This window comes from Amphibalanus amphitrite, unplaced genomic scaffold (assembly GCF_019059575.1).
Source record: "Amphibalanus amphitrite isolate SeventyFive unplaced genomic scaffold, NRLGWU_Aamphi_draft 000784F_arrow, whole genome shotgun sequence".
NCBI classification, from domain to species: domain Eukaryota; kingdom Metazoa; phylum Arthropoda; class Thecostraca; order Balanomorpha; family Balanidae; genus Amphibalanus; species Amphibalanus amphitrite.
The window spans coordinates 273,921-338,306 of record NW_024882278.1 but is presented as its reverse complement, the minus strand read 5'-3'; the positions used below and the strand labels follow the sequence as shown (position 1 = coordinate 338,306).

The following is a 64,386-nucleotide window of genomic DNA, read 5'->3' as shown; positions in this document are numbered from 1 at the left end:
CTGGGGCAGGCATGAGGGTGTTGGATGGAGTGACCCTGACCTCGGAGAAAAAACACCCAGACACTGACGCTGACATGCGACCTCCTTGACACCACGACACGCCCCAGTGACGCACGGTGAACATCCCGTTGTCCAACGCCGTATTTACCCAAGCGGCAGCAGTTAATTTCGTTGTCTTGGGTAGGTGCGCGTCGGTGAGGAGGATTCCAGCTTAGGGTCGTTTTTTTCTTTGCCGGTTCAGTACGCTGACCTGTGGCTATAGCTTTGGTGCAGTGCTCCTGGCGAGTTTCGCCCTGCCTGAAGTTAGCATGCTAACTGCTAAGCACAGGTGACATGCTGACTGCAAATTGTCGTTCTAACGCCTCATGGCATTGACCGGTGTCTCAATCCACTATCGAAGATACAGACCGTCTTTCTCCCTCCCTGACCGGGTCTTCCTTCATCATGCACCGTAAATTGACGGGCCACCGCCTGCCGTCCATCATACCTTTCTCAGTACACGCCCACTGATGGGTCTGGTGGATGGCGCTCAGTTCCCTCCGATGGGGACCGGAGGGCGGTCCGGCCTGAGCACGCGGGCGGGCGCGCCCACGCCGCCGGCCGACGACGGACCGTCCCAGCAGGCTGGAGCCGCCGTGGCCCACGGTCCGTGGGTGCCGGGTTTCACGGCGCGTGGTGACCGACCCGGCCGCCTGCCGCGGTCTGCGTGTGGCCGCCCCCGTCCCAGGTCGGTCCGCTTGCCACTGGCAACACGGCTCAAATGCTAGCGCGACATGGGTGGCAGCTTTGATGGAGTCACACTTTGTGGGGTTAGGTTATGTAATTGCGGTGGCTGCCTCGGTATTTGATGGCGTGGTACGTTTTGTCGCCTACGATCCGTCGTTTTCAAAAGGCACACCTCTAAATCTGCACTAAATAGGATCCATGGCGCCATGGTGTCGATGACGTTATCCTCAGGTCCGCCTTCGCTTACATAAAAACCACCAGAAGCTCGTCCAGTCCCCCACCGTCTATATCCTCCGCTCAGAGATGGGACGCCAACGGTCACGGTACGGATGACGTATAACTCTGAGGTCATCTCAGCCGTTGCATGTTGGGCCAGTCTGACAGACGTTTGAATCGGCCCTGCCCTGCTCGTGTGGTGGTGGTTACGGGGGCTATGTCGTCATCCGGACATGGCATCCGCCCGTGTTTGGTTGTTTGTTTACATCGGGGCAGCCGTACTCGGTTTGGCTGGTAGCTGCGGTGTTCAAACGGTTACTGATCGACCGCTAGCGTCATGCCGGCTGTAAGACGGTAAGGTCGCGGACTTTGAGCAAATACTGCTCGTGGTCGAACTGAGACTCACAGCCGGCGCTGGCAGTGGCGTCACTGTAGACCGAATAACGCTGTGCTGTGACGCTAGAGACCGTGACACGCGAATGTGTGACGCCATGACGTGATGATGGCAGCGTCACGAAAAGTACCGCAATATCACAGGATTGGTGTTTGTCTTTGTGATACAGCACGGACAGACGTTCTTACCGATCCGAAATTTGTTATTTGCTGACTTAATCGTGCCTAGTGTGCAACTGCAATCCATCTCAGTCCAATGGGATTGGCCGCTGAGGATTGGCCGATTGCCTGCTGATCTTGATAGTCAACTTATCGTCAACCGCTGAAGACTGCTTTCCTTTGCCAATTCACAGACCACCGGCCTGCCGAAGACCGTCTCCCTCCGTTTCGCCATAACCCTTCCCTCCCTCTAGGGTGGTCGATACTGATAGCTCCGAGCGCCAGCCGATCGCGGCAGACCTCACGTGACAAACACGGTGACCCAGTTTCTGACCGCACACCGATGGACCGTCTACCGCGCACGCGGATAGACGGCCTGACGGCACACCGATGGACAGTCTGACCGCACACCGATGGGCAGTCTGACCGGGCACCGATGGCCCAACTGACGGGGCACCGATGGGCCCGGCTCAGCGGGTGCGTGTCCGGCCTAATGTCCAGGGATGGCCGATCGGCTCACTCCTGGAATGGTGCGTGCTGTTGCCACATAGAGTGCAGTGGGCGTTTCTGACGATTCCCGCTGTGAGGATGGGATGGTGAGCCAATGAGTGAGCAATTGGGAGAGGCGAGGCACGGCGTTGGGGGAAAGTACCGTTATGGGGGCGCGTAACGGCGTCTCTCTCTATCTCTCTCTCTCTCTCTCTCTCTCTCTCTCTTCTCTCTCTCTCTCTCTCTCTCTCTCTCTCTCTCTATCTCTCTCTCTCTATCTCTCTCTCTCTCTCTCTCTCTCTCTCTCTCTCTCTCTCTCTCTCTCTCTCTCTCTCTCTCTCTCTCTCTCTCTCTCTGTCTCTCTCTCTCTCTCTCTTCTCTCTCTCTCTCTCTCTCTCTCTCTCTCTCTCTCTCTCTCTCTCTCTCTCTCTCTCTCTCTCTCTCTCTCTCTCTCTCTCTCTTTCCTCCCCATCTCCCTCGTCTCCATGTTCTTTCTCTACGTTTTTGTGAGCACACCCCTAATGATCTGACCCGACTGACCCCGACCTGACCGGACCTCAGTCTTGATGCTTCACAGTTAATAGGCTCGCGCAGCATCCGGAATGGCATTTCTGGAAATGGCTGTTGCAGACATTGCATTTATCATGTAAGGCTGGTTCCCCTCCCCACGCCTTGGAATAAGGTGGGAGTTGATCCTGGAGTGCCTTTGGCATAGATGTTTTAAATGGTGCGAATGATTCCTCAGGCGTGTACCAAATTGGTTCGCGCCTCTCCGGTCCAGTTCGTTGTTTGGTAGTGGCTCCGTGTAAATCGACTCCCACTGTGGAACTCCAATCACGTCCGACATTTGCAGTTTGGCGCTGTCCGGCCCCGGTCTCTCCCACTGTTTGCAGCAAAACATCGTTTCCTCGAGCCGCCCGCCCTCCCAACTGGCTCTCAGCGTCCGGAAACGGGTGGACCACCGCCGCCATCTTCTCTCTGACGGAACCGGAAGTGTCCGCTCGTCTGCTGAGCAGCCTTTGTTGCAGAGTCGGGACCCAAAGGACATGCGTTACGCGTTGGAACAGCGCGGAGGATGGGTACTTTTTCTCCGCGCCCTGTCGGCAGGACGGGGCGGCCGTTGATCAAAGGACCCGTCCCTGGCTGCGGCGTCACGGCCCGGTTTATTTAGAATGCGGCCTCTGTTGGCGGCTGGTGTGTTTGACAGGGTGTTTCTCGACGGCGGGGCTCAACAGAGGTGCCTCGTTGGTGGGGCGGCGCGCCGTCTGCGGCGACTACTTCCGGGCGGGGGGCTTTGTTCCGCGCTCGGCCCGTGCCTGCGCCCGCTCAGCTGTGAAGTCTTCTTCCGTACAGACCACAGAAGGGCACTTGTTTCAGCGGTTCATGTATTGGATGTTTCATAAAGTGAAGTGGCCATCGAACTGGCGCAACTCCGTATGAACTGGGCTTGGGGTTAGGCTGAACATTTGTATGCATGAGGCAGTGCTGGTCGAGTTTGTGAGAAATACCGTGTGGGAAGAGATCTGAATGCTAAGCTGATCTTCGAAACTCTCTTCAGACCGATAAGTTCCGTGTTTTATTCATTAAATAGTCACTACAGTAGGGTTTCTCCGCCCCCGTTCGCAGCTGTGAATCTCTATCGCCCTCTAGGAGCTGTGAATATCGTTACAAATGGTGGCAGAGTGAAAAAGCGGCATTGCCTTTCAGCCTCGCGATCCGTTAACTAGACGCCATTCGTTTCGATTTACGGTGATTAATGGTCCTGTAATTGTGTGGAACGGGTGAAAATGGCGGCAAAAATTGCCGACAGCAGACAAATGAAGGTGCCATGTTATCGTCCGGGGGGAGTAGTGCGGTATATCAGACCGTTTCGGGTGTCATGGACCCGGTATCGTCTGGGTGTCCGAAACCGTGCCCGCTAATCGGCTGTCGGCTGATTCGGGTTTGCCAGTTTGTCAGATATTTCTCATAGCGATATGCATTTAGCATTGCTTTGAAAGTCTAAAGCTACTCCATTATTGTTGCAAGTCTAGACAAATTTCCTTAGTTTTGAACTTTATCCGAACCGTCCCAGTCGCCGTCCGCTTCTCGTTCCAAAAGTAGATCTAACATCTGCTACTGCGACTGCAACTACTGCTGTATCCCGGTTTAACCAGTCCACTGATGGTCCACTGAGCTGATGAACGCCGGTTCGTAAGGTGCAGTGAGCTCCGGCTACAGATCCGGTCAGCAGTCGAGCCATTTGGCGGCGCCCTCCTCCGACTTCGAACACCGTCCTCCGACTCTGAACACCGTCCGACGGCTCCGTAACACCGTCCGCCACTATCTGGGGACGATAATGTGCCAATTTTCAGCCGAGCTCGGCCAACAGCGGTGCCGCGTGGGCCGTACCGGACCGGCCGGCCGTGCACACTGAGCGACCGGGCGGCAGACGACCGGCAGAGGCCGCGGAATATAGCGGGACTGCACGGTGCAATCTGTAATGTGGATTCCGCTCACCGTTGCTTATCGTATGCCGGCACGGCAGCGGCCGCGGACGGGCGGAGGGGCACGCGTGCTGTGCTGAAAGCCGCTCCACGTGTGCTCTTCAGGTGGTGAGGATTTAGGTCGACTCAACGGTAGCGACTCTAGGGTAGCAGGATGGCGGCAAATGATGGTATTGTAGGGTGTAGTCAATTATATAACTTTTGGAGCATTTACTCGTGTTTCTCCCAGAAAGTGATTAGAGCAGGTATATTATGTCGAAGGGACTCGGCTGCCCGTTGTCATCCCTCACGACATTAGCCGATTGGAAGCCGTATTTACGGTGCTCCGTCTACCGCAGTGAGCCGTTATCGTCTAGTCTAGCACGTAGCGATACCTGACGTCACCGGTTGCGTGACGATGCAGCGCGTTCAGCGGTCGGGGGTGACGGGGCCAGCGACCCCAGCTCTGTGGAAGCCGCTCAGCGGCCGGGCGGAAACACGAGCCGCCGGGATCCGTGTGATTTCAGCGGCCTGCGGAAATGTCAGGACGGGTTACAGCGTGTACTGCATGGACTACCGCCGGTGTTGGACGGTGCCCGTAGGCCGCTGACCGGCAGTGGGTCAGTGTGGAGAGAGAGTGACGCGTGTGACTGCCGGTAGCGGTGGCGGCGGGCCGATCCACTCAGCTGACTGGGGTCGATACGGCCCGCCCGCCGCCGCCACCGCCGCTGCTGCTACTGCCACAGGATAGCGGTGTACGGTTTGTGAGTGAGACGGCCGCGCGGCTGGTCAGTGGAGGACGATGAGACTGAGATAGGACTGTGCGGGCGTGGCGTAGTGTTCAGTGCGTATGGGCGAGGCCACGCTGGCGAGTGGTGGGTCAGTGTCGGACCCTGCGGCCTGCGATGGGGCTGTGACTGTGCGCCGTGCGGTGTGTGTTTTGCCGAGAGAGATCGGCGGCGGGTAACAGCGATCTGACACACCGGGAGGAGCATGGTTTGGGTAGGTCCGAGCTGGGGAAAATTGAGAGGGGTGCCAGCGTCGTGGGTCCTGACATCACGTCTGCATTGAGGCGCACCGAAAAGCTCACAGAACTGGGCGTTTTTGTGATGGGCGTTGCTGGGGACATTTGCCTTGATGACACTTTTTATGGGTGGATATATAGGTGATCGGTTTTAGGTTGTTACTGGTGATGTTTCCATGCGACGAAGTCAGTCTCAAATCAAGAAATCCCTGGAATCTGATAGTCCCGTTCTTTGTCGAATTGGACGGGATAATAGACGAACTTGGTCAGCAACTCAGACAATTTTTGCGTCTGTACAAGTTATCGACCCATCAGATCACTGCTTTATCTTCAGTTTGACATCACACACCCAAACCACCACTTGGCAGCACGCAGCTCGCTGATCTATGGTTTCCCCAATGCGCACAATTGAATAACAATTAGTCACAGTCCGCTCTTGATTCCAAACAGACATATGTATAGCGAGGTCTATACTGAGTTCCATGCTTTGAACAATTATCATTACTTGTCCTTTGTCTCGCAAGAAATCGATTCAATGCTGTGTGCCATGCGCATTGCTCACCATTTCATCCTTCACATGAATCTTGCCTTACCTACTGCGCGTGTAACACCTATATTTGTGAGCAAACGGTATAGTTACCCCTCATGAATAGTGCAATTTCTTGTTTGGTGTGGTGAAGCTTTGCGGTCGGTGGTCCCTGCCCTTTGGCCTTGTGTAACCCCGTGTGTAGCGTTGACCTTTCACACCATATACCGACCGCTCTAACCGTCCTTTCCGAAATGTCAGTGACTGACACAGCGTGTTTGTCGGAGGAATTTGGAGTGATTCTGTCATAAGTGTCTCCGTTTACAGCGGGATGCCGTTGTGACCGTATTTTGTCGTGTTCAGGAACGATTAAATTTCCCAGTGGCAATGGCTGTGAGTTGTGACACCCTTATAGTGACAGCAATCAGTTCTTTTATTGATTTTAGCTGTAATGTGTAGTAATTAATCCCTTCAAACCGCGTCAATGTCAGTGACCTTTTTGAGATGTCAGTAACTGACCACACCGCCCGTTCTGTGTGTTTCAGGCGCGCGCCGCGGCCCGGCCCGCCTGACCTGACCTCACCTGACCTGACCTCACCGGCCATCACCATGGTGGACTACTACACGGTGCTGGATGTGCCCCGGAACGCGCCCAGTGAACAGATCCGCAAGGCGTGAGTATTGGGCGCGGGAAGGGTGGAGGGATTGGGATTGAGGAACTGAGGGATTAATGGACTGATGGTTTAAGTACGGAATGACTGAGGGTTGAAAGGATGCGGTAGGGGGACTGGAGCCTTGAGGTGGAGGAGTAGTGACTGGGGTGGTAGAGGAGCTGGGTGGAGAGGTCCAGAGGATAGGTTCAATTCTGGCTCCCAAGGTTTGAACTTTGAAGAGATTCTAGTGTTTCAGGTAGATATTTTGAAGGCTACAATGATGACTGAGATAAACTTGGGAAATGGCTCGAGTAGATTTTTTAGGGAGATGGACGAGGGAAGCGGGACTTACTTTAGGCAGGATTATGCTAGTGAATGTCTTATAATGGGTAAACTGAAACGTGGCTCGTATTGCAATTTTATGAGTTGGGGCAGAAACAAATGAGACGATTGTTTCGTTCACTTCGAGTTGAATGAAGTAAAGCCAAGCGTAAGATAAGTTGGAATTTCAAGTTCATTTTGTCGGCAAGCTTGGCAGCTGCTAGCCTGCTTTACTCTGCTCCGCGGGCCAGGCTTTTTGTGGCTGCAGTCGCCTGGCTCCCCGTTCTCATCTTAGACAAACCATTGGACGGGCTCGGACAAATGACAGGACGGCCGAGACAAAACGGCTGTCTGAACGGGGTAACCGACCAACTGAGACGTCTGAGGGTCTGCCTGAGGGCGTCACTTGTTCGAGAGAACGTCGGAGTGGTGGGTAGAGGAGGGGAGTTGACCGAGGACTGGTGGTGAGACAGCCGCTAAGATACTTCAGCAAAGGTTGTTACGCGTCTGATGGAGAGAGCCAGCGGAAATGAATGGGACGTCGGAGAGTGTCACGAAACGGCCGTCCGAAGCGCCGTGATAAGACGGTGCGGCTGCCAGACTGATGAATCGAATGGGCGAGCGGGGTATCTGATGGGATCAGATGATGAAGAGTTAGGTGCCTCTAACTAGCAATCAACTCATCGGCTTAACGGCTTGACGGAGTGATTGTGCATATATTCTTAGTCGGACTGATTTCACCAAAAATTACCTACGTTAGTGTCTAAATTTTAAAACTCATACGTAAATGTTAAGTTACATTCCTTGGGATTTATCAGAGATTCGTTCCCCTCCCTACCGGATCCACCAAAAGTTCGCCGTTCCCCACTCCATCTACGTAGCTCGTGGAGTGCTGAGCTCGGGTATCGCGCCTCCTGCTGAGAGGCAGCTGGCTGCGCACGTGGCTGCCCCGTCCCGTCCCGTCCCGCGCCAGCCGGACCCGGGTGCAGGGACCGCACCGGCTGCCGTGTGTTCTGACGGGGGGGGGGGGGGGCAGCACGTGGCAGGAGGAAGATTCATTGTTGCCAGGGAATGGAAGTTGTCTGTACTGTAGGTGCTCTTAGGGATATGCGAGACCTTGGCCTAAAACCAAGGGCATATCGTCTATCGACTATCGAGGCATATTGCTCTTTGCGGTGTTGGCTATTTGGAAGTCTGACCTAATATATTAAGCTGCCCGATCTTGGGAAGGCGGATTGTGTTTTTACGCCACATGTATTGTGTGCTGTATGTTGCTATAGAAATGTACTTTGCTCTTTCTATCGTACTACCATTCATAGTTACAATGTAGTAAGCCCTCCGGGGGAATGAATTATCATTACACATTTGCCGACGTGGTCGCATTCACGTTTTGTCAGTACAATGTTTCTATTGTTATGCTTTAAACCGATTAATCAAACATCATTGCTTCGAAACATAAACCAAACGGAGTCTGCATAGCTTTGCTTTTCCAAATATTTACGTTCCATTCTGAGCGAACTTCGCTGCTGTTCTGAGCGAACTCTGATGTTCTTCTCAGCGCACTCCGATGTTGTTCACAGCGCGCTGTGTCGTGTTTGGTATTCCGCTACCACCGATTTCTGCACGCTCCATAGTTTTTGTGACGGGCGCTGGAAACCCTCGCCGCTCGGGTCGCGCACAGTCATGTTCTCTGCAGGCTCGTGCAGGAGATGGCAGTCATTCTGCAGACATTGAGGGCGGGGGAGGGGAGGGGGTGCGGGAAATACTGCACCTGTGTCACCGGCTGCTGCAGTGGCACACTTTGGTTCATGGTCACTGAGCAATGGTGCTGGTGTTGGAGAGGGACTGGGTACATTTCAACGGGGTAGGAATAGGGATGGAACGAGATTGAGGTGTGGATGGGAGGTGATATGCTGATATATGTGTGGGTGTGAGGCGATGCTATGTAGGTGAGATGGAAGATAAATGTTATTAACTGGGTGGGAGGAATCAGGAAATAGAATTGGGAGAGATGGGTTATGATAATTGAAGGGATAGAATGGTAGGTAAGGAGTAGGAAATAGAGGGATAACCAGGCTCTAAGGCTCCAGCTGTGTCTCCCATCCCACAACCTCGCGACCTCCGACGCAGTCTCTCCTCCCTACTCGGTGGCCCACGCGGGTCCTTCACCGACCAGCAGCCACTGGGGCGGAGACCTTGGTGCGTTACTGTGTGACTCTCTGTCCTGGCGGGGACGGGGGCGGCTGGCACACCTGTCGCCGGTGTCCGCCCGGGCCCTACACCACGTGGTAGTGTCCGCCGCCTCGACTCCCCTGCAGAGCCGAGAGACGCCTACAGAGCGCGGAGGACGGGGGTGTGCGGGTGGCGCAGGCGGGTGGTAGCTGGGACGGGTGGCTGCCTTTTCCTTGGCTGGGAGGTGTGTCAAGTGTTTTGTTGTGAGCAGTTGTGTCTTTCACTTTTAGTTGTTGTGGTGTGATGAGGGTGTAGCGCTGGAGACTGGCGAGAATCAGCCACCTGGTGGCCAGTTTGAAAGCTCTAGTTTTGCCATCGTTTCATCGTACACAGGTGGCACTGCTGATGCTGATGTCATTTCGCTGACTTTTTTCCTTTCGTTCCTTTTTTCACAGGTATCGTAAATTGGCCCTGCAGTGGCATCCAGACAAGAACCCAAACAATAAGGAAGATGCCACGCGACGGTTCAAAGAGATCTCAGAAGCCTACGAGGTGTTGATAGACGGTAAGATGGCACTTAATTTTAGGGGGCTATTGGCCAGACGTGAGTTCATTTGAATGACGACCAGTGAACGCTGCACTTACTGTTGCAGTGGTGCTGCCTGTGAGTGGTAGCGTAACGAGAGGTGGCAGTTGTGCCTCGACTCGGTTTTTAATCCGTTTTCATGAGGTCAAACCTAGGAAGATGGTGTCAATACTTTGTGCAGCTTCTTCATGGATATGGGAAGTCGCCTCTCAGAAATTGCCTCAAAGGGCAAATACATTTCCCCCAGCTATAGGAGCCTTTATGCTTTCCATCCATCCCAACAGTAGCACGGTCCGTATGTATCCCAACCTAGGAAATGGTTCTGAGTACGCGCTGTTAGCGCCACCTGCACAGCGCCCCTCCGTGTACCTTTACGGTGACGTCTATACCTGACCGCTCTCGTACTATGGCGCCGCGCCGACAGAGTCCAAGCGGCGAGTGTACGACCAGAGGTCGCGCGCGGCGCCGGCGGCCGGCCGCCGGCCGCAGCGCTCCCACGGATTTCACGGCTTCCACTTTTGGCCCGTGTTCCGCTTCTTTGGTAACGGTGTGACGGTGCCGTCGAGTGCAAACTAACGTGTGTTGTGCAGTGGTTTTACTCGCGCCCTGATGCGCGTTTTGCTGAGGAGTGAGACGACGCCTGCCGCTATAACGCCCGTGTGGATAGTTTTGTTTAGAGGTAGCCAGTGAGTGTGACTAACACGATAGCGCCTTTGTTGTGTTTGCGTGTCTGTTTGAAGTGCAGAGGCTCGTAATTGTGTGAAGAAATGAGTGCCTTTGTCCACTAGGCAGTCCGCAGTATCAGTATAGTGACGCTGGCTCTCAAAGCCCGTGTGTCTAAACATATAGGTCCTACATTTAACATCCCATCTAACGCCGTATGACAGTTTCAGAATAATATAAAAAATATTCCGTTTATTTTGCTTTTGTGTCAGCATTCTCTGAGTGCTTTGAAATGATGATCCCTATACAGATGTGGCTTAAGCTTTACAATTGATCAAAAGCATCGGATTGATGCCGTTTCATGCTGGTGCTCAGTGCTGCACATTAGTGGGGTAGGAAACAAGATACCTCACATTTTTACCGGATGGCTCCGTGGGCCAATGTCTTGTCCGAGTGCCGTCATCGACCGCTGCCGCCCGCTGTCGTGTATCCATTGGCCCTGTCTGCCCTCATATTTTTGTTTCGCCGAGTAACAGTACCCGCACCACCGCAAATGGCTTTTTGCAGCCGCGTGACAGGCTTTGTGTGTCGTGTTGCCCCTACCCCCTCCCCTGTTCTGCTCTGCCCCGCATCCCTAAAGAGCACCTATTTGGTCCCCTAACTAAACTCAGTCGCGCTGATGCCTGATGCTAGAGACGAGTATTTTTAACTGCTGCAGTTCCCGGCGCGAACCCTAACCGATTCCATAGGCATGATATGGACTACCAGCTGTATCGAATTGTACCCTTCTGAAGCCAGGATTTGTACGAGCTGTAATGACATTGTTAAGTCCGAATAGATCGGTGCTTATTTCACTCTGATATGCAGATCGTATGAAGGCTTAATGCTGACTAATTATCGTGACCTTTCGAGTCTCATCGATATTGTTTGATGCCTTGATTAAGCATACGGGTAGACGATGCTTTGAGATCAGCTCTGAGAGGTTATTATCGACATAGCAAGCTTAAAAGGAGTTGAGCGTCTGTTACTGGACAAAGTGAAATTAGATTACAGATCGTAGATCGTAGATAGTGCATTCAGTCACACACAACTACCGACTGGAAAACGGCATGTGTTTATGTGTTAATTGACTTAAAATGAAGACTTTTCGCTAAAAAATAAAACTCTAGCGAATAAAGAAAATTCGCTAGAGTTTCTTTTAGAAGAGTTTCGTCGTATGTAACACCCTTTCCACGAACTGTCGGCTAAGCACTTCTTTGCTGACGGTTAGCAGCATCGGCCATAACGTAGCCATTGATCACCGTGCATATCAGTGAAGTGTCATCTAGCATCGGGGAATGTGTGTTCGAGTCGCTCAGCCACCATGATAGACTCCATTATCTGAAGCATTCCCACCTCTATTGTGAACCTTTCTAACTCCTTCCCCGTCCGACCCACAGAGAAGAAGCGGAAAGTGTACGACAAGTACGGCAAGGAGGGTCTGAAGAACGGTGGACCGAGCAACCATCATCACCACCACCATCACCACCACGGGCACCATCACCACGGCCACGGGAGTCTGTTCGACGACGACATCAGCTTCCTGTTCGGCGGCGGTGGCTTCACGTTCAGGGACCCGCAGGACGTTTTCAGGGAGTTCTTCGGCGGAGACCCGTTCCAGGATTTCTTTGATGGTGAGCGGCGCGGCATGGGGTGTAGGAGGGGTGAGGGAGGGACGAAAAGGGTGATGGAGGGACGAAAAGGGTGCTAGGGGACAGAGCGGGCAATGGAGAGGCAGGGAGGGATGCTGAAAGGTATTGATTTATGATGGGATGTGGGAGAGACAATGCGTTTTAGTCCTTTGATCGAGGTATGTGGAGAAATGTCGACTCAAGTCAGTGGAGCTTTGGGGAGTGTTTTAGGTGTAAAGTCAACTTTGACGAAGAGATGTGCCCGATAGCCTGGCGCCCGCCGCATAACCTTTGCACGTCAGTGACTAGCCCATCTACCAGCCACCTCCCATCTAGCCCCTCGCTCCTTTACCTGGCTCTCTGGCCGCGGGTCGCTGGGTCCCGGCAGATCCAGACATTTTCCGTGAACCAGATGGCATTTGAGACGGCTCGCAGCGCTGGCTCCGGTGACTGGACCCAGCGCCGGCGGCCGGTGACGGCAGACAGGCCTTTGAGACGGCTGCATCATGCTAATATCCCCTTGGCGCGGGCTGGCGTGGCTGACCGCCTGACGTGTGTGTACGTGTGTGTGCGTTAGCTTTATCACTAGCATCTAACGCACAGTGACACTAACGGCCCGAGATGTGAGTAATGTCCACGCTCGTCCCTCCCTTGGTATTATCTGTCTCATTCCGGCTGTCAGCTCGCACTGGACAGAGACCAGCCTCCCGCGGACGCGACTGCCAGCGGCGAGCACACGCACTGTGGCGAGCCTATCGTGTCTGCGCCGTCAGAAACGGTCCCCCGGCGCGCCCCTCCCTCTTCCTGTCAACTTCGGGTGAATGGAGCCATAAAACGGCGACGGCCGGCCCGCGGGGACGGCAGGTGTCGCCGTCAGAAATCGATGACGCCCTACCTGCGGCGCGTCTCGGCGCTGTGAGACGCCCGCTCGAGGTCTGCTCCCCGCCCGCCGGCTAGCTGCTATCCGCGGGGAGCGCGACTCCGCTCCCCGGCCGCTCATTGTGGTCGACCGGGCGTCGTCGAGCGTCGGATCGTGCTCGATGGCTCGACTCCGTGGCTGTCGCCGTGCGGTCGATGCATGCGCGGTCGATCCCCGATGATGAAATGTCGGGTCGTCTTGGCCAAACAGCGGGCGCCGCAGACCGACGTCGGGTTTCATTAGGGGGCGCCGCGGGTCGGCAGGGGACCCCGGGGCTGCGCCGCTTCGGCTTGGCTGGAGTTATAGTATTTTTATTTGTGAGTTAGTGCGCAGTATTGCTGAGGCCGTGCTGAAGTTTTGCTGTAGTTTTGAGCTGTCTGAGTTCCTCTTTGTTCCTAATGTGTCCCGTGGTCCATGTTATCCTCTATGAACATGATCAATACCTGTAATATGCAGCGCTAATCCCTCTTCAGAAAGGTTGTCAGACCATAACGGCCACATAGGAGGCTTAGTCTAATGGAACTTGATTCCGCTTTTTGATCTCGCATAGAAGCTGACGAGAACAATCCGTCAGGCTTTGATGGGAATATGCCTACAATAGATCCAGGTAAGCCTGGCTAGGAGCGCTTTGTCCCGGCTAGAATCGCCTAGAGCTACTTGAGCTACCCAGAAATAATGGTTTATTCTTTACGGAGGCTCATATTCACTTTGATGATGGAAATCGCTTCCCGCAACTGATCAAGAGTTATCGTTCGGTAGAATCACTTGCTTATATTATCTCCGGCCAGACGTTCGTAGAAACATCTAAGCGCGCTCTTTACCGTTTCCTCGCAGGCCGCACGGCGCTGCGCCCGTGCCGGCCGTTACACGGCATTACACGGCGCCGTAACACCATCAGAGCGCCGTTCGGCGGCACGTCCCGTGGCACGTGCGGCACGTGGCGCCGTGCGGTCCCGCTGCGGCCCGGTGGATCCCTGCCCCGCCGCGCTGTAACCGGACTCTGACCGGCCGCCGTGAGCCGGCGTCATTACATTAGCGGCGCCCGCCGGCGCTGACCGGGCCGCGGCCATTCTCTAATTGGCATTGGATCCGCGCTGCGGCGCCCCGGGCCGACTGACCGCCGCCGGTGGCGGTTTGCCGACCGGCGGGCGCTTCCGGGGGAACCAGGGGACTGCGGGGCCGGATACGGGGTGGGGGGTGGAGGCTGAGCTGCTGTTCCGATGGGGGGGGGGACTAACACCCTGTTCCTGGGGGCTGACGGTGGTGGTATGGCAATGATCGCCGCCTGAAAGTTTTGCGTTGTGGTCCAGCGGCTGACAGCTGGGTGCCGGGCGTCCGATTCTTGAGAGCTCAAACTTTAGAACGCCTCGTGGAGCAGACGAGGTCAAAATTAGTACGACCGCTGCTGTCGCTGCATTCTCTACACACCGCGTGAAGCGGTCGCTCACTTCCGCTACCCCGAAATTACCAGCCATGAATAAAATATCACTTCCTTATCGAGTCGGTAATACAGCGTCATCGGACCGATATCGGGCTTCCATTGCCCCCCCCCCCCCCCTGACGATGAGTGTAATTCATTTCGTCGTGGCGTGTCGCCGGTGACTCGTTTCGGTCGCCAGTTGACCGGCGGCCCGTCGGACGCGTCTCATCGATCGCGCGCTGAGGAGGCGACGTGATGTAATGACCGGGACGGACGCTGCGGCGCGCGGTGACAGGTGTCGCGGCGGCTCGCCGGGCGTGGGACGGCAGGCATATGTGGAATGGGGCGGGGGAGGGGTGGAGCGCGCACTGCGCAGGATGGTGTAGTGAGGGATGTACTGTGTAGGTAGTAGGTACAAGGTACGCTAGGAGTACTTCAGCTGATGTGCTGGAAATTTTGTTATAATGAAATTTGAAACTTGGGCATATTCCTGCGTCTACTTATTACTAAAAAAAAAATATCCACTTTTCCAGTTACCAACAGGCGTTTGGGGTTATCAGACCAGTTAAGCCATTTCTATTGATTCCCTGTCAATATTGGCGAGCATCCCGGTACTGTATAAGCACGGCTGACGCCGGGCTGCAACTGTATCCGTCACCATGTGTTTGTTCCGGCGCACTGGGGTAACCCGACTCCGGTCCCTCTCTCCTGTGATTACTCTCTCCCTCTCCCCTCCTCGCCAGCCAGCTCGCCCGGCCCGCCAGCTCGTCCGTCTGTCGTGTGTCGTGTGCCGTGTCTTGTCTGCCTGCTCTGTCCGCGTGCCTGCCGCTGCCGGCTGCACGGCCTCGCTCCCCCAGCCCACTAACCTCCCCGGGCTCACCGCTCGCGCCCCACAGATTTCTTCTCGGCCGGCCTGGGCGACCCGCTGGTGGGCGGCGGTCCGCACCGGAGCCGGCACGGCCGCAGTCGGAGCCGGCACCACCCGGCGGCGGCGGCCGCCGGCCACCAGCTGTTCGGCGCGCCACTGCTCTTCCCGCCGCTCGGGTTCGCAGGACTCGGCGGCATGATGTCCTCGTTTGCCGCCATCGACGGCATGATGGCGTCGGCGGCGGCGCACCACCCGGCGCTGGCGGCGCGCTCGGTGGCCGGCCCCGGCGCCGGGGCAGGGACCACCTTCGTGTCGTCGACCAGCTTCAGCAGCCTGGGCGGCTCGCCGGGCGGCAGCGCCGGCGTGAAGCGGACCTCCACCAGCACAAAGTTCATTAACGGAAAGAAAATCACCACGAGAAGGTGAGCCATACCCGCGGCGTGTAAGTCTAGTGTGGAGTTTTTATGTGTTGTGAACTGTGATGTGAGTGTCGGCATCAATAATGTATGTAATCAAGCGTTCACTCGCCGTAAAATGTGACCTAGATATTCACTGCTGATGAGCTGCTGCCGAGTTGTATCCTATGCCCCTCCACATCGGCTCACCTTACGTAACCAATGCTCGTCCGACAGTTCCTGTTTATATCCATCGTCTCTAGGTTCAGAACCTACAGTATCACTGTCATCCATCAGTTCAATACTACCGGTCATCAAGAGTTAACGCACCGTCATTTTTCAAGTATGCCTCTTCCACTATTGGCGTGCCGTACACTGTTTGGGCCCCACATTTTCCACTGCCCTGCCTTGTCCAGACCCATAAAACATTTCCGAGTCGGTCGTCCCGAAAAAGAGCGTCAATTTACGGCCGGGCTGGTCGCTGGTAGCGCGTTGTTCGCGTTGTTCGCCGTGCCGGAATTTGGTCCACAAACACAGGCCCAACAAACGGTGGTGGCGGACTGAGGTGGAGGCGGCGGAAGGCGTGGTAGCAGAGGTAACTGCAGGCGACAGTGGCGACATTGACAACGAAAAGGCTGGATAGAAAAGTAGCGCCTGTGGATTGCCCGCCGGTATAGTATAGGAAGCTGTGTTTTATTGATAGTAATCTGCGCTGGTAAAATTGAAACTGCCAAAGCGACATCACCTAGTTTGTAGAACATTCAGGTATCTACAAATCCTCTTCAGTGATGACACGTTGATGGATCTGACATGGACGGGTAGCGACTCGGAGGCAGGAGAGGGAAGAGGGCAGAGCTGGGAAAGAGAAGGAGATTGGCAGGTGTCCTATTTTCATAGCTTGGTGCCTTATTATTTTTCCTGAACTATTACTAATCGCCCAAGTAAGCCTAAGACTGTTTTATGGTAAATGGCGAACAGCAAATAATATTCTAACTGCGGCGCATTACTCTAATGATGACCTTTCTGGGTACCTGAGATGACCGCAAGCGATCAACAGATAAGGTACTTTGATATTGCCAACAATCTGTAATGTCAGCGGAATTAGTTGGGGGATCAGTTTCGTAAGCCCGCAGACGCAAACAACCGATTTATAAAAAAAAACTCATTTCAGAAGCCACTAATGATAGATTGCTATACGTTGTTGCTAAAACTGTACCTATATGCCTCTGAGACAATCAGTAATGAAATGTCATACATGGTGACCTTTAGAAGCTGCTGTTGCGATATTATCTGTCTCCTGCTAGATAATCGAGCTCCGGTATCAGTTGATGGCTCCGTAATCATTCCTTTTGACATTTGGCGTCGTTTTCCATTATGATTGGACAGACCGGTGAATATTGCTGAATTGATTGGTTGATATGTGCCGGGCGGTTGTTTTGGGGATAGCGCAGTCCCCTTCAAAGATTATGGGCCTGTTCCAGCGCCTCCAGAAACCTCCAGAAAGCTCCAGAAAGCTCTAGAATCCTCCAGAGAGCGTTCCAGCGCCTCCAGAAAGCTCCAGAAAGCTCTCGCCAAAGCTCCAGAAACCTCCAGTAGCATCCAGAGAGTTGGGAGGTCCAAATTTCTCTGGAGGCTCTGGTCTACAATTATGGCGCACATGTGACAATCACGAATGTAAACAAAGGACTTTTGACTGATTATTTTACAACTTGAATGTAAAGAAAATTACATTGCTATAATTTTGTTAATGTTTCTAAATAAAATTGAAAACAAATTTTGCGTTTCAAGAGAGAGCAATTGTCATTATTTTGGTATATGTGATGCCAATCTCCAGAAATCTCCAGATTGCGTTCCAGCGCCTCCAGTGAAACCTCTGGTAGAGCCTCCAGTCAAGAATTTCTACTGGAGGCGCTGGAACAGGCCCTAATGTGCTACCTGATGAGTTATTAAAGCCTGCACCGCTGCGGGCGCCGGCAGCCTCAAGGAGGGCGCGCTGCCGGCCCCGTTCTGAAGGCCGCTAATCGAGCGTTGTCGTTGGTCTGCAATAAAAGATGAGTGCTGCGTGGCCTTTGATGCATCTGCCTGTTGGTATCGTAACAAGCGCGCTCGGAGCCGACGACAGGCCCATGAGAGTTCCTGGAACGGTGGCGGCCTGAACTTTACCGCGGTGACAACTGTCGGCGGCCCATTTCGGACGATGCATTGTTCATAATGTAATGTGGCTCGCGGCGCCACGTATTCACTAGGGTTCGATGGCCTATGGCTAGCTGTGAAAGGCATCGTTCGTACTCAGAAACCGGTACTTACTGGTGTTAATGGAGCTCCTTTTCTCTTTCTCCTTTTATCCTCCTTTTGCCTTTAGTGCTTTGTTGTTTCCTTTCCGTTTATGAGTTCACTGATTACATTGTTGTAAGGATTTTACTGGCTTTTACAAGCCAGCATTAACCGTGTTTACATAGGGTTCCCTTAATCTTCCCCTATTTGTCTCTTAAATGTCCCTTATAAAGGAATCCTCTGTCTCCTTTACCTCGCTTCACTACAAATATGGCGCAACTAAGTCATTCTAGAAGCAGTTTGCAATTTTTACTTACCTTTAGGGCTCTCCCAAATAGCTTCCAGACTAGACAGTAGACACTGAGGTAAAAGTGATAGCACATGAAAGCTCAAAGCAAGAAAAATCAGAAAACTATCTGGCATTTAACATACTTTAAACGGCTGAGCTATTATTCAAGTAGGTGTAATCACATCCACGGCAATATCAGAACACCGCACCTGTCAAATTTCCGCCTTGACCGCCTTGACTTTCTGCCGTTTATGCGTTAATGCCACTTAAAAATCCTCAGTCGGCGCACGTGCGCTTGTCGAGTCGGGGACCACCAGTCGGACGATTCGGAACTGCCGGCCAATCAGCACGCCGCTTTTGTGATGTGATAGTTTGAGAACCACTGGATATGGTAGCGTAGCAGCTTTTGGAAAAATATTTATATTGTTTACAGCATAAACGATGCTTAGTATGCTTCTAACAACAATAGCGTCCATAGCAACGTTACACGTGAGCGCTATGATGCCTAAAATTCGATCTGAAAATAGGGGAGAAATAGGGGAAGATTAAGGGAACCCTATGTAAACACGACTACTCTTCATTTGTGCCTTTTCATTCCTTAAGCAGTCATAAGCTCTTCTATTTTCAATTTCTTTGCTCTGACTTTCACTCGGCTCCCCGTCTGCTTCCCATGTGAGGTGTGTGTGTGTATGTTTGTGTTATGTATGTGTGCCGTGGTGAGTGTGTGTGGGACGTGTGTGCCGTGTGTGTATTGACCCACAGACTCTGCCTGCTGCACCTGTCGCCCGCCGCCGTGTCGCCCCTTCCCCACCCGCCAGAGCGACCGCGCACAAAGGGAGCCTATCCTCTCTGTCAGCGTGGCCGCGAGGCGGAACAAAACTGCCGTGATTCGTATTCTTCCCTTTGACGTCTATCCTGGGTTACAATAGGCTGTTTCGGAGTCTTACATGCGCTGTTTCTTCCTCTTCCGGCAAGTAGAATGGAAGCAGACTCGATTACCCTTATTCTTCCCTGCTTTTCATGCATTCACCCTTCCCTTCCACTACCACGCACTTGTATGCCTCATTAACCCCCTCTATCCCTCTCGCTGATTCTTCTCTCTTTCTTCCCGCAGGGTATATGAGAACGGCCGGGAAACGGTCGACACCTACGAGAACGACGTACTGAAACAGCACATAGTGAACGGCGTGCCACAACAGTTGGCCTACTCGCGGTAGGAGCCGCCGTCGCCCGGCGCAAGCGTCTAGGATATATGACTGACTTCGTCACCGGTCACGCGACATGACCTGGCTCGACTCGATCCAGCCCCACTCAGCCCGCCACGGCCTGGCTCGAGGGACATGCCGTACTGGCGCGACTCAGTGAGGACCTCGGCGCGATGGAAGGTTAGCTGAGAAGATGGAGAGAAGTCGACGGGTCGGTGGCCGGTGGATGAGAACGGACGGCCGCTGCGGGCAGCTGATATCTGGAAGGGTCCGGTCCGTGACTCGTGTTGTGTGACATCACTGACATGTGTGACGTCATACTCCATTTGCTACCGTGTCTGCAGGAACTATTAGACGTTACCCCACGAAGTGATTCTCAAGGCGCCGATGACCAGTGAACGGTATAGGCGAGGAAACTAGGACTCAACTAACTTGCCATCGCATCCGAGACGGTGGCTGTATGGTCACAAAGCTGACCGAAGAAGCGGTGTCGCCTCGCTCAGACTTGGTAATGCGATCGGAGTCGCTCAAAAGCTCCAAAGTGAGCGGATCTCCCGAATGGTCGGAGTCGCTCTCATGTGAGGGCCGGAGGGGGCGAACTACCGTCAGGGATGGTACTGCCAGCAGGAACCTCGTGACGGACCAACTTCAGAGTGTGTGGCGAACCCAGCACCGAGACACATTGAACTTCAATAAAGGCGAACCCGTGTGGTTCGATACGTTACGTGTGTGACGTCATGTGAACGTATGTATGACGTGTTGGATATTGTGACGTCACCGCTCGGATGTGACACGCCGAGGAGTTGTTTGTTCAGTGTCGAGAGGTCGCGGCCGCTGGGCTGTGCGAACTGAATACTGCGTGTTGTGACTCCGTGACGACGGCTCGGAAGGAGCCGGCCAGCCTCGGGCCAGAGAGGTGGTATTCCGAGCTTTCATTGTCGCTGCGACCCGTCTGTGTGTATGTGTGTGTGACGTCACTGCTGTGATGACGTCAGACCGTCTGCGTGTTATCGCGGCCGGTCTGCGGCCCCAGTTATCTCAGTGTAGCGCTCTCCGGCGGTTGGCCGTCCAGTCCAAAGCGATTTTGCGTTTGACCGATCGCGTTCAGGTTTAGTTCCAGCGGAATTAATAAACAGCCGTCTCTCGCAGCGTGGCGTGTGGTGCCGTGGGAGTTGACATCTGACGTCCGGACCGGAGACGGGTGGGCTCTCCGGCTGCCGCCGACTACTAAAAGCAGGAGAGTTGGACTGACGGCGGCTGTCGGCCGGTCAGGGAACGGCGTGGGAGCGGGGCCACCTGGGCACGGACGGTGGACCCTGGTGGGCTCTGGTGCTGGGGTGGGGGGTCGGTCCGCGGACCGACGGACACCGCTGACCGCGGGGGTTGGTTTGAAGGGGAGGCGGCTTGTGAAGGCTGAAAACGCACTGAGAGGCATGACCGACGCACGGGCTATTTCAGAGCTTCTGTTCTGTTTGTTTTGGTCTAGGCATAGCCAACAAGCGTCACGTTGATGGTATTTGGTGTCTGTATATGATGGCATTAAAAATGTTGTAATTAAACTAAATTACTCATTACCGGTCCCATATCAACTCCGTCGTAATTCGGCGTCCTCCGCTGCTCAGGACACAGTGTTGGCATGCTGTCACCATCTGTTCGAATTGCCCTTTACCAGCTCAGCCATTTCCTGTATATCCGAGACAGGCTCTGCTCGTACCGCAGCTATGTTCGTGGCAGTGAAATTTAGCAGCATGTAGGCGACCTAATAACGGGATATGGTTCATGCTGCTTATGCCCTAGGGCTTCATGTTACACCGACAGTATAAACATGATGAGATTCTGACTCCCGAGTTACAACACATATAGCTACATAGCCCGTCTTGTCTGTCTTGCCCAGAGCGGTAACTACTACTGATGAAGACGAGCAACTCTTGACATTTCATGCCCAGGCATCATCCCGTCGAATCGCGTGATCACGCAACTTCACAGAGGGCTCCCTGGACATTGTGACCCGCATGTCATCAGTCTGCAATGCCGAATGAGTACGGGCGCTATCAGCCATGGAAAATCCATACGACCCCTGTCTGTATCGACCGAGAACATCAAACATTTGCGCTCGGTTCGTGTCATGGTAAGGAGCTCGTCACACTTCAGCCGCCAAGTGCTGTTCACGCGACCAAGAAATAGGACGTTTCCGTGCGGTCATGTGCCTAAGTCCGACGTAAAACATTCTCCCCTAAAAATAAAGAGCTTACGGTGGCGTAAACGGAAGGGCCTTCTTCCGGTCCGGCGAGGGTCGGTTTGCGGTTAGTGACTGCCCGGTTTGGGTGACAGCGACAGTGCTAAGCGTTTTGCTTTGGTGTTGGGTTTGAGTTTTTAATAGCGCCATGCGTGAAAATGGCACATGATGACAAATCATGAACAGTATAAACCAGTTTGGTGAGAAGTCCCATTCAATTGTTTTATTTGATCCGTCTCCTATAACCAGGCAACTCTGGGACCGCCCCGCTATCTCGGACATACGAGTATGCCTCAGACATGGTCAACAGTAGAAACATGTCACCTTCATCGACACAGCTCTTCAGGAATCATGAGCTGCCCGACCACTGTTAAGCCCTGAATATAGCGCTGTCAGCAGCCCACTCGTTTCCAAGACGCCCGTAATTCGCCGACGACTCGACTCATTATCCGTCCCCAACACAGCGTGACCAAGAGGCTGTTGCCGTTAAGCGGCTCAGTCGGCTAAGCTGCCAAGTTGTACCACAGGACACGATACCACTCAGCTCAATGGTTAACCGTTGATGACGCGTTAGGGGCAACAGGGGCGGGTCAGATATAGCCAATATGTGGGCGGTGCTGCTGGACATAAGTCTGTGTGTCGTGACCCGAGTGGAGAATGTGCAGACAAAGACGGCGGGTCTGTAATGAGAACCTGTCGCTCGAGACGTCAAAAAGCGACCTCTCTGACCGTCTGACAGTGGCCCATTGTATGGCAGCCAGCTGGAAGGGGCTGGCGGTCCGGCCATTACATTATGGCGGTACGTAGAACCAACCGTCGGTGCTGCATGAGGGGTTTGTTCTACCCTCGTCCATGTGAACAGGGACGAGTAATTGATTTTTGCTTTGCCGTATAATCTTCCTTAATCAATATGCATGTGTCGGCAATAACTCTCACTACCTAATAAAAACAATATTCTCGTGTTTAAGCGATTGATCACCTGAAAAATAACTTTTTTACTGATTTTGTTTCAGTACCTAACATTCAAAATGTTTAAGGCACCGCCACACAATAAAGCCAACCATATCTACTTCGGCCGATATTGACTGACTGACCTTGGTCCGTATTGACACGAATACCATTTGTCATAACTCACCGCACAACAGAGGCTGTCGTGAAATGTTTGTCAGACTGCGAGCTAAGAATGGACTTCGCCATGCAAAGGAACGTTTTAGCTATTCATGAACTTAGTTGTGTCGAAGGCTAATTCAGTAAACGTGCATGCACATAAGTTCGAATGTCGGTGAAATACGAAATTGTTATCGTTACGTCATGTGATAAGACATTCAGCGGATATGAGCATTGGTAAAATGGGGTAAATAACTATTAACTATACATTATGTAATGCCGGATGTATGCCTTTTCAGTATACTTCTTACCTACTCGTATATGGTTATGCTCGATTAGGCAAACGTCAATAAGATAGGTATTGAAGTTTGATTGATTCACAAACTGACAGGAGCTTAGCTTTCACGTAAAATTAAATGGTCGGTGGTTACAAAATCGTTTTAGATATCTGTCGTGCTCCTATTTCATTGTCCTTGAAATGGACTGTGCAAAAGTTTCAGATGAAATATTCCCTTCAAACTGAGCCACCTTGTTCTACTGCTCGCGCTTCGACATTTATGTCCATTATTTCAACGTCAATAGCAATTGAACCCGATCATTAGGTGCATCACCTAGGGATGTTTCGTTGATAAAAATTCCCCTTTTTGTCCCGTAACAAATCCTTCCAAAGTTCCAATCACCTATCCTCACGGAGGCACATTCACCTGCCTGGGCGGCGTGCCCGACATTCCGGGCGCCGCCGAGCTGTTGTTAGCTTGTGTGCTTATATTTGTCCGTGGATCTAATGGGCGGCACGTCCGTCCAATAGGGCTCATTGATTATCGACGGCCGGCCCGGTCAGTGCGTGCAGGCCGATCTTTGCACCGCGCTGCGGTCTGTGGGCCGGACCGGAGCACCGTCCTGGGAGGGCCGGCGGCGAGTCGATTGGCGAGTGAGCATCATCTGGCTTTGCCTAGGCTCTTCCATTATTTCACCAGAAGTATTTTAGTGAAGCAAAAACTCAGCACATCAATTGACTTTTGTGCCTATCTGACCAGTTTAACGGTTACCTATAAATACGCATTTGGTAAGCGAGACCCCACGGCTTTCCGTAGCTGGCTGAGAGAGTTGAGCGGAGTAGGTGCCGTGCGGCACAGCATACCACTTCAGGCGCCGACTTCTCCTGCCATCTAGCGTCAGCTATACAAGTACTCCTCTCTATCACTGCCTGTCTCTCGGATCCTGCCGTACAGCCGCAGCACGGCCTGAGCAGCTGCGTCACTCCGTCACATTGATGTCACAGCCTTCCCTGAACAATGTGACGGGCCGTGACACGGACATCACGGCTGGATGGCGTGACGGCCGCTCCGTGACGGTGCGGACGACTGCCACGCTGGCACGCCGACACTGCGGGCCAGTGGCGCCGACCGCCTGCTAATGTAGTGCCGGGGTTGATCCGTCCGTTAACTTCATACTCGCAGCCCAGCGGAATGACACTGGCCTGAACACTGAGCCGGTGTCGGGGCTGGAATCTCAGACATTTGTGAGCTGGTGTTTTAACTGTCTGGTAGGACTGAGTTGGACGCTGATGCTTGGGCTGGTTAGTGATTTAGTTCCGTGGCTATGAAGTATTTAGTTATGTAAGCAGGGGTGGGACGAAGTCGGGACGGTAATCTGGGTGCTGAGCTAGTTGAACAACGCCAGTAATGCTAAATGTTTCTTGCAGTTTTTTCAATCATTTCCGGTAAACGTACCAATTTCCGCTTATCTTTTATTCAAATATCTCCAGTTCCTTGGAAATTATTGGGAACCTTGCATACATAATTGACATCTAGCCGATTCCTTCAAAGCCGTTAGAAAATGTCGTCCGAGCTCATGCCCACCAAAATAACCTATAATGGCGTTTCGTGCGCAGCGCTGTGGGTCCTAAACTACACTCCATGGTCGACTTGTGACTTTTATTTTCATTTCGAGAATTAAACCAGGACCAAGTGGAGAGGTCAGACCCGAAAAGTACAGGGAATGCTACTTCAAATTCCACTGGTATGGAAGATTCGACTGATTCAGGACGCCATGAGATTGTGACTTTCCGTAATCGCAGAGGAACTGTGCTCAGGGGGTTGATGGCGTAAGCCTTTACACAAAGGTCAATGTTGAGCGTCGCAGTACGCCATATAACTATGCTACATTTTTTTTGTGGCGCTGGAACGCGCACAATTAGACAGGTAGAGTGTGGCTGTCACTTCTCAGAACAGATCCACTCCTAATCAGCTCACTTTCTTCACTGGTTTGCTTCCATTTGCCATTAACCATCGTCTGGGGCGTGATTAAAACTAAAGCGAGAATGGGGCAAGTGAAAAAACAAAACTGTGGGAATGTTCCCGTTTAACGTTTCTATAGGCGCATGCAGGTTGGCTGGGCTAAACGAAACGCCTGTCCCTAACCAGTGATTCCTCATTAACATAATTGTAACGTTCAATCTGTCACTGTGGCTAGACTAGCACGTTTTGGGGAAATGAAGTGGGCTAGGAATAATAAATTGGTGTTCCCGGTAGGGGACCAGCTCCGCTATTCCCGACAGCTCCGAAAGCTGCTGATTGGGAGCGAAATGTGCGAACTCGGTTATTAGCCTACGGCCGTCCGGCTGACTGGTGTTTGCTGTTGTGCGATTCTAAAAAGAGCACAAAAAGTGCTGGAAGTCGGTATGCCTTTGAACTTTGAAAGACTTGATTGCCTTGGTTGATCAGTTGCTGGGATAAGCCATCGCTTCATGGAACCCAAAAGCATTCAATACCGATGCAATATCAATGACGACCTTTTTATATTGACCAGTGCCTTCAAGTGACCGGAGAGTTTTAGCGCGAGATAGAACGGAACAGAAATTTGCAATCATCCATCAATAATGTCTAGTTCAGATTCAGAGCTTGGCATAAGAGAATCCCAGAGCAGAGCTTCACTTTTCGCTCCTGGTCTATATAAGGACACTTAAAACTATCTTCACCCGCCGTTCGATCCTCAGGTCCATTCTGAAGCAATCGTCAGAAAGCCAAGCTCCCTGGGGCAAACTGCTCAGGTTTCTGTTCAAAGTGAGTGAATTAAAGCTGTCTGCAGAATGTTAGACAGACAGAGAGCGAAGTCGATTGGCACGGCTCCTACTCGACTGAAGTGTCGATCAATGACACGTGCGAGAAAAGACACCTCGTTGCCATGGAGACTGAAAATTCTTAAACCGGCGACGTGACGGTAGCCCGCGCCAGCCGTCAAGAAGTGAGGACGAGGCATGTCCGAAAGAGGTCTTGTTGCCATCTGCTGGCTCGCCCTAACAAACACATCAAAGAAAGCATGTTCCTTTCAATGATACTTTCGAAAGAAAACAATAACGTGAAGAGGCATACCATCCGGCGCCCTTCCACAGTCCACTCACATTCATTGCTAACTAACCGCTCCCCACACAACATGCACGATTGTTTAAGCAATCTGTATTTCGCGCGTTTGAAAAACATGCGCAATACGGTTTGATTATTTGACGCGTTTCGGTGGATACGAAAGTAGACAACAGTTATTCACCATACCGTCTCACTCTGACTCACACTTCGTCTACCGACGCTCATTTTTTCGTCTATCAACTCCGTCTCTCGTCTTTACTTCTCCCACCAGACAACCGCCTCCGGTCCCGTCTGTGTACGTCTCCAAGTCTCTTTGCCTCTCATCTCCCGTCTCAGCCCAACAGTCTCCCATTCCTCCGTCTCTCCGTCTCCCATCCTCTCATCGTTTGTCTCATTCTCTCATATTTGTGTCTTTCCGTCTCCTCCGTCTTTCGTCTCTGGTCTTTCTCTCGTCTCTCCCGTCTCAATTGTCGGCAATGACGGCCGCTATGACCGTCTATGTACAAACGGTGACCCTCCCCGTCCAACAATCGATAACTCATTCCCAGACGGTGGTGTCACACCACAGTGGCCAGGTGACCGGCAGACGACACTTGCCGTTACACGTCACACCGCGCTACTTCACGTCGGACCGCGCCATCGCACGCCGCACAGCGCCGCGCCAGGCTCGGACAAGTCGCTCAGCACAGCCACAGTGCCCGCGTAGATCACACAATATGGGAGTTACACGAGGGTGTGGTCGCATGATCTGCTATTCTAGGCGGTCTACGCTGGGACAGAGGGACTAAAGTTCGAGACAAGAGTGCCAGCTTCCGAGAGATGTGATATGGTATATACATTGAGTGAATATATGCTAACAGTGTCTACATGCTTATTAGCGTTTATCGGCACAAGGTCGATATGATAAGGTTCAGCATCCATGCATTGTTCTCAGTTGCAGGAGCAACCATTTGAGAGCACGTCATTCTACATCAACTCTGCAGATGTCTTCACCTTTCCTGATATGCTACCGAAATTTCGGAAGCTTTTAATCAATGCCGCAAAACATGGTTAATGCTGCAGTTGACGGCTTAATGGAAAGACACTTCCCTTATGATTGTGTACACAATGGATAGCTAACGCAAACATCCTTCTCAGTAAAACACTTCATTAAAACGAGAATTATGCCGGAAACACAAACCATAAATAGCCGGTAACGTTTCGTGCCCGAGCTGTAAAGATCACGTCACACGCGTGCACGATATTACAGTTCGCGTCAGGTCGTCTCGCACCGCACGGCTGTGTCAACACGTGCTGTGTAAATTTAATAGCCCTAAATGGCGCTGGGCGATGGATTGCCCGGCACAGCCACGTTTGACCGGCAATGGAATTGTAGTGGCGGACCTTGCAGTGGATTACGGGTGGTGGATTTGAAACGGTGGGACTTTGGAAAGAAGATGGCTTTGTAACGGTGAATTAGCGGCGGACCGGAGTGCGTTGGACCGATACAGCTCACTGACGGCGGATTTAGGATCGATTTACCTGGACCGCTGGCTCGGCCGACCTGAGCCGGACGGTAGACCGCGGCTCAGGGGTGGTAACGGGAGCCGTTTGACCTTCACATGGGCGTTCTCTGTCGTTACGGTGACTTATTGCTGCCGGAATACGACCGGCCCTCCGCCGTCCGACCCGCCGGCCGTCTGGTATCTGTTTGGGGCCAATGTGCGCGTCCCTAATCAGGACGGACGCGGCGGGCCATCTGGTCGCGGCGCCGACCACGGTCGTGGTCAGGGCCGGTGGTATGGTCGGAAAATGTGTCCGCGGCGGACCGGGGGAGGTCACGGTGGGTTTTACAGTCAGGACTCACCTATCCGTGCTTCTATCCTCAGGAAACTGAAATCCTTCTCCTCCACACCACAACACCCTTCCGGGCTGGACAGGCAACTTTATCTCATGCGGGCTGCTCCCTTGGAGCGGCACCGCTGCTCCCGAGGGAGCGCACCCCGTAGCCGGGTGCAGTGAGTGCCTTGGGGCTGGGTGGCCTGTCTTCGGACGGGCTCAGCCCCGGCGACTCACTAGGGTGCCTGCCCAGACCAATGTCTCCCCCTAATTCCTATCATCCTTCCGGCTCTGCAATGGTCTTGTCGACCGAAAGGGCCTAACCCAACAAAACAAACAAAACAAGTCAGGACTAGCGCTCAGAGTCACTGCAGAGATAGACTGTGCCGCAGGGCATCACTGCACTGCGGCACATAGGAGTGATAATCGTACCGTGGGAGATGACATGAGAGAGGGGGTGAAATTCACTAATCGATACGGACACCCCTCTTACAAAACATCTCACCGGAATCACTCGCTCACATATGCTCCGCACTCACACTCTCGCTGATCACAAGTTGAGATCAATCCATTGTCGACACTGACAGTACGTGCGTCCTTCCAAACAAGTCGCATTGTAGCGTCCAAAATGGGCGCTGATGATCGCAATTGGACATCCCCATGGCGAAGAAGTTCGTCACATTTCCCGCAGCACCTGCACGCATGTCAGCACTTGCCAAATAACTGGCGCGTCAAAACGTCGACCCTCTTCACAATTACCACGGCAGTGAAGCCCGGTCCTTGTGCTGCTCAAAGTTTTGCAGAAACTTTAGCGTACTAACGTTGTCACCTCTGCGCAGCTGCAGCCCAGCACAACTCAGCTGAGTTCAGCACAAACTCAGCTTCTCGAAGCTCGGTTACAGCCTAACTCAGCTTTCACTCCATTTCAAGTCCATCTCAACTCACTACTCAGCTGAGAACCATCCCAGCTCAGCTCCAGCTCAGCCGGGTCCGCTGTGGCGTTCTGCCCGTCGGCAGCTACCCTCCCTCCCCCGTTCCACTCCCGAGAAGGGGCAGCGGTACAGTTGCAGCAGGTAATCACCGGACCTTCGTCGGCAGACGCTGTCGGCGCGGCGGCCGGGAAGCCTTCTGAGAGACGTCCCCAGTCCGCATCTCGTGGCGCCGTCGTGATCAGACCCGGGCGGGCTGCGGAGTGCGCCCCGAATTGATGACGTTCCAACAGGACGCTGAGGCTTCTGGATTGCTACCGGGTTCGGAATCTCACCGGGGATACGTCGCGTTAATTAAAGGCAGGTCACAATGTGTAACGTGACATGGCAGAGTGACGCCACACAGTCTGGTGACGTCGGTCGTGGGTCTGACGTCATACCTCCGAGTCCCGAGCCGGTTCGGTCTCCGTTTCCCGGCAGATCAGGCGGAACGGTTTGGTGAGCTTCTGTCGTCTGTCCGGCTCCGACGTCTTTCCTGGCGCCGTGCCGGTCTCGGCCGGGTGACCATCCCTCTCAAGATTCAGCAGTAGCTCACGGGGCCGCTCTAGCGCTCTACTGGGCTCCGCGCGCCTGCCGCCGGCCTCCCCGGCGAGTCTGCCCTCCTCCGCCACCACACTACGACCCCTGGTCAGTCCCACCTCTCGACCAGTCTCTCTCCTCGCGACGGTGGGACTCCCCCGTCCAACACCCGCCTGTGGCGGCGCCGGGCTCACCCGGGACACTCCGCTGGTCTCTGCGGCCCCCTGCACCACCGCCACGGCCACCGGTGAGTCCTGAGCGGTCCGGGCCGGTCGGCCGGCGGCCGGCGCCAGGTCAGGTCCGTAGTGAGTGGTCTCCCGGCGGAGCTCCTGCATGCTGCTGCGGTATGCGCCCGGCCGGGGCTGGCCGGGAGGGTGTGGAGGCGCCGGGTCGCTGTTGTTGCGGATCATCCGCGGCTCGGTGCTCAGGTAGGCGGACAGGGAGGAGCAGCGGCGGCCGTATGGCGCCAGCCGCCGGTCCAGCGAGCAGTGCCGGTCAAACGAGGTCTGCAGCAGCGGCTGGGGGCGCAGAGGGAGGGACGCAGGTCAGGAGTCAGCACTCCGGTAGTTACAGACCGGAGACACACGGAGAGGCGCGGGTCTGCGGCTAGAGGTGCAGAAAGAGGAGCGCAGTCAGCGGCCAGCGACTGGGACAGAAGGGTGGGGCGCAGGTCAGTGATGGGCTGGTCAGCAGCCGGAGGTCAGTGGTCCAGTGGTCTGTGACCATTGGTCGGCAGTCGAAAGGTCACTGGTCAGTTGCCGACATTCATTAACGGAGGGTTACCACTATAGCCTGCCAATCAATGTCATCCTGCGATGCATGTCTGCTATCGGGATACGACCGGTGATGATGGTATAAGAGCAACAGTGAGTGGAACTCAGCTCTCGCCTCTTAGTTTATTTTAAAACTGTCGCGTTCTTAGTGCACGACTCTGTGACACTGTCGCCTCTAAAATGAATATTCATTTATCGAGTGAGAGCAGCAGCTCCATTTCAGTTGAGGCGAGATAAGACTCCTTAGTCCGTGCTAAATCTCCCGGATCTCGCTGTCACGGCTAGTAGGACGGACGGTGCTGGTGCAGTGGGCTGTAATGGTGGAGACCCGAAACCAAGAACAGCAGATGCACTGGTTGTTTCCTTTTTATTCAGCGGTGGGAACATGAGCATATTCTGATTAATGATTTCCACCACAAAGTGTTATCCACGCGTGCCAGTCTTCGCACAAATTACTTCAAAGTTAGAATATTATAATATACATATGACCTTTTATCAAAACTTGTACGTAAATAAGCATATGCTTAATCAAAATATATAGGGGCGGACTGGCCAGAGCACATCAACTGATCACAGATATGATCCCGCACCTAGGAATGTATACTATACAACCTTCTATTGTAGGGTGCACACAACATAGCATGTGCCGAGCACAAGGCCTTATCAGCCAAACACGCAGACCCCAAAGGGACAAATGTCACGAGAATCTCATGTGGACCACCATACAGTTAATTAATGAAAACACACATACACACGTACACACGCCACACACTACCGGATGACATTCAGCCCATATACCAGTCGGCCCGCGTACTTCCCCACATTATCAATAGGGCGTGCCTATTTGTAGGCCCACAAAAACGCCTGACATTTCCAAACTCAATATATGACGCGCTGTCACCCGGCAATGAGGAGTGGCTGTTGGCGCTAGCAACAGCGCTGACACCTGCCTTGGTAGCCAAATAGTCATCAGACATCAATTTAGTGGCCTTGACCCCCAGGCAGTGGGAATGTGGGGCTTCCTTTCCGAGCCGCAGATCCGAGTTTGCCCCGGCTGTCCAAATGTCAGTTTAAATTAAGCGAGAAAAACATGAGCTTGATATTTGAGGCAAGCATTGCTAACGTTCCGAACGGTCGGGTGGTATCAGTTATCATAATGGTACTGGAATTGCCGTTGGGCGAGTGGGGCTGAAAAACCTTTAGGCAGAGTACAAATCTGTAAGAAAAGTAGCGCTCTCTTAGCACTGTCAGGTAGCTGTTTTGTCAACAAAACAACCTTTTAACGATTAAGTCATATAAAACATAATCAGGTTTTTATATTAGAAGGTCGATTTAATTTTTGGCTGAAAACGTTTAATTCATCTCCGTTCCGCTTCCGTCTCCGTCCCCCCTTCTCCGTCCCGCCTTCGTCCCGTCTCCGCCCCGTCTCCGTCCCGTCTTCGTCCCGTCTCCGTCCCGTCTTCGTCCCGTCTCCGTCCCGTCTTCGTCCCGTCTCCGTCCCGTCTCCGTCCCGTCTCCGTCCAGTCTTCGCATGGTCTCCATCCCATCCCATCTCAGTAGCCCTCCCACGAAACGAGCCGCTCTATGTAGTGAGAAAAATAGGTGGAACTATGGGGCAATGGGGAGCAATGAAGGAACGCTCCTTTCACCTCTCTCGCATGCTGCACGCCACCCACTAACACGGCCACTGTCCGGACCACTGTGAGCAGCCGTGTGTGACACACGCAATGTCCCGGCCTGCTCCTCCCCAGTCCAGCGCGCCGTTCACCACTGCCGCGGGAGTTACACCGCACCCAATAACCCCACAGCGGGCCAGCCGACGGACGACCACACACACGACCGCAGGATGACATTTTCGACCGGCAGGTAATTATGTGTAATATCAGTCCGGAAATGGGCGGTATGAATTGCCGTGCCAGGGAAATTTGTGTCGACCATGAAGGACACGTTAATTATCGGGCAGAGTTAATGGATGGCGTAGTTACTAATCGTTAGACAATTTCGTCGATTGGAGCATGACGGGCTGGCTAATCCGTAAAACGTAAGTAGCCGTTCAACACACCCATCATCGAATTGAGGTGCTGGGGGCCGGGCACTTGGCTCGCTTCACGTAACCAATAGTTTCGGTAAACTGACAAAAATACTTACTTGTAACCAATTACATAATAAATTGCGTTTTAATTAATCTTAACAAATGGGAAAATATGTGCGCATTGCTAAAGGGTTTCGTGCTGAACATCGGCGGCTTATCCGCTTGTAATACGCATTGACTTTGTTAATGTGTGGGTGTGGGGCAAATGTTCCAATTAAGATCTTTACGCGTACAAGGCTGCATAGACAACAGTGTACATGTACTTACCTAACTACTATCTGTAGGTTTTGCAGCAGTAGCTTTTGTTACTTACATGAAAGCAATGACTTCGGCAAAGTGTGGAAAACGGCTCTCCCACAATAGCCTCATCACCTGGGAGTGCCCATTGCGTCCCTAACTGCACCTTTCATTCCATTAGACCGATTCTCCGGGGCAAATCGCCTCCTGATTTCATCCGCAGGGCCGATTTAGAGAATATCGTGAACGAATTCAGGCGGAGGCAGCAGCGAAGGTGAGTCTTAGGGGAGAGCGGGGCCAGTTGAACCACTTTTTATATATTGACATGCACAGCGAGATCTAGTAGTCATATCGAAAAATGCACAATGCCATGAAAAAATATGCTCTTTTGGCTTTATTTTAAGATATGTAAAATTATGTTTCAAACATATTTTGCTGCCAAACGCATGCTTCTAAAACAGCTCTACGCCCGTTTCAAATGACCCCGATGCGAGGGTCAATTGAACCAGCCCATGGGGTCAATTGCACCTATCCTTAACAATGGGATGTTTTCCTCTTTAAGGCCACTTTTTTAAGGAGATATTTTGTCCGGTTTACTTTTCCAAATGCTACATTCAATAGGTCATTGGAAAGCTAAAAGTGCAAAGTTCCTCATAATAGGTGACATAAAGTACATAGACTATGGTAAAATGGGCGGATGAGAAAAATGAGAAATATCTCAGGCTATAGTGTGCTTTCAAGCAAAAGGCTGGAGAAAAAGGGGTCAAAAATTGAGCTCTATTAAACTACTATTTCAGTTTAAAAGCTCATTTCAAAGGTGGACTATTTCCTTTAATGTTTACAGCCCCTGAACAATAACCATTGCAAAGGCCACCGGGGTCCATTGAAACGGCCTGTGGCCCTGTTTCAACTGACCCTCAGAGAAGCGTTTCAATTGACCCCATCCGCTCCCGCCATCTCGCACGCGCCGTAAAGCACATGTTAAACGAGCTGGAGGGACGGCATCATGCTGAATGAAGGGCCAAATAAGGTGTTATTCCGGAGCCAGGAGTTCTTCTTTCAGCAAACAAAGGTATATGAGATATCACAAAATATTCATAAAAACAATTTCTCCCAAACGCCCCTCTAAAACACAAAAACAAGTGTCAAATCAAAATTGCCGTCCGCTTGCCGCCCAAACGCCGTTGACAAAGGAAGTGGTCGAGCGCGGATGCGCAGTGGTGTCGGCAGCGCCATATGTTGCATACTGTTGAAAATAAAGCCATGTTTCATCTGACCCCGTGTTTCAACTGGCCCCGCTCTCCCCTATCTAGCTGGAGCTACTCTTTCAGAGAATGAGAGGTCAGCCAAAGGCGACGGCGGTGCCAACAGCGGCAGACACCACCCACCCGTCCCCGGTCGGCCGTCATAGCTGACCGTAACGTCTGTCTCGCCGGAGTCACATCACCGCATCATCGCCGGTCCCCCGACACAAAGCCGATGTCGGAGGCGGCGGTCGGGAAATGACCGTCTCCGCGGCGCGCCTCGGTTCACTCCGGGCGGGGAAATGGACCGCTGAGCGGACCGTTCAACCGACGACCGGCGATCAAAAGAGCCGCCGAGCCGGACCGATGGCGATCCACACCGTCCCAGACGGAAAATGACCCGCTGCTGGAACATCAAACTGCAAATAGGCTGTTCACGTGCCGTCTCTTGGTGTAAGTCACTTTTATTTCGTTTCTTGATTTGTTTTATTCGTTTAGTTTTCAATGTGATGGCATCAGTGTTATCATTTACTTTCATTGCATTGTATTGGCTTCGTGACTTATCCTGTCGCAAGAATGGCCTTCACAAGAGGTTCATTACAGCACAACTTCATTGCGTCGACTACACAATCGTTTTTCGGTGCACAAGCCCAAATGACCATCGTGCACATTTGATTTTTTCTGCAAACGCAGACACAGACACATGCGTTTGGTGACACTTGTCAACGACATGGCATTTGTGCGCTTCTGTACATGGAAGAATACCGCAAAGTACCGACAAAGTGGTATACCTACACGAGCTTATGCCAGCAAACGAATGGCCAAAAATGCCTTCTCGCCCAATATCCGTATTGCGCTCAGCCCGATGCTAGACCATGCGGCACAGTCTACCGATCCAGGTTAGCGTCGTGTGGCACAGTCTACCACTTCAGGCGCCTACTGCTAGCGCCATCTAGGGGACAGAAATGAACTTCGCCTGGCTGAGCAATGAGCATTATTTATAAAATACCGCCATGGGAAGTCAGATTATTGTTGTAATTCTTCTTATTACTATTATTAAAATACTCTTAAAAAAGTGTCATATGATATTATGTATCCTGGCTTATTTACAGACTCATACGTTCAGGAAAACCATAGTCGATGCATATTTTTAACTTCTATATAAATCTAGCAATGGTGTATGTCCATATAAGTCCCTTTTATCCGTGGTTTCAGCTCTCAGCTGCACATCAGTTCTCCCCATTTATATCACTCCACTACACTGGTCCACAAATTCACTCCCGGCTAACTCATCTAACTTGATTTAGAGCACAGTTCAGTTCAGGAAGGCGGCGGCCGCATCTGTATGCTCCCGTGGCCCTTCCGCACAGCCCGGGGCTGATAGTGGCATTAGCGATGTTCTCCTTAGACGGATGGTTCCAGCGCACGTTATGCTGGTAGTTACCCAGCAGTCAGGCTTCAAAACTGAACTGAGCAGCTACAACAGCTGGGTGTCGCAGCTTGCAACTATGTATGCTGGATGAGGCTGATCCGATTTGGTTAGTCAAACAATATTTTCTCCTAAACTATTTGTCTCACCGGAACACTACCCAAGGTTCATGTGTCTTTCGTGGAAGAAAGGTCCTGCCGCAAAGATAAAATCCTTACTTTTGATTTAGCAATACTCGTGCGGCATCATCGAGCCCATGATGACTATCGTAATTCGTATTAGATTATTTTTCGTCCTTACTGCACGCTAACCAAACAGGGCCATGTGTACCAAAGAGAGAAAAAACATGCTATTGAAGCTTACATAAGGTCTCCAGCATGCCTAAGAAAGTAACAAATCGTTGCTATTCATGAGTTCCCGTCACAACCTTAGATTCAAGACATTCAGATTCAAGACGTTCCACATTCAGAAAGCAATGTGCTGCTTTTAATAATGTGATTGAAAGTCTGACTGGCTGATCAAAGCCCATCAAACTTGTAATAATTCTCAATTACCTAACATATCAGTCCCATCCCCTTCAAGGTATATCCTATTAGAGAAGCACTATTCTTGGGGACCAAATCCTATAACTTCTTCAATACGAACTACGCAACGTGTAAAAGTGCGAACTTCGCCGTTGGCTTTCAGTTAGTTCGAAAGATGAAGGCAATTTCGCTGCAAAGTTCCGGCGCCAGAAAGGTAATTGTATCTCATCCGTGTGTTTCATCAAATAAGGCAGATTGCAATGGGAAACTTAAGTGAGTAATGTACGCGAAACTTTCTTCCGGACGTTGATGATAAGGTATCAAGCTGTCAGCGATGTTGCACAAACGCCCTCGCTCGATGCCACCTAACGGATATGAGACATGCATAATTGAAAAGTTTTGTCTCACAAGCAGCATGCTTCGTTAACGTGCACTTCAGTAACACACATGCTGTTCAGTATTTAGTTTGTTTAGTTTATTCGCATGTGTTTACTGGTTGTTGGGCTTGTAACATTTACAGGTAACATTAAGCTAAGGAAGATTGCGCCAGCTGATTGCTGTTGCAGAAGCGAGCTAAACAAAAAATACAAAACGTAGGTGACTCTTTTCAGAAGATAAGCTAACGGCCCTTTCAACGGATTTGCATCCCATAACACAGTTCTAGGACGGCAGTAAGGGCGAACAGCGTGCTGCTCTGTGTGTGATTCTGCGCCGTATTGACTCACCGCGCCGTCGGCCAGCGGACAGCTGGGACGGTGGTTGGCCACCTCAGGAATCGGATGGTGGTACTTGAAATTGTACTCGTACGGCTCCAACATACGGATCTTGCCCCACCTGTAATGAACAAAAGCGGCCAAACTTAGGTTATCATTTCAGCCACTCGTCCCTTTTTTCCTAAAACATCCATGATACTTTTGATGGTTCTCTTACTGAAGTTCGACTGAAAGTGAGCTAAATCATGCATTATCTTGATAAAGTGGACACGATTGATGTCTTCCTTGGCTGTCGGATCACGCACCTGTTGAAGAATAGGACGATGGCCATCATCCAGACACCGAGCACGATGATGATGATACCGATCTCTTCTGCGCTGAGCATCTCTTCTCGATCGCTGTAGGAAGACGGGACGAAGCCGAGCGGCACTGAAATCACACGGGACAGGGATAATGTGAAATCACTGAGTAGCGGAGAGGGTGTGACGTATAGGTGGATAGCCGATCTTCACACAGTCTGCTGGGAAATTCCTAAAAGCTATAAATATAAAATGGATGCGTACCGGACAAAGAGGATGGCTAGCTGTCGCACCGCAATGCAGAGAAGCAGTAACAAATTCGACATGTTCTGAAACCATAGGTAATGAAAATCCCAATCAGCACACTGCTGTAGCCGGGTGTATAGTGTCGATAGCTCGAGAAGAAATATGCGAGTGGCAAAGACCTATAAATTCAATGACCTAAATTGTGCTCTGAAACTTGCGCTTCCTACCGAGCACCTGAGCGCACGCCTCGGCCAAAGTTTGCACCACGTGCGAACGGATATAGGGAGCGGGCTGTTAGCTGCAGACGGTAAACAGACTGCCTGTTCGTAAGTGTCGGCCTGAAGGTCAGCTGAAAAGGCGCGTAAACAAGGCGCTGCCATTACACGATAAATTCATTAGGCAGTTTACCGTGTCCATACACAACGGCGAAAGGAGGTCGAGCGGTCATGGTATTAGTGCGTGGATTAACATTTCTCCTTGAGAACCCATCAGTGAGCTTTTCCATAAACGATGCCTTGTAAATGTTAGCTGGGAAAGCGGAATTTGTCTTAGAAATACTTCTTAAGCCTCATGTCCCAGCTGGGTATTGGCGCAAGTCTTTTGCTCCGCATAAGACTTCGCTCAAGCATCACGATTCATCAAAACTTAGTACCTGAGAGATCAGAGCAGCTCGTGAAGCTCTAAGACTCCGAAACTCCAGCGTATTTCCCCGGGAACGGTTTTAAGCTAAACAATGAATTTGTGCCGTATCGTCATGAACGTCAAAGACACAAAACTCCCACATGCCACGTCGTAAGAGTACATATGTACATGCTTCGTAAAATGCACAACTCGAATTACGGATACGGGTCGTTTCAGTCCTCACAGTATCACACAGTAGCGCAATGATTCTTAGGGAAAATGGTCGATAGGTGGGAGAATAAAAAAAACGGCACAGGCACACAACATAATTTATCCGTAGGCAAAAGTCGTGAAACGCAAAGAGTAAATAGCACCATTTGTTTTAAGGACTTTAACGCTGATGATGAACGCAATCTATATGATAAAGCATGAGGAAAGCGTGCTGGGTGTGCTATTTACACGAAATAATTTACGCAGCCGTAGCATCGTGACAACGCGTTCTGAATGGACCGTATACTTCCAGCAACGTACGCTCATGAATCACAAGAGTTTATCAAGTGACGAACATATTTCTTTGCGAGTTCTCTCTCGTTTATTCAGGTACCACGCCGTTAAACTAAGCGAGGACTGAGCTCATCGTACGTGTGAAGCGCACACGCTGTTTGTGCTCGTAATAGATCGGTTCACACAACATCATGAGACACCAAGCAATTTATTTTTCATTCTTCATCCTACGCAATTACGGTGTCTTTGACCTGAATATGGCAAAGAAAGCGATGACGGCGAAGAAAGACAAATGGACGAGGGACATGTGAGCCTATACTTGTGCATCGTAATGTATGTAGATATCAAAGCCATGAACAGTGTCCTGGTGCAGTGAAATGAAACGAAGGTCGAGTCGCTTGCAAAGTTTTGGGCATACATTTGTGTGGTTGGTCTTTTCCTAATCGGTACACAAGTAAAATAAAAACGTTAGCTTTTTATCTATAAATACCTTTAGCTGTTGCAGTAATTAACCGGAAACAGACATTACACAGCACTCATGCATCGCAAACAATAACTATGACAATATTCTGATCCTATGTGTGCTAATACTTGGTGAAACATCTTTCAGTCAAGCAAGATCTCGACCAGTTCAGCGTCCTCACGGCCAAAAACCTCACTCCTCCCGCCGGACCACAACCCACACACAGTCGGCGCTCCGGGCATTTCCTCTGGCGCTGACACCAACTCTGCGTTAAATCTCCCTGCGGTTAGACGGCCACAGAAGCAGGACGCCCTAACTGGCCGACGACAGGCGCAAGCTCGCCTCGGTCCGCGCTAGCGATTTATTGCCGCGTTTCCCGGTCGGTATCGCGGTAATTTGTCCGCATATTGAGCGAGCCGCAGCCGCTAAAGGCGGTGAAGACGCTAGTTAAAGGCACCGGACAGAGATATGGTAGAGACGTCCCTGCTAGAGCCCGTGTTACAGCGGCGAAGTCAGGAAAATGGGTGCTGGTAAACTGCTTCAAATGGCCACGACAGACCGCACGATATACGACGATGATATGGAAATGACTAATGCATTCCCCATATTCAAGTGTGATAGGCTACTCACAAAAGCGGAATGGGGAATTTTTATCACTGCCACTTATATAGGTATATGCTTCAGGAAGATTTCCGAAAAGGATCAAGAGAAACAAAGACCGCTTCCATCATGCCCACAGATATAAAACGGAAAGTACTAAGTAAAGGTTTAACAATTATTCATGGTAAAAATAAAACAGCTTATTTGGGATTGACAAATGTACACACTTAAATACCTACGCAACAACTCCGATCTCAATACTCATACAGGTTTCCAACAACCAGCCTTTGCTAATATCCGCCTTCCGATACCGTTTACGCGTCATTAGCCGTTTTCAATACCCTCTTTGCGGAACGCTTTATCACTTGGAGGCACATAAGATCGCTTTTACTGTCTTTTGTTTGAGACAATCGATACATATTGCTTCTGTGACATTGACAAAGAGCTGCCTTGACCTTCTGAGCAAAATGGCCGCATCACAACGATTGCTAGCAGATGGTGCTTGTTGCAGGTCCAACAATCGATGACGGACTGGCGTGACGCTGATATGACACACAGTCATGAAGACGGGCTTTGATCCGAGCTCGGGGTCAGAACACTACAGGGGGACGTGAAAGGAGTGAATACAAAGAGGGCAGAAAATGTGACACGTGGCATGGCCCGGCTGGTGTTAATTCTGAGAAAGCACGAGATGCTTGACGGCAATAATTGATAGCCACAATTAGCTGGTACAAACTGGCCCACGCCGCGTAGTTTTGGCTTTGATATTTGATGCCTTCTGCGCAACGTTTATCATTCTACACACGTCATACATTATACTGCAACGCGTAGCCAGATCAAGAAAAATGACCAGGTTGGCAGGCGTACGACTATTCCAGCGTGTGTGCCTGGAAAGTAGGTCGCGGACGTTGTCCCTCAATCTATAAGCGGTTGCGACGGACGGGACGCTGTGCACCGCGGCACAGTATCCAGGCCAGTGACAGGGGCTCGGGTGACTCACACTGTAAAAAAAATATTTGCTAGCTTCCGTGCTATCCTGGAAAATCTTACCATCCCAAAGCGTGTTAAATCGACATCTCTCTATCCCAAGGTGTGTCAATGTTTATTCAACACGCCTTGGGTTAGTGAGATTTGCCAGGTTAACGCAGAAGCTCATAAATAATTCCACGGTTTAGCTGTCCGGTTGTCGGTCACTGCCCGGGCGGCCGGCCGAGTACGAAAATCAAGCCCACATAAAGCTAGAAATAATCCGTGTAGCATTCTACCGAACTGAAAGCAAATGGGTAGGCTTTGAACGATATAGAGAGTCTTCAATCACGCTTGACAGTGACATTTACTGCCTACTGACATTTTGCGGCCTGTGATTAATGGCATCGTTGTTAGGCCATTGCGAAAGATATGCTTGCCTGTATTTTACATTTTTAGGATTGTTTAATTGCAGTTTGCATTTCAGGAAAGTTGCAAACGCTCTTTTTCATATACGTTTTTATTGTTCCAAAGGATATGCTACTGTAATGCAACATATTGATTATATGTAAATTAGCATAATGATTATTTCAGTTACTCCCACCAGTACCTTGCTTACCAGTCCCACCTTGCTTCTGCTTGCATTAATCAAGAAATCAGGCCGATTGCTGCCTTCATTTGATTTGATCTTTTTTCCAATCGCAGGCTGATTGTATTTCACCTTTAGCACCGATACCGGGTAAAAACCAAAATTACATCGGCCCCAGCAAGTTAAACTTGTTACTCGCCACTGTGCGTACGGTCGATAATGGCGTAAAGCAATACCACCAGGAAAGCCGTCCGTTCGGGCTATGATCAATACCAATTAGTCGCGGAATTGCCCGGCTAATTCCCCGCATTGGTCCCCAATAAACCGCTTGATCATGTATGCGCGGTGCGGCTCGGAGAAAAAGCGGGCGTGATTCGCCTCGGAAGAACAGACGCCAGCAAGGCTTCAGCCTTTCTCGGCCAATTTTCAGCATCCGGGTTATTTTTCTCTTGCGTTAACAGCCACCAGAGATAGGGCGAGTTGCATTCAGCTAGCAACACGATATACTTGTGATAAATGTGACAATCGTATGAATGTCTTCATTTACTCGTAAAACGGGCTTACTAGCTTTAAAAACATACAGTGGACGTCAGGATATAAAATGTCATGGCAAAGATGTTTTTTGATTTATGTTAAACGAACCGCCATATCTCGTGTGATGAATGACAATTAGAGACAATCCAAGAAACTCTAAATACATTAGATAAGCATCTATCATGCAGCATAACTTTTTCTTTACCACATTTAAAATACTTTATAAATTCACATCAAATGAAACCACCACTCGGCAGTCACCCCACAAAATCTTTCAAAACTAAACGCTGTTAGTCTCGACGATTATCCTCTTCAGCTATCTTATCACGTTTGCATACATAACCGGAAGCTACTGGTGGGATTCGTGTCGGAAAACATCATCCACACACCCGTCCGACAGCCCTGCAGTGGAAATATCACAGCCAGCCGCGCTCACGTCCGCTGAGCCACTTAAATCACACCGGCAAAAACACACAGCCGAGCGATCCGCCCCAGCAGAGATGAATGAGTTTAGCGGCGGTAGAGCCGGAAATTCGGAGGGACGCTAACTATACGCGATGTAGAGAGAAGCACCAGCGATAAATCATATATGCAGTGGGGTGGTTCGTGATGGGAGGAGATTGCGTTGTCGTAGTTCTTTATGACTGTCGTGTGAATATGATGGCGACGGTCGTATAAACATTACTCAAGTGTTGAATTTAAGTTTTTCGTAAAAGTCGTGTGCCGATTGAGTTAGTTGAGTGGATGACTTACGCAGTCGGTTTCGACAGCAATGATTAATTTCACATGTGACATCGGAAAACGGGAAAGGTTTTCTGATAACTCAGAGAAAATATTTATCATTTTCTAATGCGCCAGTGATATTATCGTTTCTCTGAGCCTTATGCCGGCTGGGCAAAATGAGCTATTCCCAGACGTCATTAACGGGTGACCTTTTCACCAATCAACTCAACATCTTCATATGAGATATCCTGCACGTCTTGTCTGTCAAAGCCCATGTGTCAACACCCCAGGCATACATGCATGCATGCAAACATGAATACCTACCTCATCAAACCGCAGAACAAGCACTGAATCTAATCGCCCACCAAGGTAGTCGTCATCCCCTCCCCCCCCCCCCACAAATCCCCCAGCCTCACTCACACGTGGGCGGAGTGTGGAAGAAGATCACGGGGCTGGTGCCGAGCAGGGAGCCGTTCACGGATGACGTCATCACCAGCCGATACTGGGTCTCTGGCCGCAGGTTGTCCAACGTGGCCGAGCGACGGTGGCCGTGCAGGTCGGCCACCACGCGGTAACTGTGGGAACAGAGGGGAGTGGGAGGTTATCACAGAGGTCACCGTGGGAAGAAGAGAGAGGAAAGGCTAGAACAGCACAGGGAGAACACCATGGTAACTGTGGGAGCAGAGGGGAGGGAGGTTAACCCGCGCACCGACGGGGGTCTGCGCCAACTTCGCACCGACGGGGGGGGCGGATGACCGCCCCCCCCCCTGAGATCTCGAGAACGAAGCAAGATAGCGACAAGCGATAAACGGCATCGGATACGCACGGACAAGGTCTACAATTTTTACTAAGGTCATTTTCAGATCAGGTCAAAGATGACGTCACAGGGGTCGAAAAAGTCAAAATGGCGGCGCTAGATATGGAGAGAGTTTTTCTCGAATAACTTTCGAATTAGTCAAGATAGGAACAAACTAAGGGCATCATCGTGATCCTCTCGCAAATCCGCATCGAATGATATCTATGTTGACCTCGAAAGATCAAGGTCAAAGATTGACCTCAGGTCACGTGACCTCGAGGTCATCATGTATATCATTCGATGCGTCTTGACGAGCTGAACACAATGAACCCATCCGCGCGGCTGTATCTTGTTCCTGTACGGAGTTATTGGCAAAAAACCACTGGTGACCTTTGATGACGTCACATGACCTTACAGCTGCCCAACAGCAAAACAGACCTCAAGGTAGTGAAGGTTGATCGTATATGAAGTCATGTATGGTATATGGGGCCATTCCGACCCGTTTTAGTGGTAAAAACAGGGAGTTGATTTTCCCCCATTGACTTATAATGGGGAGGTCGCGAAATTGACCTGACCTTAGGTCACCGACATCAAAATTCCGAGATATAAAAATTGTAGCTACTAATGACCTAATAACATCCTGCGACTTTCAAAGGCCTCCGACATCTACTGTAGCTCTGACACGGTGACAAAGTTGCAAAAAAGTGACTTGAGGTTGGGTCATTCAAAGTGACCTGGTGACCTGACCTTAAAAGTTAGGAGGTTCAAACTTGCACACCATGTGTAAAATTGATGAGAGAATAGTCGTACCGCGCCGCGGTTTTCTCGCTATCCGCGAAAAACCTCAGGGGGGCGGATATCCGCCCCCCCCCCCCGTCGGTGCGCGGGTTAACAGAGTGAATACACTAGTGGAGAATGGAGATAAGGGATGGTTTAGCGCCTCAATGAGGAGCTTTGGTTATAGGAAAGAAAAGCTTAACAAACTTTATAGAAAAGTTTGTTTTACCGATCCATTACCAGTCTAAAGCCCACATTGTTGAAAAACGACCACCAATGCCTCGAACCGCCAAAAACTGGTGACTAGCTCCCGCCGCCCTCCAAAAATGATTCATTGCTCTTTGACTTCTCACCACCGCCAGCCTCGCCTGCGGTCGCGGTCGTAAGAAGCTGAATGGCCGTCACCTGAGCACATGACTCGATCGGCGGCACTTGCAGCCGAGCTTTCAGAGCCAACCGACCGTGTTCGTCCGAGCTGAATGCCGCGCAGCCGGTGCGCTCTCACGCCAGGAAAGGCAGTTTGGCCGGCATACAGCGCCCGGCCGGCCGTCTCGACCGTGGCGCCCGAGAAACTAACTGAACTGACCGGCCGCGCTCGGCCAGAAACCAGGTCCGAGTCGGACTTCCAAAGACGTCTAGATTGGATCGCCGGCCTCCTGATGTCTTTACCGTGATTTGGAATAGCAGGAAGCTGGCAGAGGATGACATTAATGTGGTTCATTTAAATTCAGTGTACATGGAAGTGTCGTAAGCACTCCGCAGTAAGCGAATGCATATAAAAATATCTTCAGGTTTTATGTTTGGTGGCAACAGATTCAGCAGCCACCTAACTTCCACAATGCACATTAGCAAACTTTTGCTTTAACGCCTGGGCCATTTCAACAAAAAGAATCAACAGTTGCGTTACTGCGTTCCTCTGAGGTTTGAGCTGGCCTGGATTTGAAAGCCGAATATTGCAAAGGTGCCTTTCTTTTTCGCCCACACCTCATTTTCGGAGCCGGCAGGCTACCAGTGTTGTTCTCACTGAAGACATATCTGCCTCATTTTTTTGGGTTGGGGTGTTATTGTCTATCTTTGCCATGTCAAAATTGATACTTAACACATTTTAAAGAGACGAGAAGGACAACACTTCAAACTTTTAAACGTTGCCTAATAAAAAAGCAAAGAAAACAGAAAAGAAATAAGTTGTAACCGCCGTCCTTCCCCAGAACTTAAACTCAAACGCAGACGATTGGTAAAAGCCAATCTAGCTGAAGTTCGTAGGCATATCCCGTTCACCTCTCATCAGCGTTAATATGTGATGACGCTTTGCGAAGGCTCGATGACGGGTGGGTTCTCATTGAAAATAGATGTCCGCGCGCCAGTAAGCACCGGTGCCTGGAGCAACAGGCCTGAATAACTAACGCGCCTGTCAATTTCCGGGCAAAAGGTGGGCCTGCACTGAACTCTGGAGTGCCGCAGAGATGCATAAATAGTGCAGCAGGCGAACGGATTCCTGCGATCGGGCGGGCGAGCCACCGACGTTTTGCACTGCTTCGCCGCAAGACATGTCCAAGCTAGACACTATTATCGGGCTTGCCTAGGGTCGGAAGCGACAGGGAAGTCATTCGTGGAAATAAGCGATGAAGCAAGAGATAGGTATGCTAGACATAAATACGATCTAGAAGTGGCAAGTGCGTTTCTGAAGGATATAGGGCATATAGATAAATAGCGTATAGGTTGATGACCCTTAGTAAGGGAGAAAGCAAGCGGCAAGACATTAGCATGCTTTTAAAAACTTTTTATCGCATGCTTGTAACATCATAGCAATAGGCCCTGGCACTGACAGAAAGGCAGGCACGCAAGAAGGAAACTAGTAGGTAAGAGAGATGGAGAAAGAGAGAGAGAGAGAGAGAGAGAGAGAGAGAGAGAGAGAGAGAGAGAGAGAGAGAGAGAGAGAGAGAGAGAGAGAGAGAGAGAGAGAGGGCAAAAGCACGAGAGCTACAGCTACAGCTAGTGCTAGAGCCAGAGATTAAGCTAGAGCCAGAGGTGGAGCTAAGGCTAGACCTAAACAGACACAGTGGTGCAGAGCTAGAGCTAGAGGGATAGTAAAAGAGTGAGCCGAAAGTGAGACTGGCCTTTTGTCGGCGGCTGACCTGGCGTTGACCGGTCTGTAGATGAGCTGCAGCTGCACCGGGCCGGCGGCCTGGCCCTCGCCCTTCCTCCCCCCGCCGCCGCCGGCAGTCAGAGACCAGGTCAGACATACGGCATACGGTGTGGAGTCGCGGATCGTCAGGTTCGCCGGCACTCCTGGAAAATATAGAGAACGGGCAGGAGAGGGTTAGATTGGTGGGGTCAGTCAGAAGTATGGGACAGATAACAGATGAGGGAACTGTTAGTAAGCTGAAAAATGGGAAATCTGGATATAGAGCAATCAGACACTGCAAGGCGTTGGCCACGGTGTAATGACTTAATAAAGTAGTAGTTTATTAAAGAGCCATCCACAAGACAAGTGGCTATTATGGCCTTCACGTCAATAAAATCGGATCATAACATGCAGGGTAAAATACACACTCACGATGTTACACAACCTAAAATATACATATAGCTCAGGATAAAAAACATCACCTGCACGGCATCATGATTAAAAACGCGTTCATCACGTGTCTCGTCTCGAGAGTAGGTGGGCCTTCAGGGCTCGCCTGAACCGCGGACCTCGCTGGTTCCGCACCGACATGGGCAGATCGTTCATGAGGTGGGGAGAGCGGTATACAAACCGTCGCCGGCCCGCCTCCGAACGGATGGGTGGCACGTGCAGGAGATCGTCCTGTCTGGTGTGCCGGACATGGCCATGATGGTCCCGGTTGAGGCAGACCTGACGGGCGATGCATTCGGGCTGGCTAGAGGAGAGGACTTTGTCAAGGAGGCAGAGGGATTGGTATTGGAAGAGTTGAGACGAGTCGAGCCACCCCAGCCTGTCTCGCACAGCTGACACGCGGTCAAACTTTCGTTTTCCCGCGATCACGCGAGCCGCAAAGTTGAGCAGCTTCTGGATGGTTGCGAGGTTGCCAGCGCTGCCGCTGCCGTAAACAGAGAGGCAATAGCGGATGTGCGAGACGGCCAGGGCGGTGACTATCTCGGGAAGGGTGTCAGGAGGAAGGAAGTGGCGGAGGTGGGATAGTGTTGCGAGGATGCCGCAGCATCTACGCGAGACAGCCCTCACATGCGCGTCCCATGACAGGTGCTGGTCGAAGACCACACCAAGATTTTTGACCTCAGTGCTGGGCGTCAGGCACGTGTCCTGGTATCTGATTTTAATCGTCGGGAGGTTGCGCAAATTTTGTCTAGAACCAAAAGTGATGAGCTCGAATTTGTTTACGTTAACCTTTAAGCCGTTCGCAAGGAAGTAGTTGCCAAGAGAGGAAAGGGTGCTTTCCATGCGCGATGCAAGCGCTGGAAGAGCAGATTTAGGGCCGGAAACCAAGACCTGGGTGTCATCGGCGTACTGGATAACCAGTCCATCGGAGACGTACAAGCTCAGGTCGTTGGCAAACGCGCAGAAGAGGACAGGGCCGAGGCTAGAACCTTGAAAAAACGCCCTGGTTGATGGGTAGAGGAGGTGAGATTTTGACGCGGCCATCAGAGGAAGTGAGGCTTACACTCTGCGAATGACCGGAGAGATAATTTTGAAACCAGGATGTGTCGACGCCCAGCAGCTGGAGTTTTTCGAGCAATTTAGCATGACTGATAACATCGAAACACTTGCTAAGGTCAATGAGACAAAGAATGGAGAGAAGGCCAGAATCTGTAGCAGCAAGGATGCTGTCGGTGACGCACGTGAGGGCGGTCTCGGTAGAATGCTGCGGACGGAAGCCATGTTGGGTTGGGGAGAGGAGATGGTTGGAGGAAAGGTAGTAGTAGAGTTGGCGCTGAACTGCCCGCTCCACTATTTTGGCAAGGACTGGGATGATAGAAATAGGACGGTAGTTGGAAGGATCGGCAGGATCACCGGACTTGTGGATGGGATGGACGAGGGAATGCTTCCAGGATTCCGGGAAGATATTGGAGATGAGGGAGAGGTTGACGATATGGAGGAGGACGTGACTGATGGCGTTGAAGGATAGCTTGATGGTCCGAATGCAAAGTCCGTCAGATCCGCGGGACGGGGAGTTGCTCATGGAGCTGATGATGGCATGTAGGGTGCTGAGCGTGATCGGATGTAGCCGGAAGGCGCAGGCTCCCACCCTGGGCAGTCGCGGGGGAAGTGAGGGGGGCGGACCCTGCGCGGCGAGCTCGGCGGCAACGCGTGGGCCGACATGGACAAAAAATTCGTTCATCTGTTCGGCGGAGATGGTAGGTGGTATCGTGCACGCTGTCTTTTTACTGCCCAAGATGTCAGCCGCGCAGCGCCAGACAGACCCACGTCCCTGCTGAGACACGCGGTGTCCGATATGGCGCCGCTTGTCCGCTCTGAAGGCAGCGCGGGCCAAACGGTTAGCCTCCCGGTATCTATCAGACCCGCGACCCCACAGGCGCAGCGCTCGGGCGCGGTCAGCCAGAAGCTGACGCGTGTCGTCCGAGATGGGGGGAGCGGAGGGGTTGCGCAGCTTCACAGTTCGGACAGGGGCGTGACGCTGAACAATGGGGGCGAAAAGACGAATAAAATGAGACCATGCATCAGAAATGTTTGAGGCTGCAAAGACGCAGGACCAGTCGACAGCTAGTAAAAAAAGAAAGCTAGTAACCGCATTTATTGTTCTTATCGGCTAGGTTGCTTCTTGAATTAACCATTTTAATGACATGTCTGGAGTGTCAGGGACCTCTTGAACACTTTTGGCACTTCTACTGGGCGTAAAAATGTCATTTGAAGTTTACGCGTAGCTGTAGCAACTTAAGTCATTACCCCATGCTCACGAATTAGCTCATTATTTTGCTAAGCACTACCATTACGCTTTAACGTTTTAGTGCCCGATTATGAGTTTGCAACTCGCCAGCAACTCGCTATTAAGTCAATCAGAACCTGCGTTTTAGTGCAGTCCAAGTGCAGTACAAACATATTAACGCCCATGGGCCATAACACGTGAAACGGGCTGTAAATCAGGAGTGTCAACGGCTGTTTGTGAGGTAGATAAGCAGATATTAGTCAAGTGCGCCCCTGGTGTAGCTTTTATTGCTGAGGACGTAAATAGGAATGCCAAACGCGAAGAAGAGTCCGAAGTCCTTGTTCATCAAATGTTGAAAATTTTAGTAACTGTCCTGTCCCGAAATGGCCAATAATATGTCAACTTAAAACTTTCATACAAAAGATGAATGACATTACTCAAGAGAGCGTTGAGCTTTTTGCAATATCAATTGGCTTTATTCAAATTTCCTAAAACTTATTTAATTCGTGATAAGTAGAATACATCATTCTTCAATATATCACTTGGCGCAGACGGTATCAGGTCAGACACTGCAGCTGACCTCTACAAATTACAGCTCCCAGTTGCATTGTTTCACAATCACAAAAGTGCTGTCATTCCCACTACGGTACGGTTGTTTCTCAGAGCACATCGCACCGCCTGTCCAAACATCCAGCTCCTGAAGAACCGATGCGACTGTGGGGAACTCTACTACGCCACAAGGGCAGCATCGAAATGCCAGAAACGCGCGCCCAGTCACATCGAACACTAAACACGCGCCGTTGGGAAGCGGTTTTCCGTGTAGAATCAATGCCGATTGTGTGGGACGCTTGTGGGTTACTTGGCGGTTCCTGCTAAATCCTCCAGCGACTTTTATTGGGTAGTGTTTCCCCTGCAGGCTTTATGCACTTATGTAGCGTGGCCATTCGGAAAGGTTGGGGGCCCGATAGATTGAAATTTAATAGGGCCAGATTAGCAACATTGTAGCACGTTGGAGAGTCGGACACTATTTTGCTATTCTCCATTCAAACGTTGGGCTAGGACTGACCGGCGTAGATGGGGCCATAAAACATTTCAATGGATTCTTAGCCTAGAGAAGAGTCATTCTTTTATAGTTTCGCAGCAATCGCCACGCAATTTGAAAATGTGGATCGCTCTTGAATGTAAAATACAATACAATTTCTTAGACTTTCTATGTAATACGGCTCAAGGGTGAGTGAAAGATTAGCCCTGGCAAGATCATAAATTGATCACATCAAGAATGTCGTTCTAACCTTCTCGCAAGATGGTTTCCACTTCAACAGGAAGCTTAGAAAAACAATGACATGCACGTACAAAGGTTTCTCGGAGTTCCAGCTAGAGTTAATAGAATTCGCACGAGCCAGCAGCCAGTTTCGAGGAAGTAAGCATCCATGATTAACCAGAACCCTACGTAAGAGCTTTCGCCGAAGGGCGACAGTAAAGCACTGGTGACCATTACTCCCAGCACACAGTCCGAGTGCGTTAGAGGCTGAAGTAAGCACACCTCCTGTTGAAAGGCGCCGCCGGGTCGGGAGGTGCCACCAAGCCCGAGGCCCCTCCCCGGGGGCCAGCTGGTGCCTAAGAGTAAGTTCGGCCACCGTGCGAAGTTACGTGGCCGCTTCATCTGGCGCAGTCTGAACCCCTCAGAGGGAGGGGGCAGAGGAGCGCGCGGTGCTGAAGTTTACACCCGACTTGACTCAGAAGGGACTGGGGTGTAGTGGACCGTGTGTGTGATCTGAATTGTGGGTCAACAGTTAGATTTACTTTTGGTGTAGAGGCTATAGATGGCTCTCTTGTGTTTTTGACTTTTATCAGTTGTGACAAGAAGAATGAAGAAAACGGTAGCGACCTGTCTCTGAGGCAGTACCGTGTGGCGTGTATCACAATTAAGGTGTGTAATTGGAGGACGATTGTAATTAACGCCACCCAAGCATGCCAGGCTCCTTATAGGGCGTGTAACTGAGCCGCCGATCTTCGCGCAAGAACTGCATCAAAGCGAGCACCACCCGACACGAGATGAAAGGCGCTCCTTGTTTCCTTTCTCGCAAAGAATTTAAACAGAAGTGGCCCAGCTCGTCCTTACGCACGCTTCTGAAGCGTACGCATAGGAAATACAATTCGAAAAAAATCTAAACGATCTCAATCATTTCGCTTGCTTCCTTTTTAAGCTACTAGCTGTGAGCCTGTAGGTATGTCTTGAGTCATCATCTAAGCTCGTTTCTTGCGACGCGTATGTCTCAATTACGGTAAGAAATCAATGACCAGAAAAATTAGCATTGGAAAAATTAGATAAACCTGTGTAAAGGCGTGGTCCTTATGAGCACATCTGAGAAACACGTATTGAGCACCGAGCGCTTCAATCCACAGAGCCACCTGTTCCAAAGAAGCGACTAATAAGATCGGCACTAATCTATACGTGACGCCACCACCTCGTCTATAACGTGTTCCTTATTACCCAAACTCACATAATGAGCGTTCGTTACCTTGGTTACTCGCAGGACCTATGAGCTCGTTACCGTCAATATAAATCTCCGCAGTCCGCACCTATTCATCTAGATCTGTAAGTGACATCCTCTCCCTATATCTGCGAGTCATGGCGTCTATACACCCGGCTGAAAGGTGTGACTGGCATTCAGCGCACATGGCTAAGACGACACCCCGCGGGGTCATTGATGTCACTGACGCAACGATGGTCTGTCAGCAGCACTGCGCAGAGCCTCCCCGCCCCTCTCTCTAGAAGGGTTCGTGTGGCGCACGTCTGAACGGTCACGAGCTGACCGGAAGACCGTGCGGTGCTCAGGGCATTGGTAATATTCTGCTGGTGCGGAATGCGGTCTACCGTTTGCGTGTCGATCATACGATTTCCGGTTGAGTGTAGGTGGAGTAGGTGGGTATATGTAACGAAAATGGTGAGTATGTCTGTTGCTAGGTCTGACGAATCCCGCTCACGGGTCATTAACCACAGGTCAGGCGGCCCGTAGTTTTCAATTAATCATATAGAAAAGAAACGCACCCCGCATTGCTACGAAGACTCTCATAAAATTAAGAAAAAGGTAGGTTAAAGGTTAGGTGGTTCAGTGCCGGGCTTCTGGAGCCCATTACCACTCGATTCTTCACACCCACTGGACGTTACTCACTGCACCCGCCATAAAACCTACACTTCTTGAAAGCTTCTAGAGGCGAGCTCGAAACGCAATTCAACTTTTCACCGCCGTCACTGATGAACTCGCCAGTCTTATCCCTCTAATTCGGTCACGACCCGCTGGGGAGTACAGTTGGTGCTGGAACAATTACCGCCGGGCCGTCTGGAGACGGACTCGGCCTCTCAGCTGGGTCAGTGGCTCAGACGCTGCCGCCCCACCCGTGACCTGTGACCGGCAGTCGGGTCACACAGTCACACCCCAGGACGGCACGTCTGGCCGGCCAGTCTCCCCAATCCGCCTCTACCGCCGCCGGCCACAGCAGGGACACCGCTAGCTTTTCAATTTATTCGCCGCCAATTTATGGCGGTGAGAATGGTTTTCATTGGGGTTTCGTGGGCCGCGCGGCTCGAGGGACCAGCAGGGGAGGTCGGCCCTCCACTGGCAGCGCTCACACCTTGAGCCATAGATCGCTCCGCTGAAAGAAGGCAAACAATGCCGGCTATTTTTGCGGTCCTCTGGGCGACAGCCAGGTTGATAAATGGAACAGCCATTGGCAGCGAAATGTCGTGCGAGTTTTTCGGCCGATAGGCTGGCGTTTTCTACCTGACAAAGGAATGGAAGCCAGATGAAAAATGACCAAAACACGAATAAATGCAAAGTAGGTTTTTTGTATTCATGGTTGCAAGAAAAGTTTGCATCTTATTTCCCTGAATGTGCATACGGGCTGGTCGATAACATTGCACTTATGATCTTAACCCGGCAGGCGGTGGGCCTACCAGCCACCTTCCGCGCGGTGGGGGGGCACTTTTTTGCCCCCCCCCGTATCTCCGAAACTACTGGACGGATCCGGAAAATTCAAAGAGCGTTCGATAGCCCTGTCAAATTTGTCGAAGGAAACCAAATTTCATTGACCTCGGGGTCACCGATGACGTCACAGGTCAGGTCAAAGATAAAATGTTTCACCGTTCACGGGGCTTCTAGGGAAAGCGCTATAACACCGAGTAAAACGCATTTTGTCGAAAATCAGCGATAAGGCGTCAGTTGTCTAGTACATATGTTGCTATTAGAGGTCACTGGTCATACCAGGTCAGGTCACAGGTCAGGTCACCAAAGGTCACCAAGGGTCACCACATGAGCCCAACTTTACTAAGGTTATGCGATGCATGTTTTATGGCCAGTTTTTCATTTCCAACTCAATGGTGTTGGTTATAAGACCATCAGGTACGGTTTAGGGTACTTTCTGGAGGAGGTCAGGTCAAGGTCAGGTCAAAAAAGGTCAAATTTCAAAGTTGATATTTTTGCATAAAATGGGTATCGATTCGATGCAGCTCGTCACGGGGAGTCTAATGGTGGTCTTTGTTTTGCGCTACGAGGTCTATAATTGCTAAAAATTGAGTTTGAAAATTTGACGTCATCAATTTTGAACAGTTTTTTTCGCTATAACTTAACCAAAAAAAGAGGTATCGATCTCAAATTTGGTATGTAGATAGAAGGCGGTAGGGGCTATCAAAGATATTCCGGTTTTTTCGAAATTCTAAAAACTTTTTTGATTTTTTGGCTATTATATTCAAAAAATCTATTTTTTTTTTGGGGGTCAAAATTCAAAAAATTCGAAAAACCGAAATAGCAGTTTTGTAGCCCTTTTAATTCCACACCTCTTATGTCTGAAATATTTTTCTGTATCTTTAAAGCTGTAGGCCTGACAGCTCTTCCCGCGAAACCTTTTTTTGGGTCGAAAATGGCAAAAATGGCGTCACTCTGACGTCATTAGCGGCCAACCTATCATAGCCTTTGGAAAAAAATTTGGTCACCATGTGCGCTAGCTGCTCCCGGGAGGGTACTGAAAGTTTGGTGACGATCGGCGCAGCGGTTCTCGAGATATATCGAAAAAACTAAAGGGGGGAGGCAAAAAAATGCCCCCCCCCCACCGCCTGGAAGGTTAAGACGTCGTCGCCTGTAGCTATACTCGTAATTGCATAGTGTAGATATCGCAAGAGAACACAGTGACCAAGGTATATGATACCGTTAGCATGCCGTGAAATAGTTGTCAGAGAACATAAAAAAAATATAATTAGGTATCCACTATCCAACAATTTAATCAGCTTAATGCCAGAGGGACATGGGTGCCAAACGGACTTAGACATAGGAAATTAGCAATTAAATAAATAACAAAATATGTTGGCCGTCTTTACCGTCTTTGCATCAGCCCCGAACGTGCAGAAGTAGCATGTAAAGCCGGCTTTAACAGGATCCACGTTTAGTACCACTCTCCTATGAGGTGACACGGCACCTTATAACAGGATTACACGGCGACGGCTCTGTCTTCGGACTCCTGGAATAGACTATGCATGGAATGTGATGTTTCAGCCACGGGAACAGCGTATAGCAGGCCGTCGCTTTTGAAGCGATAGCGTAAAAATGTGATAAGTCGAAAGCAATCCACTTGTATGCCACACGTATAGCGATCTTCATTATGAAAATGCAAAAAAATGAATAAATGATGAAAAAGGATTGAAAAGCTGGACGCTAAATCTGTAATCCTCGTTCTTTAGAATTATGTATTTCAATCATGCGTCTCTTCAGGCTTCTCTGCTCTGGAAGGTCCCAAAATAACATTGTGAATCTCGGACCATGAGCCGAACTTCACTTAAACACGCGTCTTCACGTTAGCATAATTTATCGACATTAAGTTATCCTCTTTAAATCAATCAGCTGGTCCAACTTTGACCGGCAGAAAGTCAACACTGCCCACCTAACTAACTACGTGCCGACGTTAGATCATTTGGGTCGTCGAGCGAGGGCTATGGGGACTGTGCCGGCCACCTGTGGAATGCCGGGAAATCCTCTAAGATTTATGTACTTCCGATAACCCAGTCGACTGCTCTGGTCGGGAGAGAGGGCTCAGCTCTGCCCAGCTGCATAGTCCGGTCGGTCGGGGAAGTCCCAGGCCCCCGGCTGAGCTTATCAGACCAGGCAAATGAATCACTGCAGGTCCATGTAAGTTCTTAGTAAAATAACATGGCAATTATTGGGAACTGACTCCAATTCGCTACACATAACGTGTCGATTTCTGTTGAAAAGATCAATCCGTGACTATTTTTTTTTTTGCTGCTGATTCAGAAAACTACTCATCTGAAAGAACGATTTCAGCTGAAGCTATTCATCCTACTCACAAATGTTACGACTTGGTCACGAAGTTCGGTGCTCCAGCCTCTTCAGTGGAGAGCTGACCCCAAGTTCGGGTGGCACGATTTCGGGCAATGGTGGAGGTCGGTGTCGAAAGTGTCGAAAGTTTGGAGTTCTGGGAGGATCTAGAAGACGATCTGCCTCGGCCTTACTTGCCCGTTTTATCTGAATTTGAAATAAGTCGTCGCCGTCTCCCTCCGTGAGAGATGAAAAGTTCGTTTAATCTTCGTTCCAGATTCCTTTTATAGCATTTGTTTAATAACATAGCTGTGCCACTATAACGGTGATGAGAAATCACTATTCCCTACCTTATTATGTTATTTATTATATTAATATATTCTATCGCTGTATCTAAATCGATGCTCAGCACTCCTATTGGTCATAATCATTTGTCGTATCACTTTAAATATATAATGGATGATGTTTGTGTCATGATTATTGTTTATTTAACTCGTATGGTTGCACTAAAATACACATGTTATGCTGCACCATGCGAGTGTAAATTAGCCCTTTCCCCACCTGCCTTCCAATCTACCATTTATCACTGCGCACCTTCCATCTAATCTCTCCCGCCAGACAGGTGACCCTGCGCCTCATGCAGTGACCTTTGACCTGACCTATGGCGCTCCTATGGGTGCCGTGGCGGTGGTTCCAGCCGCTGTCGGACCGAGCAGTGACCACTGGAAGCAAAGGTCCGTTTTGGCGCGGCCGGTGTCGGTCGGCGGTTCGTTTTGACCGTGACCGCTCGGGTGCAGAGTGGCCGGGCGACGTGCCGCAGCGGCGGCGACCTTTCGTAACGAGCCCCCGTCTGATCTGGTGAGACATGAGCCTCCTCCAGCTGCAGTGAATTCTGATCCAGCAAAGGGTGTGTGCCCGGAGAGAGACGACTGGGCCATCACTCAGGCTTAGGGCTGCCGTACAGGCGAGCCATCTGGAGTAGGGGTCGTTACCTCTGAAGAAGACAAAGAGTTATTTAAGGCAGCAGGTCAATTTTATACGAACGGCCAGCTATTCCGTTTGAGATGTCATTGCCCTTTGATATCAGTCATCCGATCGCTGATGAGATCACGCGGTTCGAAATTTATATTAAGGAATGAAAAGCACCACCGGACACCGATTTTCACGTTCTGTCATTGCTTTGTTTTGATACTTTCCGATCATTCATTATATTTTTTGAAGGGTCGGAATGAATTAGGCATATGTTTGTTGATCCAATTGGATAAAATGAATGCCCATCATAAATAACGTTTCAATCAAAGCTAATTATGAACAAATTCGATGGCACTATATCTATAGTACCTATCCATTTTGATGATCTATCCGAACAGCCCACCGTGTTTGTAGCAGCCATGCAATGTAATGTTGGCATTCCTGCACGTGAGCGCTGAAAATGACGCTGGAACTCGCGTGCCATTGCACACGAAGGTGGATTTACAGCAGGGCTGGGGCGTCACAGGCATCATTGCTAATTCGCAAAGGTCGACATCTAGGAATGAGTGGTGGGCTGCATTCATCTTGTTAGTAGATTGCATGTTTATTGAAAATAAATTGGAGGGACAACACATAATGCGCATCCCCTTCGTTGTGTTACGTGTGCAGTCGAAAAAGTGCATCGCGCATTCAAATTGAGGATAGCTACTGGGGTCGCTCAAGGAGATCCATAGCATATGAATGCACAAACCCTCTTTGGCCCATGTTCAAATCTTACCGAAATCCGCTGCCACCGTGACACTCCATAGCTGCAGAATCAGTGACGTCACGATCAGCGCCGCCTGCTGCGCGTGCGCAGAACGACACTGGCCGAGGTGACCTCGTCTGAGCAACATTTCATGCCCAGCACGCGCGGGCACTCACAGACGGGGACAGGCATGGTGACGCATCCTCGGCCTGAAAACAACAAAAACACGCCACTGTGACAATGCTCGTAATGGCATACAGCTGCGGGTGCGAATATAAACAACACACAATCTGAATAGTGACTTCGATCCGTACCAATAAAGGCAATTATTCACCATTATCTTCGGCATCATGATTGGTCCAAGGTTCCAACATTTTCTAACATATTACAGATTTTAACATTTCAGCCTGGGAGTTCATTCCTCTTTTAAGTTCACTGTGGATCTCCTCGGAACGTGTCAATTTTGTCGCCTTTCTTCCCCATTGTCCCCTCCTCTCCCTTTCTACACCAACCCCATCGACCCCACGCCTTCTTCTTATTCCTTCCATTCGCTCTCTCGGCGGCTCGTCGCCTTTACGGGAGCCGGCTCCATTCTGCATTCGACCGCAGCCGGCCGCCATCCACGCATTGGAAAAACTCCCCGGCTCAAAAACTCTCCAGACGGAATCTGAGGAGGGTAGTCCGCTCCAGTGGCTGCGGGAGTTTGGACAGATGGGGAAATGTCTGGTAAACACACAGGAGAGGCTGTGACAGCTGTCAGATGGAGAAAGCGACGATTTCGGCGCGGCTGACACGACCAGGAGCTTTCTCACGGCGGCTGAAACACGGTAGAAGGTGTTGCATTCGCCTGTGGGATTTAAGGAGCTTTGTGAGGTCTCGTGTGGCCCTAGAAAGTCGCGCCGCCAGCACTTACACGGAGCTGGATCACGAAGTTTTCTGATTCAGTATAGCAGCTGCTCTTAGCGAGTGCGGGATTGAGTGATATGTCACAGAAATCTGTCCTGACAGCCGCAGCTTGAGTTCGAGAACAGACAACGTGTTCACGCAGATGTGCTGGCGAGAGGACTGGAGGGAAACAGTCCATTGTCAATTGTCAGTTAAAGGGTAAGAAAGAGACAATTATTCTAAATCATTTGAGACACCTTAAACTTAAGTTTTTGGAAAGACAACGTTTTATAGCTACTAATCACATTCCACACGCAGCAACAAATTTAACATCACACTCTTCCTCTTATGCTGCATGTGGATGAACGTCCTCACTCCTCGCTTCCCATACGTTATTCATAGCCCCATATGTTTTCCAAGTATCTTGTATGCATTACTCGTGCAATTCTTGTGTCCAAGCAATATTTAAACTGCTCTTATTCATACCGACGTCACTAAAATGTTGGATTTTTAACCATTTTCATTTTCTCGACTATTTTTTTTTTTCTCAGATATTCCAAGCTGTAAGATGCGACAGCTCTACAGTGAAGCGACAAGGCAAACTTCTATAATCACATCTGTGAGTTAAGTTTGTGCGTAAAGATAACGGTAATCCACCGGTAATCACATTATACGGAGGGTTACACGCACCTTATATTTACTTGCGCGTAGACGTAGACGGGTGACAGACGATTGTAAATTTTTTAGCGATGGTTCGATCATTAAGGCTGCCCAGAAACCATAATCCTTTATGGCGTAACAGACTAAAGCGATTAATCACCAAATCCAGAATTGATTTCTGAAACTGCCCCATTTGTGGTCTTCAGCCCGCACAGGCTTTAGTTAGTTTGCTTACTCTGTTGGGATATCTCCTTAAATATGACCCAAGCACAGCTTTATAATCATGCAAATGATGAAAAGTTATGATTAGTTTCTGAGAATTTAGCAGCTGAGTCACATTTTCCACCTTCCACAGATTTAGAAAATGTCGCATCGGTTACTTGCCTAGTAGGAAGGAATTAGCATAGTTGGGATGTGGCATAGAAGCACAGTGAGAGAAAATGTGCACGTTTAAAACCTCGATGATGCGACATAGGTACTCAGCTTATGTCGAGGCTAGCTCAACGAATTTCAAGTATGCATCAAGGAAAACACTGAACGCGTCAGATATTCACCTAAGAACACTCAGTTACGAGTATGGTATGCATTGCATATTTTGTTGGTGGCATGCAGTGCATGAGACCATTACATTTCATGTCTGGCGGCAGTACTGCCAATTTATACTTCTCCTGAGGGAGCTTTGATGGTCGCATTGTTTGCACCTTCTCATGGCAGCACTGCATATAAAAATGGAAAAGAAACGGCAAAAGATATAAGGAACTTATGCCTGACTATGCCTGTACGTATATAGTGGGCAACTGAATAAATGAAAATAACATTGAGTGAGATCAGAAACCGCAACTTACCCTCGCCCGCACATGCCATTTTCCCATCCTAGAACGCACATGGGGGGGGGGTGGTTGCCACCCCCCCCCGCGCCATTTCGTTCCTGTTGGAGATAGAGCTTAGCAGTAAAGACCAAAAAGATTCTTTGGGAAGAGACGAATCCAATGATACCCAGTTTTACCTTCTCAGGTCAGTCATTGACCTTCCAGGTCAGGTCAAACTAAAAAATGTTGCTGTTTTGGGTCACCGTTGGATATCAAGTGCGCTGCTTATCAAATACCGATGACGATGCTGTTTTCTGGTGCCAAGCCAGCTAGAACCTCTTTGTCACACTATCCGACCAGAATTTTGCTGCTGAGGTCATTTCAGGTCAAGTTAGGTCAAGGTCAATTATATGTGTTTGTATGTCTGTGTGTGTCTGTGTGTATACTGATGTGTGCACCGATTGTTTTTGGGTCCATATCACATGAAATCATGATCTGAGAAGCTTTTACCCAAAATGCAGTCAAAAAACTTCACAAAAAGTAAATTCAGCTTGCCTAAAACGCAATTATCTTAGATGACCTAGGTTGACCTTGACCCTGACCTTGACCCCTGTACATCGTCGAACAACATGTTCCATGATAGGTGGGAGGTAAGACTGGCAAAAAAGGCCGAAATCAGGGTGTCAAAAGCTCACAAGGCCCATGGCAAACGCAAGATGTTGAGAATTGGCCATTTGGGTCATGACATGACCTGAAAAACAAGGTCATATCTCCGAAACCAAAAATCACAGAAACTTGAAATTTTAGTGGACATCAAGAAAGGATAGACGAGCAGCTATACGAAAAATCAGCCTTCTAGCTCTAAAAATGTTAAGTGCAGAGCAGAAAGACTGCCTGGGGGGGGGGGGGTGGCAACCACCCCCCCCCCCATGTGCGGGCGAGGGTTAAAGGTAGTGTGCCACCTTTGAAAGATTTCCCATTTTATTTTTCCTAGGATAAGAAGCTTCTGTTTTTACCTAATATCGCAAAAAAAATCAAAAATGGGCCTGGAATAGTGCCTTTTTCGCCTAAAAGTTTATCGGTTTTTAGATATGTATAACAACTGTAGTGGGCTCACCTGCAAACAGGCGTCGGGCAACAATCGCGAATGCGGCGCACTTGTGACAATAAGCAAAGGTCATTATAGTGTTACGACCATACGACGTACGGGAATGAGTTATCAGCTGTCTAATCGTAGACAACACAATGTCGAGCCTTAAACTGTAAGCCCGTATTGGTATTGTTTCTTTTATTTGGCTGTCGAACATTATTTATGGTTTGAAATATGATTTTATGTAAAATAATTGATATGAAAAAGCCGTCTTTTAAGTTATGACCCCATTTCACCACACGCAAGTGGCAGAAATGACAATGATCAGCTGACGCATTTTTCTTGGCCGAAGTCAGAGCGCGCGGCCCGACGCACCACGCGTATTTGGAAATTCCGACCTCGACGAGCATCAGAAGCCACCTAACAGGCGTGTTCGAAACCGCAGGAGATGATGATGAACGGGTTTATCGAAACTTGATTGGATGAGCATATCGGTAATAGCGATTTCAGTGTGTGCATTTATTGTTCATAGTGGTGTGAAATGTGGTTGGGGTACGACCGACAACCCGTCGGGGCGAACTTCGCACTGGGGTACTCAAAATTTGAAGAATTTAAGACGTTTCCATGAGTTTTGAAGGTATGGATAAGATCTAAAAATCCGGTTCTCCTTATCTGGGCCATTAACTCCATACGGTCCAAGAAAGCTGGCACACTACCTTTAAATCAAACATCGCAGCAAACATGCAAACGCAAACTACAGGCTAGCGAAAAGCAGGGGTGGTGACAACAGCTAGGGCAAATATTTTAGCAATTCAAGAGAAAGTGAAAAACACTCTAAGCTCCCTACAGGGCTTTTTTCTACCAGTCAACCTAGTGTGCGAACGGTAATACAAGAACTTCATTTCCAACGCAATAACGCATTGAAGTACACTTTTCAGCAAAGAACCTCAATCTCAAGTGTTAGTAAAACTCTTTCTCAGATTGACAATGGTTGTATAAAGGGAGGGTTGATTTCTTGCAGTTCGTCTCATTGACTATTGATAAATGCTAATGTCATACTTGAGAATCACGCTTTCAACGAAATGGTTGAATGGCGAAAAGCTAAGGACGCATTTGGCCACCTACTATTCAGACCATCAGGTATTCTTAGTTTACGACCCCTGTTTAGTTCAGTAAATGATAACTTGTAAGTTAATGCATAGGCGTTTACTTATCTTTCAAAAATATCATGTTTCCGTGCTTGTTTAATGTGTTCGTGAAGCCCTTAGGCGTTTCTGGTGTACTTTGGTATGCTAGTGTCATCCATTGTGATCTGGACGGTACATAACGTGCGGCGTAAATAAGCACGTGCTGCAATTATATCAATACTAGCTTCCATATCAGCCATTAAAAACGTCCATTAGTCCAACATTTCCTTAATTAATTTGTTCTGGCGAGCTTGACCACTCTTTGCCGCCGCTAAAGGAATGTCTGAAGAACTGCAGAAGTTTTCAAACGTCAAACTTTGTATGGCGCCAACTAAAACTGACATTTCTGGCAAACATCATGCATAGCGAAGCTAGAAGAGGTAGGAAAACGCGCGATAAAGGCAATTGATAGCCCCTTTAGGGCTGTTCTGGGGCTGTCGTCAGGCCTCAGATAACGTCAGTGCTTCGACCTCCAGGAGACCGAAGACGAAATTACAGGACATGCTGATAGGTTACCGGGCGCATCGTCCTGCTAAGTAAATTTAACAATTTATTTTTCGAGATTTGCATTAATCCAACTGGAGGTATTCACAGCAAAAATGTTTATGAAGAAAGTATGCCGAGCTTAGCGCCACTGGAACATTGCTGAAGCAATTTTAAGTGATGCTCCCTTTATCTTGCAGGGTAAAATAAATAGCCGCTGAATGCTGATCGTCATCGTCAACGATCTAATTAGACTTCATAGTTCATGCCCGCGAAAGGATTAGTGTGAGACAGCATCAATAAAACCAATATTTGGCGTTCAGTTATAACTTGTCTTCCGTACTCAACTATCCGGAAGAATTTTGCCACGATGCTTTAAACTAAACGTTCAATCATAATTTGCCAACTATCTGATATTTTCAGAGGCGCGTTCCGCCCGCGGCCGACACATGTGGTCAGATTTCCACTCTTAACACCCAGTTTATTGCCAACTGATGGTCGCACATTCTCCTGCTGAGCCCCAATTGCAGCAGATAGCCGAGCGCACGCAACGAAATAGTGGTAAGATCAAATCGGGAAGATTTTCCTACCGTCCTTTCCGAGAGGCTCTTCCGTCCAGGGATAGGAAAGAAGGAGTTATTAGATGAAGCAATTTAAAAGTGAAGAAAAACAGGCTGAGGGCACTGAAAACCGAATTACATCAGACAGCAATGCGGGGAGATTATCAAGCAGGCAGCCTCTTGGCTGTTTGTGATGTAGGCTGTGCCGCATACCATCGTGCTCTGCGGTACAGCCTGGCATTGCAGGCACTCTGCCGGAGCGCGTCGCGTTACAGGGATCGGGAGTTGCTTCAGATTAGAACACAACTTTGCTACAGTAAAGGCTTTACCCGAGCTGCGTTTAATGTTATGCATTCAGCAGGTAACGGTGAAGGCGCATCCAAGAAACATAGCTCAGTATTCCGTCACAGATGGTAGGTAATAAGTCTTAGGGCAAGCCTGCTGTTCAACATAGACATGTCTTTGGGAGTGACTGTTCCTTCATGGCTGATTGAGCTTGGTGCTGCTAATGCATTAGCATGCCCTCGTGGAAACTGAAGTGTGTCAATGCTTGCATACATCAAATATGAAATTTGCATGCTTTTCAGCGGCACTAGGATGGCTGTCAACTTGTCACATTGCACCCATGGGCTGTCACAATGAATGTTTATTGTACGATGGAGCATAATGTTTTCCAGCGGAATGACCCAGCAATTTTCGACGAGCATTGAGCTGCTTCGTTTCGCACTATTTAATTTGACTATGCACACGAACGTTAGGATGAACACTAAGGTTTACGAAATAAAACGTTATAAAGTAGGGATAGAAATGTTAGGTATAGCAAATGTAAAATGTGATTAATAAAACGAAATAAAATGTAATAGTATGGCGTCAGCCATTGTCCATGCTCATTGAAAGCCTGATCGCACCCGGTTGCAAAGCGACTCATATTTTCGCCTTTTCCGTTCACCACTTGCCACTTAGAATAATACTGGCCAGCGTGCCTAATGCCCAGTGTACAATAATAATGTTGGCCGCGCCATTTTTTTCCTACTGTGTCAATGTGTGTACGCATAATGAGCCTCTATCTATAGCAAAGGAATGAAATGTGACAGTAACGTGTATTAGCTTCCTATTCGCCCTGCGGCCTGCTATTATTTTCTGCAAAAAGGCGTAATTGGATAACATAAAGCATGCATGAGGGTATTGGATAACATTGGAAAGCATATTTGTATATCATACCCACACCTGTTCAATGGCTTTTTAACAGTTTGACTTGATCAAGCGGGGCCGATTACCAAGGAGTTTGGATCAAAGTTTCCTGGCTCCAATGATTGGCCATTGGCCAAGGTATTTATTTGGCCACAATCTAATTGCTTTTTGATATTAGATGGCGAGAGCTCTGAGACGAGTTCATGATTGAATGGAAAACAATCATGAACCTCAACAGAAGAAGAGGGCTTTAAAACCAAAAGTTTACTTGTCGAACAGTTTCAAGAGGCTTCGGTCAATAATATGGTATCGAACAATAACTGAATTGTCAATTCAAGTAAAATGTTTGCTCTTCTTGAATTTAGGTGATGCACTTTACATGATCAAGCATAACGTTTATGTCTACTTTATCAAATGTATGGAATGTATTGTTTAATTTTCTGTTTTCACATTGTGACGGTAACATTCAGTAGCAAAAACACAAAGCTTCAAAATTCAAAGAGATGCACCGTGTAATTTTTTTGTTTTTGTTTATAAAAGTAAACGTCAATCCCAACCTCTCACACGGGCACATCAGCATCCGGAATCCCATCATCTGACTCCGTGTGTCGTACCTGTATCACCATACCTCCTTCTATCCTCCACCAGCTCAGTTTCCTCCCTCACCGATCCTCGTCGACACAGACCTCCACTCTGCACCCGGCACACCTTCTCACACGCCGTCCGCCGCCCGACTGAACCTCCGACCGTCCGACCGTCCGACCGTCCGACCGCGCGGGCGACCGACCGAGCGGGCGCCGAGCACCCACCAAGGTGTCCGCCGTGCCCCCGCGCCCCGCAGTCGCCCAGGCAGAGATGACGACACGCCCTCGAGCCTTCACAGTCCCCGCTTACAGCTGCGTCTGAAGACGTCTACATGTGCTCCGAGGGGAGGGGAGATGCCATGCGCCGTCACTTGCGCAGGGAGAATGGTTTGTTTATCCGCGTCCGATGAGGGATTGATTATTGTAATTGCG

At 50.1% G+C, this 64,386-nt stretch overlaps 3 protein-coding genes across 4 annotated transcripts; 1 reads left to right on the top strand and 2 right to left on the bottom strand.

The window, feature by feature from the left end:
- The first annotated feature begins 6,531 nt into the window (after window positions 1-6,531).
- On the top strand, window positions 6,532-20,581 carry LOC122366089 (dnaJ homolog subfamily B member 6-like). Of its 2 annotated transcripts, none has more exons than XM_043337905.1 (5): window positions 6,532-6,672; window positions 9,600-9,709; window positions 11,833-12,066; window positions 15,299-15,692; window positions 19,343-20,581. In XM_043337905.1, exons 1-5 carry the CDS (start codon window positions 6,608-6,610, stop codon window positions 19,443-19,445), a joined length of 906 nt encoding a protein of 301 aa, XP_043193840.1. In that variant the 5' UTR covers window positions 6,532-6,607; the 3' UTR covers window positions 19,446-20,581. The 2 variants fall into 2 exon arrangements, with proteins under 2 accessions (XP_043193840.1, XP_043193841.1); XM_043337906.1 differs by having other exon boundaries at window positions 6,547-6,672; window positions 15,455-15,692.
- An 8,437-nt stretch (window positions 20,582-29,018) lies between these two features.
- On the bottom strand, window positions 29,019-36,902 carry LOC122366100. Its single transcript, XM_043337928.1, has 3 exons — window positions 36,785-36,902; window positions 36,492-36,600; window positions 29,019-29,985 (listed from the first exon to the last, which is right to left on the bottom strand). Exons 1-3 carry the CDS (start codon window positions 36,862-36,864, stop codon window positions 29,323-29,325), a joined length of 852 nt encoding a protein of 283 aa, XP_043193863.1. The 5' UTR covers window positions 36,865-36,902; the 3' UTR covers window positions 29,019-29,322.
- A 5,534-nt stretch (window positions 36,903-42,436) lies between these two features.
- Window positions 42,437-64,083, bottom strand: LOC122366088. The gene is made up of 4 exons (XM_043337904.1): window positions 63,999-64,083; window positions 56,536-56,714; window positions 45,733-45,886; window positions 42,437-42,599 (listed from the first exon to the last, which is right to left on the bottom strand). Exons 2-4 carry the CDS (start codon window positions 56,651-56,653, stop codon window positions 42,437-42,439), a joined length of 435 nt encoding a protein of 144 aa, XP_043193839.1. The 5' UTR covers window positions 56,654-56,714; window positions 63,999-64,083.
- Between the last annotated feature and the right edge of the window lie 303 nt (window positions 64,084-64,386).

What these genes read in the sequence shown, in the direction of transcription:
- LOC122366088 (XM_043337904.1), bottom strand. Translation starts at nt 56,653, where the DNA reads ATGTTGCTCAGACGAGGTCACCTCGGCCAGTGTCGTTCTGCGCACGCG. An exon ending in CACGGTGGCAGCGGATTTCG is followed by an intron (nt 45,887 to 56,535) that starts GTAAGATTTGAA and finishes TATATTTTCCAG; the next exon opens with GAGTGCCGGCGAACCTGACG. An exon ending in TACAGACCGGTCAACGCCAG is followed by an intron (nt 42,600 to 45,732) that starts GTCAGCCGCCGA and finishes CTGTTCCCACAG; the next exon opens with TTACCGCGTGGTGGCCGACC.
- LOC122366100 (XM_043337928.1), bottom strand. Translation starts at nt 36,864, where the DNA reads ATGCTCAGCGCAGAAGAGATCGGTATCATCATCATCGTGCTCGGTGTC. An exon ending in ATCGTCCTATTCTTCAACAG is followed by an intron (nt 36,601 to 36,784) that starts GTGCGTGATCCG and finishes TGTTCATTACAG; the next exon opens with GTGGGGCAAGATCCGTATGT. An exon ending in GTCCGCTGGCCGACGGCGCG is followed by an intron (nt 29,986 to 36,491) that starts GTGAGTCAATAC and finishes CTGCGCCCCCAG; the next exon opens with CCGCTGCTGCAGACCTCGTT.
- LOC122366089 (XM_043337905.1), top strand. Translation starts at nt 6,608, where the DNA reads ATGGTGGACTACTACACGGTGCTGGATGTGCCCCGGAACGCGCCCAGT. An exon ending in CTACGAGGTGTTGATAGACG is followed by an intron (nt 9,710 to 11,832) that starts GTAAGATGGCAC and finishes TCCGACCCACAG; the next exon opens with AGAAGAAGCGGAAAGTGTAC. An exon ending in AAGAAAATCACCACGAGAAG is followed by an intron (nt 15,693 to 19,342) that starts GTGAGCCATACC and finishes TTCTTCCCGCAG; the next exon opens with GGTATATGAGAACGGCCGGG.